The following is a 70,840-nucleotide window of genomic DNA, read 5'->3' as shown; positions in this document are numbered from 1 at the left end:
TTTGATTAAGCTTTGTGACCGTGAGGCAGTGTGTCTAAACCTTCAGTTGGTATTTCTTAATGAAAGAAACTAAAACAATAATCAAAGGTCCGGTTGGGACCCTTCTTGCGCGGGTTAGAAAATCACTTCTGAGAACAACTCCTCCCACTTTTAAGCATGTCGGTGAAGTACATAACTCTCGATTGCCACTTTTTGAAGATTCCCTTCTCTCTGTTTTGAGATTATACTCTTTGAAGAGAAATCCAATCTTCGTATTGGATATCTGAACAAGCCAATCCATGGGTTCTGCTCAGGTAACTTAGTGGTGAATTAAGTACATTTAATTATCAAATTCTTTCAAGCTATTTCCAGTCAAATGTGCTAGCTCTCTGTCAATTAAATTGTGAAATTAACATTTTTTATATTAACCAGCGGAATTGCTTAATTAAGATGCAGACAGGTTGAATGTAGGCTTAGGTTTTGGACTTAAAATTGTTTGTTTATAGCCTAAAGCAACCAACCCCTCTCCGCATGGCATAAACTCTGTATTATCTTAGGGATTCGTGGTTCTCTTTACAAGAAACATGCTTGACTGGTGGCACAAAAGAACTGTCGTCAAAGAGTGATCTGTTGATTCTTGGGATTTTTCAAATTAATTAGATCATGCCTTTTTGTTCTGTTTTGGTGTACCGAGAATTCGGATTTCTTAGAGGTTTTAGGATTCTTTGTGTGTTTTGTCCATTACCTTGCTTGGTTATTAAATTTTTATTTTTTTAAATCTTGAACTGATTAATTCAGTTCTGGTGATGGGCTTGCAATTGCATAATGTTATGATCTTCTGAAATATATTTTTGTTTGTATATGTAATAGCTGCAACCGTTGCCAACATAGGTGTTTTCAATATATCAGTTGGTGGTTTCACAGTAAAAATACCGAAGAACGAAGATAAATAGTTTAATTAATTTAGTAGAAATGTTCATTTTTGGTTTCTCGGTAATTATAAGTTTGAACTTTTATAATTTATATAATCATTTTGGAAATTGATTTCACAAGGAATATACCGAAGAAGAAAGTGGAGAAATAGCCGAAGAAGAAGAGTAATAGTTATCCTTTTCTGTTTTGGGTAACAGTTTCATCCCTGTTTGTTTTTCCTTCTGTCCATGAATTTGTTTTTAATTAATTTACTCTAAATGTTCGTGTTTGGTTCGTGGGGAATTAAAGTTTGATAATATATTGCTTGTTGTTCATGAGTTGCGATCACTGCAACAATGTCTGACAATGGAGACCGTGAAAAAAAGGTGGGGTCTAGGATTTGGCTCAGCAGCTGCTTAACCAGCCAATGGATGAGGACGCTAAAAGGTGAGATATGTGTACAGGGACCAGGTTCTCTCTTTTTCTCTGCTCTCTCTAAAATCCAGTTCACCAAATTTGGAAATGTCAAAGCTCAAGTTATTTATTTGTGTAAGTTGTTGAGATACAGATAAATGAAATGAATTTTTACTTCATGTGGGAAAGAAAGGTTAGTTTAGTTGTCATTACTTATTTGGCTTATTTGAAATCAAATTTGGTCAGATTGGGTTTAGCTTAATCATTTGGTTGCGTACATTAAATTGTTGGTTGGTGCTGATTGTTGGAAAAAACCACATTTGTCCATCCTTCTGGAGTGGAGCACTATCTTTCTGACAGCATAAATGCTCTGAGAAACTGCTATGGAGACAAACGGTTGTTTACTCCGTTCTAGGTATGTTTTTCTTTGGTATTTTAGAGGGATTCTTAACTCTTCCCCATTGTAATCTTAACCTTTGTATCTATCTCTCCCAAAAGACGATGAGAGTAACAACTGTTGAAAAGCAAATTCTCAGATGTATCTGAGCTTATACATACATTGGACAAAAACCGAATCTTAAAATGGGGCAGTGAGTTCTGCAACATCCTGGTGCTGCATATATTGTCACACTTTTAAAAGTTGTATTTCTCAGATATATTGGGAATTTAATTAGTTTTATGTCATTTTCGTAGGGCAATTTAGTAGAGATTTAGCACATAAAAGAAGATGCGTGAATCAACCTAATAGTGATTTGGTTCAGCATAAAGACTACTGCTAGGGCACTCAAGTCATTTTCTTAATTTATGCACATATATATTATACGTAACCAGCACATGTTTTCAAAGGATGTTAGTTAGTGTTCATGCTCTGCTGATATTTTATTATGTTCATTTTGATTTTGTTTTTCAGTTGTGGTAATAGGAAGTCTTTTTTTCCCCCTCTGTACAGCTGTTCTAAAATTCAACTGTTGTTCTCAATTTGGTTATTTGAACCGAGGTCAGTTAGGCTGTGCCTTTGGAAGGTCTCACTGCTTTTAAAGTTGAATGGTGCTAACTGAATATAATGCGTTCATTCTTCAGTGTGTGTGTGAGAGTGTATGTGAATGCATGCAGTGTGTGCAGTGTCACTTGGGCCGTTGGCTTTTCAAGGTATGTTCATTTATAGAAATTTGTAACTATTGTTGAATTTTTAATGTATGCTTGGATTTTAAAGGGGCACCGTATTTATGGGTTGTTGCATGATTCTAGGGAGATAAAGAGGGGATTGAGAGATCATGCTAAGGAGAGTATATTACTTGCCACTGAGGAATATACTACATATAATAGCAATTTGATGATGTGTGGCATGCTTTAACTAAGGGATATTTTTGTGTAGTAAGAAAGCCGTATAGTCACATTTTTGGTTTTTTTTTTTTTTGGATTTGGTAACTGAAATTTCATGTGTGAATACATGTTTCTTCTGTTTCTTAAGGAAACAGAACTTTTTTGGAAACCATCCTCATTCTAATCAAAGACGTTCAGTTTCTTCCCACTCATTGTACAATGTGTTTATATGCTAGCCCACTTGAATGTATATAAAAAAAAAACTACTTATCTTATCGACCTCATTCACTCATGTATCCCTCTGTTTGTTCATAATTGTGTTGAATTGATTCAACTTAAATGTTTTGTATTTATCCGATTACACCTGAAACAACAGGTTCCCGCAGCAACGCGCGGGCATATTTTCTTGTCTATTCTAAAATTGAGGAGGGATTTGACTGAAGCTTAGCTACAGTCAAATGTTTGTCACTTGATTTTGTTTTATTTACACCAATACCATCATATTTGTGCTTGAGTTGGAGGGTAATTATTAAAAATTAGGAGGGTAATATTGTCTCTGAACAGATTTCGTATATTTACAGTTTTGCCAGTTTTGTTGTGAGATGGGCCCTTGATTTTGCATTATTTACGTTTCTGCCATTTTCAGAAGGCAAGGGCTGCACATGCAGAGAGGTAGATAGGCGTGGGATGGCAGGGAGGGAAAGAGACATGGAGGAGTGAGGCTGCCAAAAAAGGGGTTAGGGTTGATTTTTTCTCCTCAAATCAAGGGTTGGTGTCGGTGATTGAGTGATTGAGAGATTGAGAGATTGAGAGATTGAGAGAGACAGTAACACACGCCTTCATTTCCCTTTCTCAAAGTGAAACCCTAGCAGCCACACCACCAACTCTAGCCGATCTCTGCAATAGTGTCTGCTCCTGCTTCCGAAAACCAAAACCGCACAAACCTGGCCTCCATTTCTGTAACTCGGAGCTTCGTCTCTCTGGGTCAGATGGACTGGCCTAAACATCAAATTGTCATCAAATGGTGGAAATAGTGGAGCGGTAAGTTATCTAGATTCTGGAGGTTCTACGTTGTTGTTCTAGGACGTTTCTGCATCAGTCGTTTCTCTCTTTTAGTGTATGCATGTGGTTATACTCTTTTAGGTGTAGGTGTCTGATAAGAAAGCAAAGGCCTGGTATGCTTCCAAGGGAAACATACTTTGAGACTTCTGCAAAACAGGGCTGCCATGTAGATGATGCCTTCCAGTGTATAGCCAAAAACGCGCTGAAGAATGAACCTGAAGAAGAAATGTAACTACTTTTTGCTTAGCTGATTTATCATTTTGTTTTCCAGTCACTTTTCCCCAAAAGTTTCTTCTTTTTCAGCTTTGAATTTAGTCCCTCTCCAATTATTTTAGGAAATATCTTATACCATCGGGACCCTAATTTGAGATAAGTTTCTGAATGGGTGAATACAATTCTATTGTTGATCAATTTAGAGTAATTTATTTACCAGTCAATTAATTTCCATCAAATCGTGATGCTAGGTATAGATAGCAATTATCTTCCTATTTATTCCTGTCCCATAACAAGTTGATATGTATACCCACTTTTAAAAAGGAGGAGAAGTACCTCTTGGTTGTAGTTGCTTTTGATTATTGGTAATTATAGTCAAGTAGGATTCCCTTGCCTTTTTAATAAAAGTGTTCTTGCATTCAACCCTTGGAGGTATGAGATTTACCACATCGTTTAACACACTTTTGCCAGTTAAGGGAGCATTTTGCTCTTCAACTAAACCAAGATCTATTATTACCCCTCTTAAATTTTTGGAGAGGTTGTAAGCATGCACCATGAGTAAAATTTGTGAGAAAACAATGGTCCCATTAATTAAATGGTGAGAGATCATTTTAACAAGCATGATTAATGTAGTTAATTAGCACTTAGCATCAGACAAGCTCTTTTTACAGATGATATATTTTTCATTGGTAAGGAGTCTAATCTTACGTGTGTACTTATCCTAAGCACTTAGGAGTGCTGGCCATGAGGTTTTATTGCATGAATGGATGATGAACGTGATATGAAATTCATGACAAATTAATGGAATTTACTTTCATTTAACAAAACTTTATTGTGGTGAATAATAGGCCTTCATAATTAAGATCTTTCATTTTATATTTTATTTCTGTTTGCGTTCCAGGTATTTTATACATTCTTTCTCACTCAGGTACACATTGATGGGAAAGAGGTGGCTCAAAAGCGAAGAAACATGGTGACTTTGAGGAGGAAAAGAAAAGAGGAGAAAACACGTACATTCTTCTTCCTTTTTCTTTCTGTGTGTTTTTGGGTGGAGGATGTGAGAGGTTGTTGGTGTTTGGCTTCTGTGGCTATGTTTGACCGTGTTTGTATTGATATTGTTATTCCTTTCAGGTTTGAGAGATTAACAGAGAAAGCGTAAGAAACAGATGAAGGGAGGAGATTGAGCTGAATGATCTCGGTCAAGCAACAATCGTAATTGTAAGCTCAAGAGTAACTCTTTTTGTGTTAGTTGAATGTAAGAAATTTTTTTCATTTGTTATTTCACTGTTCGGCCTCTGTTCTTATAATTTAGGGATTGATAGATTGTATTTTCCCTCTCTCTTGGTTCCTTTCTGCCATTTCTTTCTCTCATTGCTTCTGAAGAAACCTAACTGCACGTTCTTTTTTTCCATTTCCAAGCTTCTGTTATGGTTTATACTGCTGTATTTTCTCTTTTTGATGAGGCTTGATGTGTGATTAAACTAAATTATGTTTTGGGTTTGTGTATACTGCTAATTTTCTTAGGATTCTTTCTGTCAAAGTTTGTAATTTCTTAAAAAGTTATTTTTGGGTTGCTGAAACTAATTAATTTGATCAGTGTGATTTTTTGTGATTAGGAATTTAGGACCTTGGTAACTTGATTGATTATGAATTTGTGGGTTTATCTCCTAATTAGTATTCAAATTTAGTGCATATATAAGTCCATTTCTTAAGAGGGATCTATTTTGATAAGAAACAAGACCTTTCAATGTGTGGTTCAAACCGTCAAATTCATAAGTCCAGATGTAACTATATTCTTCAAAAGACTTGGCTAACTATGGTTTTACCATTTGGTTATTATCTTAAACATTTTGGTATTTACTCAAAAGCATTATATACTCATTTTCTTAGTTAGTTGACTTAGTAATTTCCTATTTGGGTTTGATCTAGCAAACACACACCCAAGGCTGCATAAGAAGAAACTTGGTGATGCCAAAAAAATCTTGGTGCATGCCTCCTAATTGAGATCTGCTTGCTTACTTAATCATTCAGTGTGGTGTGTTTGTTTACAATTTAATTCCTTTTAATTATGGCCGTAGCACAATTACTTGAATATACAGAAATGAAAGGGATGGTTTCTTGCAATATCTGTGTCCATATGGATTATAGCTGAGTGTAAAAAAATGATGTGATGCCTGCCAGAAATAACAACTCTTTGAGCATCCTAATTTGTGGTGTCTATATGGATTATAGCTCATTGTAATAACAACTCTTTGAACATCCTAATTTGTATGTGTTTGTCTGAGAGCAATTGATTACTACAAAGTATAGAAGTAATTCTTTCTTCAGTGAAAAATAAAAGGAAATTTTTTACAAGGGTTTACCTTCTGTCCAAATTGAGCATGTTTGAGAATTGCTAATGGATTTACTATGTTTGGGAATTTTAGGAATTTATATCATTGGAGGGCGAAGTTGGTTCCTTGACATTTTGAGGTATATCATTAAACACCCTGTTTTTTTATTCAAGGCTTAATCAAGGGGATATCCTTATTTTTGGACTTTCTCCTCTTTGAAACAGAGAGTTAGACCTCAATTGTTTGTGGATTCTCTAATTTCTGTGGTGTTTGATGTGTATTTTTTTAACTCCGCCTATGTCTTACATGGCCGGTCCCAAGCCCGGATAAAGGAGGAGGGGGAGGGCGTCAGGTAGTCGACAGCCGGCACTCCATGATCACGTCGAATCCTTATGAAAATGAATCCAGAACAAAATCGCGCTAAAGCTAGGGCGTCACCCGTAAGTGGCGCGCTGTGTGGCCTGAGCACAGTGATAAGTGAGCAAGGGTCGCTGTATCTCCATCGGCACCCGGATGCAGTGTTAAATGAGCAAGGGGGCCATAGAAACTTCTTTTCGAACGACTCCACTCAAAGTTGTTTGGGAGCATATGCTCCTATCAACTTTACCCGGGACACACAAAAGAAGTACTTTGATCCTATTAGACGGGGGAGGGTGAAGAAGCTAGGACAGAAGGGTAGAGTTCAAGAGAGCAAAATGCGTTTAGGAACGTGGAATATAGGAACCTTAACGGGAAAATCTATGGAAGTAGTGGAAGTTATGGTGAGGAGAAGGATAAATATTATGTGCCTACAAGAAACTAAGTGGGTTGGTAGTAAGGCAAAGGATCTAGAAAACTCAGGGTTTAAACTTTGGTATTCGGGCACAAATAGAACGAGAAACGGTGTTGGCATCATCGTGGACAAGACCTTGGTACAAGATGTTGTAGATGTCAAGAGGGTAGGAGATAGAATCATGGCAATCAAGATTGTAATAGGACAAGAACTTATCAATGTGATTAGTGCGTACGCACCTCAAGTAGGGTTGGATACGAGTTCGAAGGAGAAATTTTGGGAAGATCTTGGAGACTTGGTGCAAGGAATTGCTCAGACGGAGAAGTTATTTATAGGAGGAGATTTAAATGGACACGTGGGCAGGGAGACAGGCAACTATGGAGGTTTTCATGGTGGCCATGGTTTTGGGGAGAGAAATGAGGATGGGGAAGCTATCTTGGATTTTGCAATGGCATATGATCTCTTCTTAGCCAACACCTTCTTTAAGAAGAGAGAAGAACATGTGATCACCTACAAGAGTGGGTCGTCAAAAACACAAATAGATTTTCTTCTAATGAGGAAAGGGGATCGTATAACTTGTAAGGATTGCAAAGTTATACCAGGAGAGAGCGTGGCTAATCAACATCGCTTGTTGGTGATGGATGTACATATCAAAAGAGTAAGACAAAAGAACAAGACTTGGAAGTGCCCAAGGACTAGATGGTGGAATCTAAAAGAAGAAAAACAAGCAATTTTCAAAGAGAAGGTAATCACCCAATGTGTGTGGGATAGAGAGGGGGAAGCTAGCCAAATGTGGGATTCCATGGCTAGTTGTATCCGAAAAGTAGCAAAAGAGGTATTAGGAGAGTCCAAGGGCTTTGCCCCACACCAAAAGGAATCTTGGTGGTGGAATGAGGAGGTACAAACAAAGGTGAAGGCTAAGAAGGAATGTTGTAAAGCCTTATACAAGGAGAGGACTGATGAAAATGGTGAAAGGTATAGAAAAGCGAAGCAAGAGGCGAAGAAAGCTGTCAGAGAAGCTAAGTTAGCGGCTTACGACGATATGTATAAACGACTAGATACCAAAGAAGGAGAGTTGGATATCTATAAACTATCTAGAGCAAGGGAAAAGAAGACAAGGGACCTAAACCAAGTGAGGTGCATCAAGGATGAGGATGGAAAGGTTCTTGCTACAGAGAACGCGGTTAAAGACAGATGGAGAGGTTATTTTCATAATCTTTTCAATGAAGGACATGAAATGAGTGCTTCTTTAGGGGAGTTGAGTAACTCAGAAGAGTGTAGAAACTACTCCTTTTATCGTCGAATCCGGAAGGAAGAAGTGGTTGTAGCTTTGAAGAAGATGAAGCATAAAAAAGCAATAGGCCCAGACGATATACCAATCGAAGTGTGGAAACTTTTGGGAGAGACAGGTATAACATGGCTCACTGACCTTTTCAATAGGATTTTGAAAACGAAGAAGATGCCAAATGAGTGGCGAATGAGCACTTTGGTGCCTATCTACAAGAATAAGGGCGACGTACAAAATTGCATGAACTATAGGGGTATTAAGCTAATGAGTCATACAATGAAGCTCTGGGAGAGAGTCATTGAGCATAGATTGAGGCAAGAGACACGGGTTTCGGACAACCAATTCGGGTTCATGCCAGGGCGCTCAACCATGGAGGCAATCTATCTCTTACGAAGATTGATGGAAAGATATAGAGATGGGAAAAAGGATTTACACATGGTCTTTATAGATTTGGAAAAAGCGTATGATAGGGTCCCAAGAGACATTCTTTGGAGGATTTTAGAGAAGAAAGGAGTACGAGTAGCATATATCCAAGCTATAAAGGATATGTATGAAGGAGCAAAGACTGCCGTAAGAACTCATGAAGGACAAACCGAAAGCTTTCCCATAACTGTAGGATTACATCAAGGCTCATCCTTAAGTCCTTACCTTTTTGCGTTGGTAATGGATGAGTTAACACGACATATTCAAGATGATATTCCTTGGTGTATGCTTTTCGCAGACGATATAGTGTTGATAGATGAAACTCAGGAAGGGGTAAATGCAAAGCTTAACCTTTGGAGAGAAGTGTTGGAATCTAAAGGTCTTCGCCTAAGCCGATCAAAGACAGAATATATGGAGTGCAAGTTCAGTGCAAATGGAGGCCAAAACGAGTTAGGGGTGAGGATCGGAGATCAAGAAATACCAAAGAGCGACCGTTTTCGTTACCTAGGATCTACCTTGCAAAAGAACGGAGAATTAGATGGAGATCTCAACCATAGAATACAAGCTGGATGGATGAAGTGGAAGAGTGCATCCGGCGTGTTGTGTGACCGCCGTATGCCACTGAAGCTCAAGGGAAAATTTTATAGGACGGCAATAAGGCCGGCGATGCTGTATGGCACAGAATGTTGGGCGGTGAAACATCAACACGTACACAAAATGAGTGTAGCGGAGATGAGGATGCTTCGTTGGATGTGTGGGCACACGAGAAAGGATAAGATTAGGAATGAGGATATCCGGGGTAAAGTAGGAGTAGCCGAAATTGAAGGAAAGATGAGAGAAAATCGGTTACGGTGGTTTGGACATGTGCAAAGAAGGCCTACTGACGTTCCGATTAGAAGATGCGACTATGGGACAGAGGTTCAGGGCCGAAGGGGTAGAGGAAGACCTAGGAAAACTTTGGAAGAGACTCTAAGAAAAGACTTAGAGTACTTGGATCTAACGAAGGACATGACACAGGATCGAGCACAATGGCGTTCTAAGATTCATATAGCCGATCCCACTCAGTGACTTGGATTTTCCAAGTCTCCAACCGAGAAGTTTTCCTCATTCGGGAAATTAAGAGAACACTACCCCAACCTACATGCTCCACTCAGAAAGCTTCAACATACAAGCTTTAACAAAAGAAAATTCAAAGAACTTAGCGAAGAAGGCTTTGGTGTATTTAACACAATACGTTGAAATGAAGGAAAGCTTATTTATTGATATCCCCGATAAGCTACAAATATGTACATATACATGAGTCAAAATAAGCACACAAGAGGGAGCCTTCACAAAGGTTGCTTAGGAGAAGTCTCAGCAGTCGGTAGAGCCCCAGAAAGAGAAGGCACCGGAGGGGTATCATTTGGAGCCTCAGTACTGGACAGAACCCTAGAAGGAGGAGGCATCAGAGGTTGATCATTTGGAGCTTCATTACGCGGTACAGCCCCAGAAGACGAAGGCAATAAATGCCTTTGGAACAAACCCACAAATCTCTGATGATCAAGTAAAACCTGACCATCAGTTTCCTTCATCTGGTCAAGCTTCCTCTTCATGTTTGTAGCATAGTCATGTGCGAGCCGGTGCAACTGTTTATTCTCATGCTTGAGCCCTCTAATCTCCTGTTTGAGACTCATCACTTCAGCCGCCAATGATTCAACTTGGCGGGTTCGAGCAAATAGGCGTTGGGCCATATTAGACACAGAACCTGCACACTGAACACTGAGAGCCAGCGAATCCTTAACAGCTAACTCATCAGACCGTTTGGAAAGTAGTCTGTTATCTTTGGGAGTGAGAAGGTTCCTGGCCACCACCGCAGCGGTCATATCATTCTTCATCACGGAATCCCCAACGGTAAGAGGACCAGTAGGGGAGACGAAGGATGGGCGCCATATGTTGTCTGGAGAAGGCGGGGCTGCCTCTTCAACAAGGTTCAAGTCAAAACGACGGTCGGAGGGGCCAGACATTTTCAAAGGTGTTGAAGAGAGAAGAGGTCGGACAAATCAAGATCTTAGAAGTGCAAGAATGAAGCTTCTACTGGTGGAGATTTAAGTGTGCTTTGGAACTTAATGCCAGCCCCTATAAAAATCTGCACTCGACGAAGCTTCAGAAATCGAAGAGGCGCCTGCTCAGAAATCGAAGAGGCGTTTGCTTTCTCAAAAGCTGGGCTGCTTAGAGATCACGAGGGTTGATCTCAGAAATCGAAGAGGCGTTTGCTTTCTCAAAAGTTGGGCTGCTCAAAGACCACGAAGGCCAATCTCAAAAATCGAAGAGGCGCTCGCTTTCTCAAAAGCTGGGCTCCCTAGAGACCACGAGGGCCGATATCAGAAATCGAAGAGGCACCTACTTTTCCAACCTTTTCCAGCCTTGTCAGCACCTGTCACACGCACACTCAGTTTTGCGGAAATTATGGGCATTCTGTCAAAGACTTCTGGGGAAGTAGAAAACACATGAATCTTACTGTTCAATCACCCACTTCCTACACGCAACAATAGCTCATGGGTACCACAGATAACTTTGCCAAAGTTCTCTGCCAAAGTTGAGCACGTGAAGCTTGCAGCTCCCACTACATCGCTCTGACCAAGAAGGGTAAAAGAATAGCAAAGAAACAGCACTAACAAAGTTTAGACCCATAAATTTTGAAGGTCTAGCTACCATATTATTACCCACAAGGGTAAAGGAACAGTACCACTGCTGGATAATTGGAAAGTCCCTGTGTGTCAACCTCTGTGCTTCGTGGCAAGGTAGACTAGCAAACATGCCCAACCTTTACTCACATTCGAGAAAACACTCCCAATAAGATTGCTTGCTCCAAAATCGAAGAGGCACCGTCCTCCGAATCTCGAGAGCCAGACTCCCAACATGACTACTTTCTTAAAAATCGAAGAGAGGGTAAAGGAACAGTACCATTGCTGGATAATTGGAAAGTCCCTGTGTGTCAACCTCTGTGCTTCGTGGCAAGGTAGACTAGCAAACATGCCCAACCTTTACTCACATTCGAGAAAACACTCCCAACAAGATTGCTTGCTCCAAAATCGAAGAGGCACCGCCCTCCGAATCTCGAGAGCCAGACTCCCAACATGATTACTTTCTCAAAAATCGAAGAGACACTGCTCCCCGAATCTCGAGAGCCAGACCCCCAGCATGATTGCTTTCTCAAAAATCGATGAGGCATCGTTCTCCGAATCAATCGAAGAGGCGCTCGCTTTCTCAAAAGCTGGGCTGCTCAGAGACCACGAGGGCCGATCTCAGAAATCGAAGAGGCACCTACTTTTCTAGCCTTGTCAACACCTGTCACACGCACACTCAGCTTTGCAGAAATTATGGGCATTCTGTCGAAGACTTCTGTTGAAGTAGAAAGCACATGAATCTTACTGTTCAATCACCCACTTCCCACACGCAACAATAGCTCATGGGTACCACAAATAACTTTGCCAAAGTTCTCTGCCAAAGTTGAGCACGTGAAGCTTGCAGCTCCCACTACATCGCTCTGACCAAGAAAGGTAAAAGAATAGCAAAGAAACAGCACTAACAAAAGTTTAGACACATAAATTTTGAAGGTCTAGCTACCATATTATTACCCACAACTGTAAAGGAACAGTACCACTGCTGGATAATTGGAAAGTCCCGGTGTGTCAACCTCTGTGCTTCGTGGCAAGGTAGACTAGCAAACATGCCCAACCTTTACTCACATTCGAGAAAACACTCCCAATAAGATTGCTTGCTCCAAAATCGAAGAGGCACCGTCCTCCGAATCTCGAGAGCCAGACTCCCAACATGACTACTTTCTCAAAATCGAAGAGAGGGTAAAGGAACAGTACCATTGCTGGATAATTGGAAAGTCCCTGTGTGTCAACCTTTGTGCTTCGTGGCAAGGTAGACTAGCAAACATGCCCAACCTTTACTCACATTCGAGACAACACTCCCAACAAGATTGCTTGCTCCAAAATCGAAGAGGCACCACCCTCCGAATCTCGAGAGCCAGACTCCCAACATGATTACTTCCTCAAAAATCGAAGAGACACTGCTCTCCGAATCTCGAGAGTCATACCCCCAGCATGATTGCTTTCTCAAAAATCGAAGAGGCATCGTTCTCCGAATCTCGAGAGCCAGATACCACAGACCACTTTTTCAAAGTGCTCTGACAGAGTTAAAACATGTGAAACTGGCAGCTCCCACTACCGTGCTATGACCAAGCAGGGTAAAGGAATAGCATTACTACTTGTTGTTAGGGAGACTCCTATATATGTCGACCTCCATCCCCAACGGACAGGCAGACCTGCAAAAATGCTCAACCCTTCATCATATCTGAGAGGGCACTCCCAACGAAGCCTTTCGAAATATTCAGCTTTCTTTCCCCCCGATAATACCTCTGCAAACAAGCTATACTAGAGCAAGAATATCTCATATCATCAGGGTTAAAAGCAAGAGTATCCCATATCATGCTTTTTCCCTGTCTTTTCTTTTGGCCTTGTTTTTACCTGCAAGACAAGGAGAAAGAGAGCAATTAGTCAGCACTTGGAATCAAGCTTCCAGCCAGGAACTGACTGCCTGGAACCCCTTACCTGATTACTTACCTGGCATTGCTCTCGAGTACTCATCTTCAACATCTTATGTTTCCAGGGAAGATTCCGCATCTGCTTGAGGAACAGATAGGGCAAGTGCGAAGGATACAAGGAAGCATGTGGAGACAAGCGTAACAGCACACGTGCCGATACATTCATTACTCTGTCAAAAGCAAAAGTATCCCATATCAGCAGGGTGGAACGTACTCTAGATTTGATGGACTTGTTTTGACCCTCAAATTCTTCAGTCGGCCTTATACTCTGGAGGAAACCAGAAAACCCTCCAGCTCAGTTCAAGAATAAGCCTGTGGAAAGTTACTTCTTCAAAAGCAAAAGTATCTCATATCATCTCTTCTCATTTTTCTTCTCTTTATCCTTCATGCTGCTGCAAGATGGGGAGAAGGTGAACAATCAGTCGGAGCTCTGATTGCTTACCTTGTCTGTCACCTCTTTCAGCAGACCCCCTAGCTCGGCGACTTGGGGGACTCCTACTACATGGTTTGTATCGCGCTTGACCAAGCCTGAAACTACAAGTAAGCTTCAAGTGAAATTGATACATTACCTTGTGCATCTCCACCAGTTAAAGATACCACCCCTGGATGGAGGAAGAGTACTTCCAGAGAAGATGCCACATCTACCTATGAGACAGATAAGGCAAGTCAAGACGACACCACACTCCGATACTTAGAAGTTTCGTGATTACGAGATCATTCTCCCACAATATTTCCTAATGTCATTTGTACTAAATCATTCACTTGTACTCACTAAATGAGAGCTTGAACCTATGTACTTGTGTAAACCCTTCACAATTAATGAGAACTCTTCTATTCCGTGGACGTAGCCAATCTGGGTGAACCACGTACATCTTGTGTTTGCTTTCCTATCTCTATCCATTTATATACTTATCCACACTAATGACTGGAGCAATCTAGCGAAGATCACAAAAAGCGATCGTTTTCGCTACCTAGGATCTATCTTGCAAGAGAACGGAGAATTAGATGGAGATCTCAACCATAGAATACGAGCTGGATGGAAAGAGTGCATCCGGCGTGTTGTGTGACCGTCGTAGGCCACTGAAGCTCAAGGGAAAATTTTATAGGACGGCAATAAGGCTAGCGATGTTGTATGGCACAGAATGTTGGGTGGTGAAGCATCAACACGTACACAAAATGGGTGTAGCGGAGATGAGGATGCTTCGTGGGATGTGTGGGCACACGAGAAAGGATAAGATTGGGAATGAGGATATCCGAGGTAAAGTAGGAGTAGCCGAAATTGTAGGAAAGATGAGAGAAAATCGGCTCCGGTGATTTTGAACATGTGCAAAGAAGGCCGACTGACGCTCCGGTTAGAAGATGTGACTACGGGACAGAGGTTCAGGGCCGAAGGGGTAGAGGAAGACCTAGGACAACTTTGGAAGAGACTAAGAAAAGACTTAGAGTACTTGGATCTAACGGAGGACATGACACAAAACCGAGCGCAATGGCGTTCTAGGATTCATATAGCCGACCCCACTTAGTGGGAAAAGGCTTTGTTGTTGTTGTTGTTGTTGTTGTTGTTTGATGTGTATTTTTTGGTTTTAGTGTTTTATGGATTTTTGGAATTTGGATTTAGGCTAAACTATTTGCACAGATTTTTTTAATTTTTTTATCATTATTCATTTCCCAGTGAACTACTATTGCTCAAACAATATGGAACCAGCCGAGTAAGAAATAAAGGCTCCACATCATTCTTTGGTATTCTTTTTATGGTTTCTATTTCCTTGCTGAGAAAGGAACATTTGTGGAACTGGATGGGAACCTTCATTCTTTGTCATGTAGCTTTTTAACAAGACACTGCCAATGTTGTGGATGACATTATTTTGCTTTGCTGGCTGCTAATTTGTTGTGTTTAATTCTTCTTTGTAGCTGAAGTTTTCTTTCGCAAAGCGTTGACCGACTGTTGTACTCATATCTGCGTTTCATTTTGTAAACTTTTTTCCATACTTCCAAGTGTATGTTTTGGAATGGTGAAATTTTTGTGATGGTTTCATGCTCTGCTGTCTTCAATGCACTGTCAAATCTTATTCTAAGGATGTTGTTTGAATATGATTTGTTAAGACGTCCCATGATTCACAATTTATGTGTCTTTCTGTTGAAATTATTCATCCATGTCCTACATTACGATTTCAAAATCCGCAGCAGCGCGCGGGCAATTTTTCTAGTATTTCCTAAGACAACTTGCTAGCTACCTCTATCGTAAACTAATAAATGATTGATTGGTAGCTCATAGTTTTGTCAATCCAATAATATTTAGTTAGGGTGAGTAAGTTTGGTTCTCAATTATTGTAACTCAAGTGACGTCTCCTTTTGGTTACAACTCATAAATATGCCTCGGCCAAACTTCCTATCTTGAATTAATGGATTGCTTTAAATTACTCAGTCTTGCTTAATTATGATTTACTCTTCCAAACAAGATTGATAAAGAAAGCAATTAAGTACAAGAAGTAAAAATTAATTAAGATATACAGGATAACTTTTTACCAATGAGTGAGAAAGAAACACATATAAAAGATTTACCATCGCCGACCTTAGTCTTTTACTTTGGTTTTGCTGTTTGTTTGCCTGGCGCAAGACTATGAGGATCATTTCGTGATATTTCACAACAAAGCTTCCTTGCTAAAAAGCTTCATCTTTGCAAGTTCATTAGAAAGTAATACAAGATTTTGTCCTCTCGTGAACATTATAATTGGATGTACAAATGTTGTATTGTCTTTTTATTATATTTGTAATTGTGAAATTATATTCTCTGTCTCATCATTTCAATTAATTATTGGGATCTTTCTCATTCAAACCAAAAGAAAAGGTCCAATAAAACCAAACGAGCAACAAAGTGACAAAAGGCTGCTAGGGTACGACAAATGAATTGAATATTCAAGATAGAAGCCAAGCAACCACGGCATCAGCGTGATCATCATCACCAGCAGCAGTAGCAGATTCTCCTTCCCGCAACCAAGACAGCATGTTTTGTCTGTCATGGCCATCCCATAAGTAGTCATGCTCATCAGTCCCAGCTTGGATAAGTACACTCTCCCAATCCCATAATATATGATCGTGAGTTCCGAATCCACCAGCAGTATGACCATCCTCCATATCACAATTACTAGCATTTGTCAGTGACATCGAAGAGCCGCATGAATGCAAGTCTCCCGTGACAACTTGTCCGTTTGAGTTTGAGATCGACAACGAGCAAAAATTACCACCGCAGCTTCTGCTCTCTTGCTCCTGATCGTGATGATCATCACTGGCTGCCGTAGTAGTAGTAGTCGTCGTTGTCATCATAATTTTATTTGGACACATGACTAATTGGTCACATGACGATGGTAATTCTGTGTCCTGATGATGATCCGCGTCCGTAAAATGATCAGCATCTTGATGAATGTTTATTTCACTTGCACTTAAAGCCAAAACACCATTTGGATCCAGTATCTCGTCCTCATTAATATCGTCCATCAAGTAGTCAGTAAACCCCAACAACCCTCCATCAATGCCGACAGATTCATTCATATCACCATCGTCGTGTACAAGTGGATGTGGTCCTAAAGTTAGTTTTCCGCCATCAGTTTCTTTCTGATGATCAATGACCGTTGCCATCATTGATATTCCTCCACCTCCAGTTTCCTGCTGCTGGTCCGGGGCCTCAATTAGTAGCACGTAATCGTCTTGCATGGTGTCCACGGTTTTATTATTATTTTCAGTAGGCAAGGCAGTTGCCTCGTGGACATTATTTAAACGATCATCATCAGCAGCAGCAGAAACATTAACGTCTTTGTGGTGGCTCTGGCTCAGCCGGGCCTCGAGGCCTTTGGGTTTGGTGGTCGAGTAGGTTTTGTTCTTCTTCATGGCCCAGCGACTGGTTCTGCCACCTCTTCTTTTGGGAGGGGGAGGGCCTAATTCCATAGCTGCCGAAACTTCATGACCAGCTGGTAGGGAACTGGTGCTGATTTCAGTAGTAATGGCGGTTGAGGTGGTGTGCCTCCTGAAGGTGTCAATTTTCCTGCTCAAGTGAGAATTCCAGTAGTTCTTTATGTCATTATCGGTTCTTCCTGGTAATTGACTCGCTATCAAAGACCACCTGCATATACATTCATAATCATATTAATCATTAATTAACCAGCAATGATAAATCAAATTTCATTTGTATTGCATATGCTTGGAAAGAAAAGAAAAGAGCATAATATACTATATACGGTGTGTGTGTGTGTGTATCATGTACTGATGATATCTACAGCTAGCTAAGTTTCTCCTTGTTCCCCTTTATATTAAATGTGAAGGGCCAAATTTTATGGTCCCAAAGAAAAATTGTCAAGTAAAGTCAGTTTGATCATAGAACACGAATATAATGGAAATCAGATTCAAATATTAATTCTTAAATTTTAGGAGATACAATTTCTTGGACAAGACTCTTTCTCTAACATACATAAAGACAAGAAAATATGTTAACATTGGTAATTTGTGCTAATCATATAATGGGACGTGAAAGAGAATTTATACATACTATTGCATGATTGGCACAAAACATGATTAGCACGAAACATTGTAGTTTGCAGTGTACTTACGTCAACTATATCTTACAATGTCATGTGAAAAAAAAATATATATATATCTTATTCATGGTATTGCATGATTTTGACATAGAACACCATAGTAATTCTGTGTACTCGTGAAATTATAGAAATACCATGTGAAGAAAAGTTAACTCATAATAAGAACGTATTATTGTAATAACAATTATATATACTCATATAATACAAATCTTTGTAAGCTAATTCGAGAGGGTCTTTCTTTTATTTTCTTTTTTAGTGAATTGTAACAATGATCCCTCAACTTTAATCAAATTGGAGCAATGGTCCCTCAACTAAAAATTCATTACCATTGATCCCTCAACTTATCAAAATGTGTAGCTATAGTCATTTTCATCAATTTCATCAAAATTTTGTCAAAATAAGTTATGTTGGAATGACCGTTTATACAATTAGGGTCCCTCAACTCATCAAAGTGTGTAATTATGGTCTTTTTCGTCAACTACGTCAAAATTTTTGTCAAAACGAGTTATGTTGGAAGAATCATTGTTACAATTGGGTTAAAGTTAAGGGACCATTTTTTCAGTTGAATTAAAGTTGAGAGACCAATGGTAATTGATTTTTAGTTGAGGAACCATAACTGCATGTTTTAATGAGTTAAGGAACAAATGGTAATAAATTTTTAGTTAAGAGACCATTGCTCCAATTAAATTAAAATTAAGGGACCATAGTTACAATTTACTCTTTCTTTTTTGTACATGTGGCCTGTGGGTACATTTGATATACTTAGATATTGGTAGGAGCTTCTATGCATATCAAATCGGAGTTTTAATTAAAGACGCCAATTGTATGTTTATGTTTTCTTTTTTTTCCTGGTTAGGTAGATTACGTCTTACAGTTACACGTGAGTTGATATAATCAAGATTCACTACCAAATCAATAGTATTACCGTAGTAAGGTAATATTAAGAAGATTAAATTTGTAGATAAAATTTTGAAAATTAAGTGACATGAGAGTTAATGATTAGTTTATTACTTAAATGTTGATAACGTATTTATTCTTATTGGTTACACGTCATTTAGTTTACAAATTTAGTCTCTAAATTTAGTATTTCTAGCATTACCCATAGTAGTAGTATCCTTTCTGTGCTTTTACACTCGGACCTCGTCGACGTAGAGTAATGTTATGAAAATTAAAGTTGTAAACTAAATTTGTAAATTAAATAATATCATCAATAAAAAATAATTACATTAATTAACATTTAAATAATAAACAAATTTTTAATTTTTAATGTCATCTAATTTATAAATTTTAATTTATAGATTTAGTTTCCTGTTGACGTACGGTGTAAGCGTGCTGGTCTAGTTCTAGTTCTTTCTCAACTAACAAAAAAGGCAAATTTATTTGCTGACTAATGACAATGACAATTATGACATGGACAGCAAACAAAAGAATCCGAAAACTTGAGAACCGGCACGTACAACACTCATGAGTCATGACAAGAGGATACCCAAATATGGAATTGGATCCTCTCCGAGGCAATCCTTCGGGATCCTCTGACTAATGTTAAGTGAGCTGTTTTTTTTATCTAAATGCTATAAATAGGTGACCCTCTAAAAGTTATAATAATTGTAGTTGTTGGATAAAAATTTAACGGCTTTCTAATCCCAGTCAGGAGGATCTGAGGGTTTGCCTCGGAGAGGATCCAATTCTCGCAAATATAACAGATATAAAGAGTAATGTTATTCATACCATTTTTTTGTACCACATTTTCATACCACCTTAAGTGGCATTTGATGTGAATAGTCACATCATTTGAATTAATCAGATTTTTAAATTTAGTTCATTATTTAATAAACTAATAATTAAGAAAAACTAGTTAATTAAATTATGATTGTATTATACGAGGGGGTCTTTCTCCTCCATTTTCTTGGGTTTTGCAAATTTTTCAAATGATGTGGCTATCCACATCAGTACCATATAAGGTGATATAGAAATATGGTATAAAAACATGGTATGAATATCATTACTCATATATATATATATATATATATATATAGATACCCCTCTCTTCTCTTATGGCCTGTTTTCGTTTTTATGTATTAGTTTTGCTTTTTGGTTTGGTAAAATAAGTATGATGTGTGAAGGGGAAGGGGTTGGCCTAGGTTAGCAATAATATGGTTCAAATTCTTATTTGATGAGAATTAAATCTGTAATATCTCACTTACAAATAAAGATGAAGTGAACAAGAAAATAATTAAAATTAGGCTACTTAAGAATAATTAATGCAAAGGTTATGAGTGCGCGACTGACCTATTACCCAAAGAAGCATGCAATTTTATGATGACATCTTCCTCTTGAGAAGAAATATTTCCTCTCTTTAAGTCAGCTCTCAGATAGTTTATCCATCTCAATCTGCAACTCTTACCACACCGCAGCAACCCTTCAAGTTGAAGAATTTATATTATTAGTAATTAGTTAAATTGTACCATGCATTATTATTACCAAATTCATGATCCATTTGTTATAAAAAAAAGAAAGAAGTAAAAGTAGGTACCAGCATTCTTGGGTAAAGACCTCCAGGAGCCTTCCCCATTGGCCTGGATATAACTGAGTAAGATTTCATCCTCGTCCGCAGTCCACCTTCCCTTCTTGAGACCAACTTTCTCACAGCACGGCGCCCTCCCCATTTCTATCTCTAATTAATCTCTCGACCGAACAAACGATATCGAGTTGACCAAATGCTTGCTGCCTATAATTGTATATAATGTGCAGCAAGAAAGCAGCAACAGAGATAATTCACAACTCACAAGTAACGGGTCCTCACTGAGACGACGAAGATCGCTCTGAGGCTGCGAAAGCGAGGGTTTAAAAAGGTAATTTACACAAGGACAGGGTCCCGCAGGGATTGATAAGTATGAGCACCCAAGGGCCGAGAGAGAAAGAGTCAGAAATGGAGGTGGGAGTGCACCATTAAATAAAAAGTTGGTTGTTGGTGACGGAGGTGTGGTGGAAGATTGTGCCACGAAGGCCACATGTCCATACCACATCGTGGCTGCCTGTGTGTCGAGGACCTCGTTACGGGGCTTGCATCTCCCACGTTGATGAGCCTCCCGGCCCTCTCTTTTCCTCCCTCCCTCCCTCCGTACCGAGGTCCTTCCTAAATATCGAATGTCCTGTTTGTGTTTCTTAGTCTCCAAAATATTTATTGTCATCTACCTCCTCTCCCACGTCGTACTTTTTTAATATCCAGTCACTTGAATTTGAATCATTTATATATATATATATATATATATATATATATATATATATATATATGTATGTATGTATGTATGTATGTATGTATGAAAGAAATGAGTGAATGAAGCTATCATAAAATCAAGGGTTCTTTAGATATAGACTCTTGCAACTCTTATTTTCTAGACAAAAACCCACCTAGTTATAGACATCCAAATAAAACCCAAATTTAAAAATGATTGCCAAGTATATAAGTAATTGACCTATTATTACAAAATATTTACAATTTGTACCACAATATTCAAAATAAAATCAATAAATGTTATTACTTATATATTATTACCCCTAACACACACGTATATACGTTCAAATGTATATATTACTACCATAAGCTCAATATATATATATATATATATGTGTGTGTGTGTGTGTGTATACATATATAGTTTACCTATATATATATATATATATATATAGACACACAAACACACATACATACATACACACATACTATATATATATATATATATAGTACTACTATACGTTCACATATTTATATACACACACACACACACACATGCACAGTACTACATATATGATCAAACATATTAAACTAATTAATCTACCTATATTTAAATTTATGATGAGCAAATAACATATATTTTGTAGGTAAATTAATATTGAATCAAATAACACTCTTTTATTTTGTAGGTAATTTATTTTTCATGTATTATTACATATATTTGGCACATTTTATTATTATAATATATATGTACAAATAATAGGTAAATTAATCTTGAATAAAATAAAATTGCTTTATTTTGTAAGTAAATTAATTTTGAATCAAATAACATTTCTTCATTATGTAGGTATTTTATTTTGTATGTATCATCATATATATTGGGCACATTTTATTATTATATGTACAAAAATAGGTAAACTAGTATTGAATAAAATAATAACATTTTTTATGTAGGTAAATTATTTTGCATGTACTTTGCATATATTGGGTTTGCTTTATTATGTAGGTAAATTATTTTGCATGAATTTTTTTTGTATATCAAGCTTTTTTTTTGTTATATATATATATATGTGTGCGTGAAATAATTTACCTACATTTATATGTAAAATATAATTTTATTGACTCAACTAATCATGTATTACTACATTTATTGGGCATGTTTTATTGTTATTATATATTAGGCAATGAATTTATTATTTTTTTATTTTTGTGAAATCATTAATTCTCCCTTACAATTTGTATGGAATTAATTGTGTAAATCAAACATTCAAATAGGGTGTTTTGGGCATCGAAATTTTTTAAATGTGTAAAGTCAAATATAATTAATGAATTTGCTGATGTGGAATCTAGTCAATGGGTTTTATTTAAATAAAAAACTTATGTCGGATTTTATGTTGAAAAAATTAAGTTTCAAGGGCTAAAGTCATATTTTCAGTAAAATCAATTAGTTATATGAGTTCATAGTTTACATTATCTCAACATTTAGTACTCATGGCTGGCGTTCGCATACCTAATCATATTTGTAAGGCTATGTCGGTAGCTGAGTCTACTCTCTACTTTGTATTAGAGATTAAGTAGAGACGTAAATCCTACCCAGCTAGGTAGATGATAAGTTGTGAAGTACCGAGTACGTACGTACCAAGTAAAAACAGGTAATGTGCATATGATCATATCAAATCATATTCATACTGAATTTACATTATTGTAATAAAAGCCAACTCGTGATGATTCATGGATATCATTCATATATATAGCTAAGGTTCTGTCCCCTGCTCTGCATTACAATGAAGTTTAATTAAAGATATCCAATGTGTACATACTATAAACTATTTAGTTTTATTAGAGCATATCCTCAGTGGAAAACCTTAGTTTAAATTAGATTATGTAACATCCCACATCGTCTAGAGGTGTGGATCATGTAAGCCTTATACGTATATTATCATCTCTACTTAGCACAAGGCTTTTTGGGAGCTCACTAGCTTCGGGTTTCATCGAAACTCTGAAGTTAAGCGAGTTCGGGCAAGAGCATTCCCAGGATGGGTGATCCACCTGGGAAATTCTTGTGTGAGTTCCCAGAAACAACATCGTGAGGGCATGGTCGGGGCCCAAAGCGGACAATATCGTGCTATGGAGAAGTCGAGCCCGGGATGTGACAGATTAATCATATAGTTCGTTCTTTTGAAAAAAAAAAAAAAAACTTGTGGTGTTCATGTGCATGTTTATCTTTTGTCAAGACCGAGTCTTGCAATGTGGGTTTATAACTAAGTGATTAAAGTTATTGGAATTGAATTTACGACTTAATTTCCATGTATTCCATATTCTGAATATAAATACATAATACAATCCTTGTTCTCCAAGGAAACAATAAAGGACACAAACAAACCTTTCTTAATAAAGGACTCTAATAATTACACAATATTTACATTCCTTTCTTATTTACATTCCCTTTTTCTATCTATTGACTCACGCCAATACTCCCCCTCAAGTTGGTGCATAGATGTCACACATACCCAAATAGCCAAGAGAGTCACCAAAGTTTCTACTGCACACGGCATGAGTGAGAACATCCGCAAGTTGCTCCTTCGAGTTTACAAACGGTATTGACACAATCTTCTTCTCAAGCTTTTCTTTAATAAAGTGTCGATCAACCTTAACATGCTTCATCATGTCATGCTGAACTGGATTTTCTGCTATTTCTCTTGCCGACTTATTGTCACAATACAATTTCATTGCTTCTCTTTGCTTAAACCCGAGACCCCAAAGTAGCTTCCCCAACCAAATAATTTCACATATTCCATGCGTCATACCCTTGTATTCGGCTTTTGTAGAGGAACAGGACACAACCTTTTGTTTTTTGCTTCTCCAAGTAACTAAGTTTCCTCCAACAAATGTGAAATACCTAGATGTAGACCTTCTATCAGTCACATCATCGGCCCAATCAACATTAGTAAATCCCTCAATCCTTATATGTCCATGACATTTATACAAAATTCCTTTACCCTAGGCAGACTTCAAATATGCCAAGATTCTCATTAATGCTAACATATGATCCACACTTGGTGAGTGCATAAACTGACTAACCACACTTACGACATAGGCAATATCAGTACGAGTGTGAGAAAGATAAATCAACTTCCCTACTAGTCTTTGATATCTACCTTTGTCAACCGGTTCCTGATCTGGATAAATTCCCAGATAATTTTTCTGTACGATAGGAGTGTCTATAGGCTTACATCCCAGTATGCATGTTTCCTTTAACAAATCTAGAACGTGTTTACGTTGAGACAAGAAAATACCTCTAGATGACCGAGCTACTTCCACGCCAAGAAAATATTTCAAATCTCCCAAATTCTTCATCTCGAACTCGGCGGCAAGGTTTTGTTCTAGCTTCATCATCTCATCCAAATCATCACCTATTATTATCATGTCATCCACATAAATAATTAAGGTTGTCACTCTACCATTTCCCCGTTTCACAAATAACATATGATCCAAGTAAATTTGATAATACCCAATCCTCTTCATAACTTAAGTAAATCTACCAAACCATGCACAAAGTGATTGCTTAAGTCTGTAGAGTGACTTTCACAACCTACATACTCCATATTCCATCCGGCATTGTACCTTGGAGGAAAATCCATATATACCTCTTCTTCCAAATGCCCATGAAGAAAAGCATTTTCACATCAAACTGTTTCAGTGGTCAATTCAAATTTGTAGCTAAAGAGATTAAAACTAGTATTGTATTCATCTTCGCTACTGGAGAAAAAGTATCCTGATAATCAACACCATAAGTTTGAGTATAACCCTTTGCTACTAACCTCGCTTTATACCAGTCTACCGATCCGTCTGCCTTATATTTGATTGTAAAGACCCATCTACAACCAACTGGTTTCTTTCCTTTACGTAGCTCCATTACCTCCCATGTATCATTCTTATGTAGTGCCATCATTTCCTTATCCATTGCAACAGCCTATTTAGGATCATTCACGGCTTCCTCAACTCGGGTTGGTGCTTGGATTGCTTCCACATTATTTACCTAGGCTTGACATTCCGATGCAAGGTTTGAGCATGACACATAATTAGCTATTGTATACTTTACTTTTCCTTTAGGAGAAAACCTGTCAAGAGGAACACCACGATTTTGCCTTGGCGGTAACTTATATGTACTCATAATATTATCTTAATTAGTTACATGAGCATCAATGATACTTCCCTAAATGATATTCAGAGAAAACACATTGAGTGGCATTGTCGAGCTCGAGAGAGAGAGGGGGTGTGGGTTTGGTAGCTAATGGTTGCTGGAGCGACGTAACTGGTTTGGTAGCTCATTGCCTACACTATGCATCACACTCGGCATTCTGTTGCCGAGAAAACACAGCCGGTTTGGTGCTCGGCGGCTGCATGATACTCCAATTCTCTGCAGTGTCTTGCCGAAAGCCATCGTCTCCATTCTCAACAATGCCTTGCCGAAAGCTTTCACAATTTTCTTTTTCAACAAATGCTCCCCATGAGTTACATATTTCCAACCATCCAAGATCACCATTAGTATTCTCCCCGTAGTGATCGGAATGTGATGGAATTGAAGCATAAAAGAACTCGGATTTAGAAAAAGTAACATCCATGGTCACATACATATGGCGAGTTTTAGGGTGGTAACACTTATACCCTTTCTGTTGAGGAGCAAATCCCAGAAAAACACATCGGTGAGCACATGGATCCAACTTACTACGATGAATCTTATGAATATGAACATAGGCTACACACCTAAATACACGAGGAGTAATAGTATTGGTTGACACAACGAGAACAAATTTTGTCAACACTTGGTAAGGTGTACAAAAGTCCACAACCTAGGATGGCATACAGTTAATCACATACATGGCATAGGTGACAGCTTCAGGCCATAACCGTTTAGGTACAGACACACCAATGAGCAAGGCACGAGCATTTTCCAGGATATGACGGTTCTTTCTCTCAGTAACCCTATTTTGTTGTGGGGTATGAGGACAAATAGTTTCATGTAGAATTCCTTGATCCCAAAGAAAGTTGGACAACTCGAAACCAATATACTCACCTCCATTATCAGAGTAGCGAACCTTAATAACAGAGGAATATTGTGTTGCAACCATTTGAAAGAATGACCGAAACACCATACTAACATTGTTGATGCACAAAACCGGAGGGGTTTTGGAACAACGTAAATCCGACCGTGAATCTGCAAGAAAGTAAAGAACACAAGATGTATCGTGGTTCACCCTAATGTTTGGGCTATGTCGACACTGATTATTGTATTTCTCTGAGATGTTGAGAGAGAGAGCTTCTCTGTGAGGATGAAAGCTCTGAGAAGGTGAGGGTATGGCTTAAGAATTGGCCTTCTCCAAATTAGGAGAGTGGGGAGTCCTTTTATAGAATAAACGCTCATCACTTATTACATATTTGCCCATTCCTTTATTACATAATTACATTTAAGTCCCCCCAGTATTTATACGAGATCTAAATACGGAGGCCTTAAGTATGGTACAAACAGTAGTCCCCCAAGTCTTTAGTCAAGAGTGTCTTTTGGCTGGAGACTTGAAATTCAGTCCATGTGTGGGCCGAAGTAACAAGATGTCGTCTAGGACTGATACTCGATATGAGGCGGTGCTCAATCTGAAATGACGTTCAACTAGAAGTAACACATGTTGCGAGGCTGCTCGGCTTGTGGCTTATGTTGCCTTGGTTGGCTTAGCTTGTGACGTTGAAGGTGAGGGAGTCCATTTTATATAATAAGGGTTCGCTCCTCAATACATAAATGATGGGCTAGAATTGATACTCGCGGCGAGGCGGTTGCTCAATAGGCGGCGATGCTCTCTAATGAAGGTGAGATAGTCCCTTTTATAAAATAAGAGCTCGCTCCTTAGTACATGAATAATGGGTTAGGAGTGATGCTCGCGGCGAGGCGGCGATGCTCTCTAATGATGGTGAGGGAGTTCTTTTTATAGAATAAGAGCTTACTCCTCAATACATAAGTGATGGGTTATGAGTGATACTTGCGGCGATGCGGTTGCTCAGCTAGCGGCGATGCTCTCTAATGATGGTGAGGGAGTCCCTTTTATAGAATAAGGGCTCGTTCCTCAATACATGAATACTGGGCTAAAGTTGATGCTCTCTAATGATGGTGAGGGAGTCCCTTTTATAAAATAAGGGCTCGTTCCTCAATACATAAGTGATGGGCTAAGTCCCCCAAGTAATTTTTCATAAGGCCCAGTTGAGGCCCAATATATGGTACATAATGTAGTCCCCAAATTCTTCAAATTGAATCCATGTATGGACCGAAATGGCTGTTGTTCAGAGCCGATATTTGTATGCCCTGCACTGAAGCTTTGTAGGTAAAGCTTTGCAAGTGAAGCTTTTGAAGCTGGAGCTTTTGTAAATGAAGCTTTGAAGCTGGAGCTCTGTAAATGAAGCTTTTGAAGCTAGAGCTCTGTAAATAAAGCTTTTGAAGCTAGAGCTCTGTAAATGAAGCTTTTGAAGTTGATTGACATGAATGATGCTCATGAATGTTTATATGTTGATTGACATGAGTGATGCTCATGGATGTTGACATGAGTGATGCTCATGAATGTTGACATGAATGATGGTCATGAATGTTTATGTATGATTGACATGAGTGATGCTCATGAATGTTTATGTATGATTGACATGAGTGATGCTCATGTATAATTTTGGAGTACTAGACGTACTTTTGATCACATGGTTGGTGATAATAGCAGTAGGGTGAAGAATAATTTTGGAGTACTGGGCGTACTTTTGATCACCTGTTGGTGATAATAGCGGCAGGTTGCCGAATAATTTTTTTGTAGTACTAGACGTACTTTTGATCACCTGGTTAGTGATAATAGAGAGCCTGACTCTTTTGGGCATATGGGCTTTGGCCCTCCACATAACATTCCAGCCCATTATTTTGGGCTTGCCTTTTTTTATTTTATTTAATTTATTTAATTTTTTTATTACCCTCTGATTGGGTTATACAGATGTCTGCGAGAGATGAGAAAAATAAATTACATCATTCAAAACAAAGGTTTCGACACAAAAGCTTCGACAATTGCAGATCGTTGGTGCGTACTGCACTTACTGCGTACTGGGTTGTTGCAGATCTTTTTCCATGTGCGTATTGTGCCTACTGAACGTTTTACCTTTTCCTTTCTCTTTATTTTTCTTTCTTCTGGCAAATGACAAACAAGGGAATAATGCCATTTCCTTTTTTTTTTTGCTTTTGCACCTTTGTTGCTTTTGCTTTACTGGTGGTCGATGCCCATGGAATCTGAGGAGACTGCATTGGATGCTTGCAATGATCTCCCGCACTTGCATTTCCAGCTCATTGGCTTTCTCCTTTTGCTTTCTACTTTTGCTTTCTCAGAAAATGATTTCACATGGCTATCACCCTGCAAAGAAGATGCAGGGGATAGGTCATTAAGCTCGGGGTTATGCATCAGGATTTGAAGCTGGAGAACTTCTTGTTCGACAGCGAGGAAGAAGACGCGGCGCTGAAGGCGATGGACTTCGGTCTCTCTGTATTCTACAAGCCCGGTGAGACTTTTTTATGACACCGTGGACGGTAGAGGGGTCAAGCACCTGGTGCCGCTTGGCTTTGCGGAGGTTGGCGACCAAAATTACTGCTCAAGTTCAAATTCAAACCCATTGAGTTATGGTGACAGCTCGTCCCAGATATGCCAGAATGATTTCCCTGTACCATTTATGTCCAGCTGTGATCTAAACTCCTTACCAACCATATAAGCCGATGCTGCCTCATGTGTTGCCAGCCATCACCAATTCACAACAGACCAAGAAAAGAATTTGGAGAACGAACAGTTTTCTGCATTACTGAAATTCTTGATGGATGAAGGTTTCTTGCAGAACATTGTGGAGTTGATGGTGTGGGCAGTGAATACTGGTGGTCAAATGATGAAGCTCCAGAATTTGTTCTTCTTAACAAGGAAACAGAGCTTGATCCTGAAGACCCATCGAAGCCCTAAACATCAGTGAGATCCTTTCTTCCAAGACCGCAACTTTGAAGCCCAAAAACATCAATTGTCTCATAGCCACCAAACCCGCCAAGCCAACCCCCACAAGACCACATCCCCATATCGGCCTCGATAAATGATCTCAATTTTGCTTCTTTCACCGTCGGTGCAAGCCCGAAGTTGATGTAACCGTGCTCCACCATAAACTCATAAGCTGAGTCTACCAAACCTTTGTGCTTTGAGCGAATCGACTCCAGCGCCAGCTCCCGGGTCAACCAGAAAGACACATTTGACCTCCAGCGAGACAGAATGTGGTTCTTCCCGACGATATAGTTGGCTTGCTCAACACTGCCGATGGTGGGGACCACGTTGGCCTCGATTTCCTTCTTCGTGAGCGAGTTGACCAGAAACCCCTTTGATATTGCGATTAGGGATTCGACGTCGACGTCTTTGTTGAGGTCGGTGCGGTGATTCTTGGCCAACGACGGAAAGCCATTGAGCTCCGTGAAGAACTTCTTCCTGCGATGACATCTTTTGGCTGGCAGACCGGGTTCAGCTAGGCTCGGTTCGATAGGGTTTTAGATGTGCCGTTGATTGAGAAATGTGTCTTCGCTTTCGGGAATGGGCTTAGATGAGTCATCTTGAGAGTCCGAAACGGGGGCTTCGATGATCGTTTAGGGAGGTGCCGATGGGTTTTCCGACAAGTGGTTTTCGTGTGGGGTTTGAGAGAGAAAGAGAGAGACTTGTGAGGATGGAGAGAGAGAAGATGAGGATCGGGATTAGACCTTTGAGTTATGGAAGGTGAGAGAAAGGGAGATAACCTTTGCTGGTTTTGGGTTTTGGGATTTCTCTTGTTTCTTCCTGCATGGTTTTTTTTTTTTTTTTTGGAGCCGAGATATGTGACTGATTGACTGTACATAATGAGACGTGAGGAGAAAGAGAAAGATGAGAGAGAGAGAGGTTCTGTCTCGGTGGATCTGCAGATCTGGGTTCTTATCTCCCCTAAATATCTGGGCCATCCTCTGCCATTCTGTAGGTGTTTGGTTTCTTGGATTTTGCAGATTCACGGCGGAGGTGAGAAAATGAAAAAGAACCAACATAGTTTTTTGTGTCGTTTCCCACAGACAGCGCCAAATGTTGATGCACAAAACCGGAAGGGTATTGGAACAACGTAAATCCGACCGTGAATCTGCAAGAAAGTAAAGAACACAAGATGTATCGTGGTTCACCCCAATGTTTAGGCTACATTCACACTGATTATTGCATTTCTCTGAGATGTTAAAGAGGGAGAGAGAGAGTTTCTCTGTGAGGATGAGAGCTCTGAGAAGGTGAAGGTATGGACTAAGAATTGGCCTCCTCCAAATGAGGAGAGTGAGGAGTGCTTTTATAGAATAAGGGCTCCTCACTTATTACATATTTTCCCCTTCCTTTATTACATAATTACATTTAAGTCTCCCGAGTATTTATACGAGATCTAAATACGGAGGCTTTAAGTATGGTACAAACAAACATCACTTTTATTCTTCATCACATAAATCCAAGTCATACAAGTGCAATCATCAATGAAGGTAACAAACCATTTAATTCCAGACAAAATACTAACGGGAGAGGGACCCAAAACATCAGAGTGCACAAGATCAAAAGGAAACAATATTTTATTCATACTAGAAGGAAACGAAGTGCGATGACTCTTTGCGAGAATACATATTTCACAATGTAAGTCTGATTCTTTTATTTCATGAAATAAACTAGGCAACATACGCCTTAAATAACCAAACGAAGCATGTCCTAACTGACAATACAATAACAAAATTTCTTGCAAATTATTGGTACAGAATGCTACTGCATTATCTCTGCCAAGAACGACATCATCCACATAATATAACCATTCTCTCTTAGTGCCACGCCTAATTATCTTCTTGGTCTGAATATACTAAGCAAACAAAACATCGGATACATAAGTACAACACAATCTAATTGCTAAGTAACTTGAGGAATAGATAACAAATTATGAGACAACGAGGGAACAAGCAGGCAGTGATGAAGGGGAAGGGCCGGCGTGAGGTTCACAATGCCGGCCCCCCAAACTGGTGATGTTGTTTCGTTAGCAGTTGCAAGACACTTCCGTAAACTTGTTGTCATACTAGTAAATAACTTCTTATCAAACGTCATATGATTGGTGGCACCCGAGTCTAGAATCTAACATGTATGATGTTTCATATCAAAGGCTAAAAGAACACGCCCCATACTGCCTTCACTAGGAGTGGTCGGAGCTTCACTAGGAGTGGTCGGAGCTTCACTAGGAGTGGTCCTAGTCAACACGTTTTAACTTGGATCACTAAAGGGGGGCACGACAGGTACGGCATCCTTGGTGGTAGTGGCAACAGATACACCACTTCTACTTGCTCTATTAGCGACTCGTTCCTTAGCACGTAACTTTTTCTTCAATCCAGGGAACCATTCAGGTACTCCATGTTTTTGAAAACATGTATCTTCTGTATGACGAGTTTGCCCACAAAAAGTGCACTTCAAATTATCCTTGTTTTCCCGAGTGAATGGCCGAGAATTGGCCAATGGTGATGGATTAAAGGGCTGGCTACATAAAGGTGGCCGTGACATCATAACCACGGAATGGGCTCCTCCTTAGTTTCCAACACCACTACTTCCCATCATGGTTGCATGGCATTGTACTTCCTGCCTAACAATTGAGAACACCTCAACCACAGATGCTAGAGGTTGAATTCTCAAAATATCACTACGCACTTTGTCAAAAATAACATCAAGCCCTTCTATAAAGGCATACATACGGTCCAGTTAAATCTCATCTCGAAGTTTCTTCAAGTCAATATCACACTTCATCCTGATTGGTCCTCTTTGATCCAATTCTTGCCAGACAGCTTTAAGATCGGTATAATATACACCGATAGGTCTCCTTTCTTGGCGAAGTCAAAATGACTTCACATTCAAATCATAAATATGAGAAATATCAGACCCATCATAATACGTTCGAGCAACTTATTCTCATACTTCTTTAGCGGTACGAAGATGAATGAAAAATCACATGATGGTAGGATCCATGGAATTAATCAACCACCCTTTCACAATTGCATTCTTCGTCTCCCAAACTTCATACTTGACACTGTCCTCCTTGGGCTCTTTGATGCTCCATGTCACGAACCCTTTCTTACCACGTCTAACAATATGCATCTCCAATACCTTGGACCAAAAAGGATAATTTGATTCATTCAACTTCACGGTGCTTGGTACGGTCGATGCATCGCTCTGAATCACCACGGGACTCAATACCGGGTTGTTGGTTGGTGTGCGGGAACTACCTTCCAACTTCAAGGTTGAGTCATCTCCTATATTTGCCATCATGACTTATAGAAAAGAAAGAAATAATCACAGCACCAAAGTTGTGCAATAAAAAACCTCACAGCAGCAGCAATACACTACCTACAATACCAAGATACACGGCCTGAACTGATTTTTGCAACAACAGCGCAAGAACCAATTCGACCGACACAGCAGTGGAAGGAAAAAAAAGTTTTACAGTTTCTAGGGTTACAGCAGCTTGGCTCTGATGCCAAATTGAATTTACGGTTTAATTTCCATGTATTCCATATTCTGAATATAAATACATAATACAATCCTTGTTCTCCAAGGAAATAATAAAGGACACAAACAAACGTTTCCTAATAAAAGACTAATAATTACACAATATTTACACTCATTTCTTATTTACATTCCCTTTTTCTACCTATTGACTCATGCCAATAATTGATCGCATGGAGAATTAAGTCAAGTGAGTAAAATATTCATAATTACTCATATTAAACGTGTCTGAGCCCTCAAGTTAGTAAGGCATACCCTCTTCTAATAGGGGTGTAGCAAACAACAATTGTTGTTTCTCATATAGGAATCCATGTGTTACTAGTTGATTAATGGATGACATGAGTAATCATAAATTTTCATATACACGTATACAATATATATGCGTCTCCGTGTTTCATATAAATGTTTTTTTTTTTAATATGTTTGATGTTATTAACATTACGGGATGGAAGAGTGGGTTTAACTGCCTTAAATTTATAATGAGATAATTATAATAATTTGGTTTGAATTCACCTTCGCAAGAATTAAACTTTATACATCTTACTCACAAGTAAAGATAAATACAATTATACCGTTGTAATATTAAATAGCTATTCCATATAGACGTTAAAAAATAGAAGGAAAAAAGGATGACCCTGGGGATGTCGTGTTACTTTGTGATTCATAACAAACAATCCATGCATCCATCAATTTTCAAGATCAGCGACAAGGCATAACGATATTTAATTATTTTGCTGATGTTGTTCTTGCTCTGCTTTGTCTGGGCCTTTCGTTCATTCAATTCGCAGCCTCCTCTTGAAGAATTCTATTCCCTCCTCTTTTCATCATCTTTCATTCTCTTTTCTCACATTCTTTATTTTATCTTTCTTTTTCTATACAAAATTAATATAAGATGTTGACGTGACTTAATCGTGACTGTTTGAATAAAAGAGAGGGAAGAGGAGGAAAAAAAAGAGGAAAAATAATCATACTCCCCTCTTGAAAAATAGAAGAATCCTCGAAGTGTTTTTTTTTTGCCAGGTGGCAGGTTCCACACAAATAATTTTATTTTGTATAATGCTTGCATTCATTTTTAGGAGATGAGTTCATTTCCTCGTACGAATAATTTATAGGGACCTTTTGAATTAGACGCCTCGTTTTTAAATGTCATGTACTAAACATTTATTCCTTTTGCAAATTTGATTAAACATTGTCCCTACAATTTTGGTACTTTAATTTTATTTCATTAGAAGTCTATTCACGTTAGCATTGCCTTTTTTTCCTCCTATTTTTATGCATCTCTTATTTTTGATGATTTAAGATTTTTTTTATTTTTTATTAAAAAATTTATTTTAGTAAATTAAATAGAATGTAATAAAACTCGTTGTTAGGTACATTTGATTATATCGGTACGTTTGATTATAATGGTACATTTAGTTACTTGGTACATTTGAATTTTTGGTCCATTTGACTTCTTGTACATTTGGTACATTTAGTTGTTGATACATTTGAATTTTTGGTACGTTTGTTTTCAAAACATAAGTTTTATTACTTTTTGTCCTAATAATGAGGAAGTACTTTAATTAATTTTTTTTTTATAGAAAGAGTCGTTAACAATGTAAAGGTTTAAATTACTTTAATTAATTTTTTTCTCTCGAAAGAGTCATTAATCAACAGATAATAACCTTTTTGTTAATTAAAAATTATATGATTTATCGTTATTATTTAGCATTATCTACAATAATAAGGATTTATCTCTGATAAAAGTTGTTCCAGAGACTTATCTACCAAAAAAACAAGACTATCTAGAGCTTTGTGTATGAATCAAACATATTTTTAAACATTGCAAAAAGATGAATATTCATTTTAAGATAGTCTATAATTGGGTACATTTTAATTTGGGATTGGTACATTTTCGTTTGACGTTGGTACATTTTCATTTAATGTTGGTATGTTTCCATTTGGTGTGGGTGTACATTTAGATTTGAAAAGTTTAAATTTTTAGACTTAAATATAGTTGAAATTATTTAAAATATATAGCAGATATTTAAATGTAAATTAATTTCAATTAATCTGAAGTAGTTCAAGTCTGAGTATCTTAATCAAATGTTTCAAAAGCTTAATCAAAAACTCAAAAAGTATAAATGTTTAATCTACAAAAGTCTAAAATGAAGCATCTAATTCTAATTTTCTCTAATTTTTATGTATATATACGTAAAATTTTAATAAGTTAAAGAAGTTTTCTTAAGAAAAATATGTATTATGACTTTTTGCATTGAGATGTTTTTAATAGAAAGTTCTTTTTTTTTTTAATACTCATAATGAGGAATTAGTTGAATTAATTTTTCTATCTTATTTATTGAAAAAAGTCATTTAATGCGTATTGATGAAATTAAATTCCTATATTATAGGCAGTTAGTTGCTAAGTTACTTTACGCCTCTATATAAATGCATTTAAATTAATAGCATGAAAATTAAATAAATAGAAAATTATTAAGGTAATAATTGGTTTTGGTTAAAGCATCTTAGAGCATCTCCAAATGGGATGTCAAATTTTCAACATAAAATTTGAATTTGACGGTCTATATGACATTTTGACATCTTTCAAAATTTTGATCTCTACCCAACATGTCAAATTAAATATTATTTTATTACACTTTTTTTTTATTAAACTATTATTTTATTACCCATTTTGACATCATCAAAACCCCCGGATTTCTTCACTTCACACCTTCAGCCGTGGAAGCTCTGCAAGCTTCCCTCCCGCAAGTCCCTCACACCCAATTCGAACCCGACGCTGATAAAATCAAACGCAACCTCACCAAGAAAGGCTTCCCTCCCGCAAGTCCCTCACACCCAATTCCAACCCGACACTGATACAATCAAACGCAACCTCCGAGAGCTCGCCAGTACTAGAGCGGAGGAGTCTTTCTTACATCTGGCTTCTGCGTTTGGCTTTCTGCTTTTCTTCTCTCTGTTCTCTCTCTGGTTTTCCAAAATTCAAGCTTCGGTCTTTCTGGCTTTTTTTGTTTGCCTTCAGTTTCAGCGTTTCCCATAAAAAAATTAATAAAAAAATATTTGAATCTGCTGTCAAATTTGACAGCAACTTTTTTGCCAATCCGTGTCAGAGTAATTGACATTTCGATTGAAGAATATTAATGTGGTCTTTTATTATTATTATAACTTATGTAAACATTTTGACATCTCGTTTGAATATGTTTTTAATCAATCTTTAAAAGCAATGAATGTTTAATCTTAAAACAATTAAAAAAGTGTAGGTGTAGGGCGTTTAATCTTAAAACAATTATAAAAGTGTAGGGCGTTCCAATTTTCTCTTTCCAAATAGGATATGTGTATACCCATAGGATACAAAGCGTTATCTGTTTATTTATTTTTTTTATTAATATTTGTTGCTGTTATTAATTCATTTGTAACGGGCCCATTGTACCGTCGATGTGGACTTCAGCCCACTCAAATTCTGAGCAGAAAAAATGAGTAAGACCAAAAGCAATGAGGCCAGCCTTCCTGCCTGGCCCTGGAGGATCTGAGAAATGTATGAAAAGCCCACAATCCAGTCTTTTATTATTTGGGCTTTGGTTTTGAATGAAGATAGTAATGCGTGGCCCATACTTCATTTTCGACGTCGCGGCCTCCGGTCCGGTTCCAGAAGGAATGCGCATCAACGGAAGCGTATCCAACGTGGCAGATTATGATTGGGTGGAACAACCATACGTTCAACGTGATTGGCTAATTTTGGAGGAAAACACGTTGCGATATGCAATTGATACTTTGACACAAACTCGGGAATTGACCAAAAAGTGTGTTCAACGTTCATACAGTTTGTTTGGAGAGGAAATCAAATCACAACCAACGGACCAACGAACCAACTCAACACTCCATTCCACGACTTCCCAGGTCTCAGGACTCTCAGGGACTCTCTGGAGGAGGAGGAGGAGGAGGAGGACCCTCGGACCCGCTGTCCGCCGAAGCCAGTCGAGCTACTGTTTCTATTGTCTCTCATTGAATTCAATCGAACAGAGAGAGTTTGAGTGGTTGGGGGTAGATCCACCATCCAAGCCCAGATCTTTCTTTGCGATGGCGCACCACAGAAACAAGCTGTTACTTGTGTTCCTCTTCTTCCTCTCCTTCGCTGTCGCCGCCCTCATTGCGGCCGCAGGGAAGAGCTATTATGAAATACTGCAGGTGCCCAAGGGAGCCTCCGACGAGCAGATCAAGAGGGCTTACCGGAAGCTCGCCTTGAAGTACCATCCTGATAAGAACCCCGGCAACGAAGAGGCCAACAAACGATTCGCCGACATTAACAATGGTATCTTTCCTTCCTTCTTTCTCAAATCTCAATTCTTTTTCCTAGCTATAATAATCAATGACAGTGATGCTGAGAATAATAGTAGGTCCTTTGATTGATTTGATTAGCATACGAGGTGCTTTCGGATAGCGAGAAGAGGAACATATACGATAGGTACGGAGAAGATGGTTTGCAACAGCATGCAGCTAGTGGAGGCCGAGGTGGCGGCGGCATGGGAATGAACATCAACGACATTTTTTCCGAGTATGCTTCGTTCAATTTTATTGCTTTACTTTTCAGTTTCCCTACTCCGTACAATTACTCACATCACATCGTAATTCATTCATGTTTGCAACCTACACCAATTCAAAACTGAAAAACTAGAATTTTAAGATTTAATGTCTCTAATCTATGGACCTGGGGGAGCATGTTTGAGTTAAATTACTTACTTAAAAGTAAGGTAGCGGTAGCTGGTATTGATTCCGAATAACCATTCAATGAGATAGAGACTATGGAACCACACAAACACTGATTGATCGTGGTTTATCCAATTCAGTCCATGTTGAGTTATGTCTAGATTTTACTATAATGTGGGTTACATTGTACATATAGAGAACTGAGAGTTTCCAAATGATGAGGAACCAAGGAACCCTAAGATGTGGGTGAGGGGCCCCTTTTATAGGATAAGGGGTTGCTCTCCACTTCACACATTTAGTGAGGGCTTAGTGAGACCGAAAACAATGGTGCAAACAGCTTTACTTGTTGCACTTTTCATAAAACTCACCTTTTCTGTTTCATATAGGTTTTTTGGTGGTGGACGCCCTACTGAAGAAGAAGATAGAATCATCAAGGGAGAAGATGTAGTCGTTGAATTGGATGCAACATTGGAAGACCTCTATATGGGAGGCTCGTTAAAGGCAAGAGACATGTATAGCTTTTAAGCTCTCAATTAAGAATATGCATTGCTATCTTCCAGTATCTAATATTAAGCATTCCTCATACAATGTGAAAGGTATGAAGTTGTTCGCCAATGCTACACTTTTACTTGCTACATTTGAACCATTCCAATAATGGGAAGTAAGCTTTAACAAAAAAATAATAATGGGAAGTAATCACATCAACTGTGACAGAAAACAATATAAAATGAAAATGATTTTTAGTGGTAGCCAATAGCATGGCATCACTAGTTTCTCTCTCGCTGTCTCTCTGATATGGTCGCTGCTATCTTGTTTCTACGTTTATTACATGCAAGATAAACCAAGTTTTCCAAGCCTGTCGGCTGGTAGATGTTTCCATATTTTGTGTGTGTGATTGTACATTGTCTTTATCAGGTTTGGAGGGAGAAGAACATTCTGAAGCCAGCACCAGGGAAGAGACGATGTAACTGCAGAAATGAGGTATATCACAGGCAAATCGGTCCAGGGATGTTCCAACAGATGACAGAACAGGTATATGCTTCAACAAACATTTCTTCCAGCAAAATCTTCTGAGTGCATTTCTATCTCTTTTGTTTCCCTGTCCCTTTCTTCAATTAGTTTCACTGGCTATTATGCTACTACCGTTCTTACATACCTTGTTATGCTCTTTCAGGTCTGTGACCAATGTTCCAATGTCAAATATGAAAGGGAGGGATATTTTGTTACTGTTGATATTGAGAAAGGGATGCAAGATGGGCAAGTAAGCTTTCATTCGTCATTTTCTTTTGCAACTTGAATTTTTATTTCTGTCAATTTGCTTATGTCAGTTAACAACACATAACTTCCTCATATGCACATATTCAAATATCTCTTCCCAGTGTTTTCATGTATTCCCTCGTATATGTGTTGGTGTTTTAATTCCTGTTGATTCCTTCAGAGTATCATTCTGAATCTTCTGAAATATAAGCTTTTAGTGTGAGTGGTAACTTTATTTATTGTTCCAAATAAGATTGATGGAACTGCTTCATATTGTTTCAAATCCAGTTCGTAAGTGTAAATTTATGAATCTGGTTGATATTTCAATTTGTGAGTATAACTTTTATGAAACTGGGTTCTGTTTTGCAAAGTTGAAAGTTTCCTGGATATGGTTGCTCTCATTAGTATACTCATGTCTGATTCGGATGAGATGAATTCTGCCATTTTACAGGAGGTGGTCTTCTATGAAGATGGTGAGCCTATAATTGATGGAGAACCTGGAGATCTAAAAGTTAGTTCTATGACCTTGCCACCTTGTTTAGTAAATTGATAATTCATTGGCCATGTTCTGGCAATAACTGTCCGCATTGTTTTTGCAGTTCCGCATCCGCACAGCAGCTCACGACCGGTTCAAAAGGGAAGGCAACGACTTACACACAACTATCACTATCACACTGGTATGAGCTGAATTAAGTTGTGTGTTAGGTTTTATTGTTATCGTTAGCTAGCCAGGTTAGGAATAAGTTGCAGCTAGCATAAGGACCTTAAAACTGGAAATACAAGTTTATAGGTTGTAGAATGTGGAGTTGATTTCTTGGGCTTACAATGTAACGTGTATACAGGTTCAAGCTCTTGTTGGCTTTGAGAAGACTGTTAAGCACCTTGATGATCATTTGGTGGACATTAGCTCAAAGGTGAGTGAGCATGGCATGTACTTGTCACCTGTAGGGAAATTTGTTTTAAAATATGTCATGCTTTTCTACTTTAAAATTTCTATGGGGAGAGAAGGGGATTCATAAGTAGTATGGGTTAAACTGAGGTTTACGTTGATATCGATGCAGGGAATCACAAGGCCCAAGGAAGTGAGGAAATTCAAAGGGGAAGGGATGCCTCTACATTTCAGCAACAAGAAAGGAGATTTGTACGTAACATTTGAGGTTTTATTCCCGAACTCGCTAACAGATGATCAAAAGACAAAGATCAAGGCGGTTCTGGGCTAAGTAAGTAGGAATAGAGGATATATAATATTGTTTTTGTTTTGGTAGTTTAAAATGTTTTCCAATTGTAACATGATGAGATGAGTAGAGAGACATTAAGAAGGCCCTGAGTTGTTGTTTGAGCCCTGAGCCCTGAGCCCTGAGCCCTGAGCCCTGAGCCCTGAGCCCCTCCTCCCGAGTTTAAGCTAAATAGAGCGAAACATTTTACGACAAAAAGATATCTTTTGTTGTTGTTGTATCATCTTTTTGTGAATTATTTACATGCATTCGACATTCCACAGTAGAGCCGTTAAACTGGATCGTGAATTGGGCCTGGTTAATGAGACGTCCAAAGGTTATTAGATATGGATTGGATTTGGGACTCAAAGGTGTGAAAATTGCAATTTGGGTCAAGTTTTGGTTGGAGGTTGGGGATGAGCCACCTACCTTCCCTGCTTGCTTGCTAGTTCCACCCACTCAAGACTCAACTCACTCACAACTAGTTTAGGCTGGTGACGATTCCAAATTGGCATCCCAATAATTTCCCACCTACAAAAGAAGGGAAGCAGACTCTTTTTGCATGCTTGTGTTGTGAGACATCAAAACCAACTCCTCATTTAAAGGGACGTCAAAAATTAGAAATAGGTGTGCCTGCTTAGTGCCTCAGCAACGTACATTAAGGGGGGAAAGCTCTACTCACCCTTTTTTCTTAGCTAATAAGGCATATTACCTTTTGTCCTTTGTGTTTTGCCTTAAAAGGGTGGGTTTGCCTTCAAAATCCAACTCCGCCGACTTTTCCGTTATAATAGTTTAGCTTCAACCAAATACCATACTCAATGGATCACACTATACCATACACCGGTATTAAGTAGGAACACACACAACACAACAACGCATGGTTTTTGTTTTTGTTTTTTTAAATTTATTTTTGACAAAAAAAAAGTATTAATTACTACGTTGTAAATTGTAATATCCTTACGAATTAGTTTCATACATATAAAGTGTTGAGAGAGGGACAGGACGCAGGGGGGTGTGTCATGGCCACGTGTTAAATGTAGAAGAAGCTGAGTCAGAATAATAATAGTGTCTGCAATGCATGTGTGAGCACATATCCATTCTTTCTTTCCTAATTCAATATCGTCGACTTTTTGTTTTGTTGCTACTCTGTTGCGTAGCGAATAAAAAAGATTGGTACAAAGAAAGATAGAGCCTTTTATTAAGGACACGTCACACATATGATCCATCCGTAGATTCTTATTCTTTACGGACAAGGAACTTCTCCGCATCTTTGTTGTGCGGGTTCGGAAATCAATCAATCATATTCGTTCATCGTATAATATTATGTTAGTTTTCATTATGTACTATTTATATTTAATTTAATATTTAAAATTTAAAATGATTTCTAACCGCCCAATGTACGATGAACGAATACGATTGATTGATATTTCAGATATTCACAAAGATAATTCGAAAAAGATTCTATAATGCATCTTGTGGAGAGGCTTAGTGAGCATATCAACATGCTGATCAACAAAGATAATAAAGTGAACACGATGACTCTCCAATGCCACTTTTTCACGAACAAGGTATACCAAAACTCTCTAAATTCCCTAATGCATTATTATTAAATTGATAGTCTAATAGGGAACATGTATAGCAGCTATTGAAATTTGAACGCAATCAATACCCATAAAATATTTTATGAAGTTGCAAACAATTTAGTGATGAAACGTAAAACGTTGGTGGGGTGGGTCATGGTTGGGGGCTGTCTCCAAACCCTTATATTCAATACGTTAATGCACGCTACATTGCTACAACATTCGGAAATGGAAAATGTTTTCAAATCCAAACCATCGCCTTATTCGGCCCTTTCTATTTCTCCATTTCGGTCAAAAAAAGGTTTATTATTAAATATGCAGTTGAGAGAAGGTTGAAAAGAGCGTGACTTGCAAAGTTGCAAGTTTGGTGAGCATTTGTGGTTTTACAAAACTCCCAAAATTACAAACAAACCCCTTTCCCTTTCCTTTTCTTTCTTCTTCGTCTTTTTCCTCTCTCTCTCTCTCTCTCTCTCTCTCTCTCTCTCGCCTCGCGTTAAAAGGCCCCTCTCTCCCTCTCAGTTCCATTTCCTGTAGCTACGTGCAAGAAAGAAACACAGACGACCCACCCAAATTTGAATTCAGAGACTTTACTTATTTGTAAATGGTTGGTTAACGCCTTGCAAGTTTTTTATTTGTTTACGTGTTTTGCGAAATCAAACCAAAACCTCCCAACACAAAATCAAACCAAAATCCCCATTAATCATATTTGTTCTCTCTCTCTCTCTCTCTCTCTCTCTCTCTCTCTCTCTATACATCAAAAAGAAGAGGAAAGGAAGCAGGGAGTCTCAAGAAATGGATGCTCTTTGTCTGAAAACAACTGCGCCAGGGATACACGGCCTATCTTCCACCATCTCAGCGGCTGCAGCCCTCGATGTCCGTACGAGCCCATCTCCGTCTCAGGTGAGCGCCATCGGCTGCTCCTCCGCATCTGGGATTGACAAGTCAACCGTAACCGCGGCTCAGAAAAGGATAACGCCGTTTTCCAGATTCTCATTCAAGCACCCTCTGAAATCCTTATGGCCTGGAGCAGCAAGAGGTGGTGGACCCGCCTACAATGGGATGGCTCTCGACGACGCCGTCCCCTTGTCCTCTAAGGAGGAGGGCGAGGAGGAGGAGCTCCAGAGTGCGACCAGGGCGTCGGACGGTCAAAGTGGGAACTGGGTTTTGAAGATTTTGCACGTGAGGTCTCTTTCTCTACCCAGGAGAGAGGAACAGCAGGGAGGCAAGAGTGGCGGCGTTGCAGAGCTACCCACGGGAGATAGAAAAACCATGGTGGATGATGACTCGGAGGAAGACGATGACGAAAATAATTGTTGTAGTGTTTCAGATGAGGCCGAGTTTGATAAAGACACGTTTCGTCGGTTGCTTCGGAAGGTCTCGTTGGCGGAGGCGAGGTTTTATGCTCAAATGTCGTATTTGGGGAGCTTAGCTTATTCCATTCCTAAAATCCAGGTACGCACACATCATTCCTTCATTCCCAATTGAGGTTTCTATAGTTTCTGATTTGGTTTGGTCCCAATTTCCCATGTTACAATTTCTCGTGTTTTGTAATCCAGCAATTTTGGTCGTCTTTGATTTGATTGCCTGACCAGTTAGTCCTATTAGGCTGCTTCTTCGAAATCTGTTTTTGTAGCTTCCTATTTTGTTTGTCTGCGTCCTCGTTTAATGTCTCCATAATTTCTCCAATCCAGCACTTGTATCTGGTAAGCCAATTAAATGGGCTCATTCATGAGTCATAAGACCTCGTCGTCTGAATTCTGGAAAATCTTATGGAATTTGTCTTCCTTTGACGTGCGTCTGCACCTGAGGTAGTGAATTCTGCATTTGATAGGAATGTGATTGAATAGATATTAGTTGTTTACCTCGGTTAGGAATTTTTCCGTGTTAAGAAGAAGTTTATACATCTTGTAATAAGGCATCACTCGGGTCTCGTGTTCTGTTGTTTATCGATTCCGGGCAGTTTGATTATCTACTCGTTTGATGGCGTTACTGAATTCTTAATAACTTGAGGTTCATGATATGTATATGATGCTATAGTTACATTTTGCCTTAAATTAGATAATCACTCCCGAATCTCACATATTCCATCTCATGTATCTAATTTACCATCAACCAATTCAATTCCTATATAAAGGCTACATGCATAATAAGAACTTATTCTGACTTAGTTTCAAATTCAGACGGGAAATCTTCTAAGAAGGTATGGTCTGCGTTTTGTTACTTCTTCAGTAGAGAAGAAGGAATTGACTGCTAAAACTGAGAAAGATCAGGAGTCAGCTGAGATTCGAGAAACTGAAAAAAACCTTAAGGAAGACAAGGAAGAAGATGCGGAAGTAAAGGAGCAAAAGAACTATGGATATCGAATAAGTCCATCTGCTGCTTATCAAATTGCTGCTTCTGCAGCTTCCTATCTGCATTCTCAAACAAGGAGCATACTTCCATTCAAATCCTCAGAGACCGAGGCATATAAAGACTACCCTGAAGAAGGCAGTGAAAGAAGTGAAGCTGTTAATAGGATGAACTCAGAAGTGGCTTCTTTAATGGCAACCACCGACTCAGTTACAGCCGTGGTTGCTGCAAAGGAAGAAGTAAAGCAGGCTGTTGCAGATGACTTAAATTCAACAATTTCATCACCTTGTGAATGGTTCGTATGTGATGATGATCGAAGTGGCACCAGATTCTTTGTCATTCAGGTAAGGAAACCGATTGTGGTTTTATACTTCTGTTTCAGAGAATATTTCCCAGTTTTATAACTTACTTACCAGCTCATTTGTTTTCTATATTTGACCTCCGATCTACATGTTTTGCAGGGGTCTGAATCACTAGCATCCTGGCAAGCAAATCTACTTTTTGAGCCCATTCAGTTTGAGGTTAATCCCTTCTCCACATTTTCTTTAGTTTTCCTAGTCTTTGTATTGACCTTGTTTGTATGAGATGATTGAAGAATGCTCTTTTAAGTAATTACTTATTGAATGAATCTTCTTTTTCTAGGGACTGGATGTGCTTGTGCATAGAGGCATATACGAGGCTGCGAAAGGGATATACGAACAGATGCTGCCTGAAGTCCATGCCCACCTCAAATCTCATGGTGACCATGCAATCTTTCGTTATACTGGGCATTCTTTAGGGGGAAGCTTGGCACTCTTAATAAATCTCATGTTGCTTATACGGCTAGAAGTGCCAATTTCTTCCCTGCTTCCTGTTATTACTTTTGGTGCACCATCCATTATGTGTGGAGGTGATCAATTGCTTCACAAGCTTGGATTACCGCGAAGTCATGTTCAGTCTATTACGTTGCACAGAGACATTGTACCCCGTGCCTTCTCTTGCAATTACCCAAATCATGTGGCAGAGCTTCTCAAGGCTTTGAATGGGAACTTTCGGAATCATCCCTGTCTCAATAACCAGGTAAGACTAGTACTGTCTCAGAAAGATCACAATAGGAGAAAAGAAAAAACATTGAATATATCCGTTTCATCATTCCCCTGATTTCGACATTTATAGCTGATCGTTTTTGTCTTTCCTCAAAACAGAAGCTACTGTATTCTCCAATGGGGGAGATGCTGATTCTTCAACCAGATGAGAAATTCTCCCCAAATCATCATCTTCTTCCATCGGGCAGCGGTCTGTATCTTCTAAGCTGTCCTCTGTCTGATGGCAGTGATGCAGAGAAGCAGCTCCGCGCTGCACAGTTGGTATTCCTAAACTCACCACACCCACTTGAAATCTTAAGTGATCGGTCTGCATATGGTTCAGAAGGAACCATTCAAAGAGATCATGATGTGAATTCTTACTTAAAATCTGTTCGCGGGGTAATTCGGGAAGAGCTTAGCCAGATCAGAAAGGCCAGGAGACAGCAGCGCCGCAAGGTGTGGTGGCCCTTGATAGCACCCCGGAGCAAGCATGCAGGAGGTGTGATTGTGGGAATCAACCTGGGGCAAGAAGAGCAATTAAACTTTTCAGGTGCATTACAGACCGGAAAAGAATCGTTGAAACGGTTCAGTAGACTTGTTGCATGGGAGCACATGCATTTGTTTGTGGTGCTTTTGGTGCCGGCGCGATTGTTAGTCTTGGGGGCATACAGCATCATCAGTTTCCGGTGACTAAGCAGTAACCTAGCAGTATTAGGTTACGAGGCATCAGAGAGGCGGGCGATTCACGTTACGTTTCACGTTTTATGGGTGGTGGGTGGGTGGCCGAACAATTAGATGATTCTTTATTCAATTTGTTTGCTTGTTCGAAATAGAAAGCAAAATCCAGAGTGAGGGTGATGTTTCTTGTTCCATTCTCATTTCTCAGACTTGACGAATGTCGAGCTGGATACTCCTATGTAAACAAGATGAAATTATTATGAATCTCTTGTTAATGAAACAGACATGTTTTGTACATTTTATGATTTTTATTTTTTTTATATTTTTTTTCAGAAATTTGCCAAATTGGCAGAAAACCGTGAGGTTAACTCTTTGCAAGATCCTTTGAATGCGCACTAAGGAAAATATCACAAAGCCATTTGGAATCAGTGCTACATTGACTCAGTCACATTTATTCATCACTAAAAGATGCTATACGCAGCAAGAACACATTTTCGATGGCCATAACATCTATTCATCACTGAAAGATGCCACACCATCGGTGGGCGGCCAGAACAAATTTCCGATCAGATTCCCACAAACAAAAATTGCCTACCAAAACAAAAGCATATATACCATCTTGGATAGAAAACTCACATCTCCGATGGCCAATGGCACAACACAATATGCTTCCAACATGAATCGTAAGTGTTTTACTTTCTGAAACCGAGAAGAAAACCAACATAGCGAAGGGGAAGTTGGGGTTTTCTTTTCTTACAGATCAAGTTTACCAGCCAAGTACCACGAGTGCATAGCAAGGCTGCCAAATGCCAAGATGTTGGCAAGAGATGACAGTCCGTGAATCATACCAAACTTCTTATTCATGGCTGCCAGTTTTGGGTTTACCTTTGCAACTTGCACATTCTTTGACCCTCCAACTTCTTCCCCAATGTTCTGCTCCCTCTCCACCTTATGCCTTTGCTTCATCATCTGCACCCACCGGCACCATGACAGACAGTGATGACATGCGCATGTTATGGTCCAAATAAACCAACAACTACACTGTGAGCGTCAGCTACTTAACCAGATAAACACAGAGACATAGTTGTGATACGTTTTATCTACCTAATCCGCAGACAGACATAGTCACAAACTGGCGATTACCTCCATAGTCATGGGAGTGAAGACGAAGAGATTGGTGAGATTGAAAGCAAAGGAAGAGAGCAAAAAACCGAGCTGGTACTTGTCGGTAACAGAGGAAGAGCTCCACGGATGCAAATACCCAAACGACCCAGCTGATACTGCAAGGCATATCCCAACCATGGTGAAATAAGCCGGAAACATCTTGCTCTGAAGATTCCCGAACTGATGCCGCGGAAGATTCCTATTTTCCAATTCATCAATCATTCAAATTTTTGTTATTCTTCTCCTTTGACCAAAATAAAAAAATTACTGACAAAAAATGGAAATTCAAGAGAAGATAAAAAATGAATACTTGAACATGATGATGCCGCCGATGAAGGTGACCCAGAGAGCGGCGCCGAATGCGGTGGAGAAGCAGAGCAGATGAGCCAGCTTTAGGTAGGTGGAGAGGGTGGGAGATTTCAGACCGTCCGATTTCGATCCAAAGGTCTCCGGGGAGAATATCACTCCGATGGCCAAGAAAGCCACGGCTGCTAGGAATCGCGTCAACCAAGCCATGGCAAGAGATTGAACGATTGAAGCTTGAAGCCTTACACACTTTCTCTCTCACTAATCTGTCTGTGCCTAGTAGTCTCTACTCTCTCACTATTTTCTTCTTCTCTGGAATTGTCGCAAATGGCAGGTAGGTGCTTTGCTTCTTTCATTCGCCCACCGTCCTTGACTCTCCACTCACAATTCATGCTAGTTTTATTGCTGACCGTTGGATTCACCAATCTGATCTGATCGAAACGTTGACGATTCACTTTACGCCAACATTTAGCCAGAGGCCCATTTTGTCATAAATGTCAACGACTCTAGGCCGGTTTATGGGCTTCATGGCCCATTAATCTTGGCGGTAATGGGCAGTGACACGGTTCAACATCTGTCGTGCCGCAAGGTTTCTTGTATCCCCTTACACTACTCGGTGTTTTTGCTTTAATTTGGTTGATTGCCTCCTTGTAGGCTCTCTCTTTGTCCTTTTTGGCATCTTTATCCTGGTATTGAAGTATCAGTTCTCAAAAAAAAAAAAAAAAAAAAAAATATCCCACCCTTTTTTAATTATAAAAAAAATAATTAATAATTTTCATTTTCATTTTCATTTTCATTTTCTCCCCCCCCCGGGGAACAGTGAGTCGGTCTCTGAGTCTTCCTCCACAAGTTTCAGGCTGTAAGCAAGCAGATGAGATTGCAGAAGCCATTGCAGCCTCACCCCTTGAATCGCGCCTTTCTTCCTTTTCCTTTTGGGGTTTTATTACTGGATGAATCTTGGGTCCAGGCTTTAGTTATTTAACTGCCGAGACTCACACTGAGAGAGCGAGAGAGTTGAAAGGATTCAAATTTCAATGACGGGGGGAGGTTCAACGCCCGAGACGTTTGCCGGCGTACGTTTCCTTCTCTTGGGATTTGACACCTTTGACGAGCACCAGGTCCTCCTTCCTCCTTCCCCCTTGTATCTTCAGTCTAAGGAATTTCAAATATCTCAAATTTCCATGTGTAATGTGGTAGCCTTGCTTAGTTTGGTTTTGTGTTTATGAATCGCGCAGGTTCGATCTAAGCTTGTAGATTGCGGCGGAGTGGATGTTGCCCACTACTCCCCCAATTGTACCCACGTCATTGTCGATAAAATTGTGTATGTAAGTCTATTTTTCCTTGTAATTTCTTCTTCAAGCTTCTGTTTTGACGCTTTAAGACGTTCATGCTATGTGTCCGTTTCTGCGTTTATTGTAGAATTAGTGAAAGAATGCTGTATTATGCGCATTTTCCTACATTGTGTAGGATGATCCCGTTTGTGTTGCTGCTCGAAATGACGCCAAGACGCTCGTCACCGCTTTATGGGTCCATCATAGTTTTGATGTTGGACTCCCCGTTGATCCCGCTTCGGTGAGTTTTGTTTCCCTTATTTCTCAGTCTTACTTGTCTTTTCATTTTCCAGTTCTGCTCCTTTCTTTTGTTTTGGGATCAAGCTTCTTGAACATGTCCTCATTCCCAGTGAAGTTTTCCATTTATTCATTTATTTAATACATAATAATGCACAGTTACAAAGTTCCAAATTTCACTGAATCTTTATGTGAAAACTCGAGCTGCCATAGTTTAAAGAACCTTTGAGTCTGCAAGTACTGTTCTGTATTAATATTATCCTTTTGCACAGATTATATACAGACCTCTTAGAGATTTGAATGGTATTCCGGATGCCAAGGGACTTATTGTATGCTTGACTGGATATCAACGACAAGATAGAGATGACATTATGGTACGCATTTCTAGTTTTTTGCAATGCTTCTGATATAGGCCCTACTGGAGACTGGAGATTTGTTTCATGAGTGCCTGTCTTGTGATTTGTTTCTGTTTTCTTTATCAGACAATGGTTGGGTTAATGGGTGCTAAGTTTTCTAAGCCATTGGTGGCAAACAAAGTCACCCATCTCGTGTGCTACAAATTTGAGGATTTGCATTTTATCCATTATCTGTTATGCATTCTTCTTTAGCTCTTTGACTTTTGTATTGAAAGTTACGAAACAAATTATTTTTATATTGTCAGGGGAGAAGTACGAACTTGCCAAGAAAATCCCAAAGATGAAGCTGGTGTATCATTGGTTGGAAGATTGGTGAGTTCATGTTCTGTTCACTCTCTTATGTTTTGAAATTCTGATATTATTTGGCATCTATTCAGATTGTTGAAACAAAAGAAAAGAAGCTTTCCATCCCTATGAATTGTTTATTTGTTTCCGTCTAAGCTCCTTTTTACATGCTTCAGCTTAAGGGATTGGCAACTTCTTCCAGAAGATACTTACAACACTAGGTGAGTTGGTTGCGTGTGAACTTTTGAACTATATTTTTCTGTATAGACCTGCAAATTTATATGCTGATCTCTCACTCTCTCAACAGTGGGTATGAACTGGAGATGATGGAGGCTGAGGCTAGAGATTCAGAAGATGAGGCTGAAAACACATTTGTGAAGCAAGCTGGGGTGAGAACACTGAGAAGCATGTATAAGAGTCCTCACAATATAAAAGCTGGCTCACCAACAACACCTAGATTGCCTACACCAGAAGGAGAGATGCCTAATGTTCCCTTGGTTTTTAATAATGCCATTGGCAACTTATCAATTCCTCGGAATGAGAATAAATTGGATCAAGCCTCAAGCGTTTCTAATTCTTATGTTTCCAAGGGATTAAGATGTCAGGATGCATGCCAGTTGAGGGCTGCTAGTGGCCGTGACCTAAATGATCAACATCACGGAACCCCTGATCCTAAGGTGAGAGATGATTTCATAATTAATTGTGGTTCTGCTGAAAGGGCTTCTCACTTGGCTGGGAAATTAAGCTACTCAAGGCAAACCTCATGGAGGCCAACACTTCCATTACACATGGGAAATAAATCAGGCGGTGGTAGTGTGTCTTCTAAAGTACCTATTCGCAAATTAAATGCCAATGATGATTTGGCCTCTTATACTTTGAAAGCAGATCAAGCAGATGAAAAATTTGACTCCAATTGTGTTGAAGTCCCTTTAAAAGATACTAATTTACAGAACAGAGAAGAGTCAAGTGGTATATTTCCTCGGAAAAGGGTGATGGATCTCTCTTATACTAGCTCCAAATCACAGAAGATGAATCCGGGTGCAAAATCAGGTAGCATGCATAGTCCTTCATCTAGTATTAGATCTCCAAAAGTAAAGCCTACATCTTTGATTGATGGTTCATGGAGACTACTAGCCATTATATCGTTGCAAAAGATGACCACTCTCTGGATAAAACTGGCAATTTGAATGTTGCAGGAATTTCAATTGCTTTGACTTTCTCTGCCACTGTGATCTCAAACATGGGGAAAGATGTAAATGCAAACACGAAATCATCTCCAACCACTTTTCGAAGATTAAGAAAATCCAGCTTATCCAGCAAGCCTGGCATTGTAGATTCTGCTGAGGAAAAGTCTACAACTGCGGTCACCAAAACGGTGGAACTGCAAAATCAGCCAACGACCCTGCTAGTCTGAACTTGCTTAAAGAGAGAAATAATGACTTGGTAACAAAACATCTTAAGCAGAAGGTGAAGTCCAAGAAGACTCTAGGTTCTTGGCCTAAGTTAGTTTCTGCTAACCAAAAGGGGTCTGTGCACTTATATAAAGATGCCTCCTTAAATGATACCGCAATTATTTTCAATGCAGGGGATCATGAAAAATCCCCTGATCCCACGAAGCTTGGTGTGCTCTGCTCAGATGTTAATTTTGAACCCCCAAACAAGGTGGAGGGAAAAGATGTTAACATGTCTGCAGATGTTGCTGAGAAAAACTGTGAATCTATGGATGATGAAACTAGGCTCCGGTGGAAGAACATGAACATAAATTGGAGAATGTACTTCATGAAGCTGGTTATGGTGGCCCAGGCAACAAATAAATGTGTCACCATGGATGATAGGTCAGGACAGGAGCAGCACCTACAGGATCACTCTGATGCCTGTGCTCCTTGTGATGTAATGGTCAAGTCAGGTTCTGACAACATTTATCTGCTAGTTGAGTCAACTGCAAACGGAAATGCTGTCAAGGGAAAGAAGAAACAAGGGAAAAAGCTTGCTTTGGGTAAAACCAAGCTGAAAACTGTTCCCCCTGTCACGGATGTTGTGAAACCTAACAAAGTTGTCGTCGTACCCAGTGCACAAGGCTCCTGCTTTACGCAGGGTCTGGGAGAGGTGAATGTCGGCTAGCCTTACCCCCATTTATGGAGAGGCTGCTCCCAAAAACCTAACAAAGTTGTCTCTGAGGAAAATACTAGGAATGATAACACTGTGGTGACAGAAAAGAAACAAGAAAAAAGATGTGCAGGTTTAGTAGGCAAATCTGAGTGCCGTGTTGTGCCCCAAAATAAGTTAGAGGATTCTTCCGAAATGAAGGAGAACAGGCCAACTGTTGGTGGAGATCAAACTGTAAGCAAGTCCAAACAGCAGGCAGAAAAATCAACAGCTAAATCTGATACAACTCCGTTGAAGATAATTCAAACATCTGTGGAGAGAAGTGACAATCCTTCAACACCTGAAGGGAAGGCTCCAAGCAAAGTTAAAATTGAACCTGTAAGGTTTATTCTGAGTGGGCACCGATTTCAAAGAAAGGAGTTTCAGAAAGTTATCAAGCGTTTGAAAGCAAAATGTTGCCGGGATTCTCATCACTGGTCTTACCAGGCAACGCACTTCATCTCTCCAGATCGAGTTGGCAGGACAGAGAAGTTTTTCGCAGCTGTAGCGTCTGGAAGGTATGTATGTTATTGTTATCTCATTAGTGTGCCTTTATCCTAGGATTCTTGGGATCAGCTAATTGAATTTTCACAGTGCAAATGGATGCTATAATGTATTCTACGTACGTTGAGTGCAGGTGGATTCTTAAGAGTGATTATCTGGAAGCTAGTGATAAGGAAGGAAGGTTTTTGGAAGAAGAACCTTATGAATGGTACAAGAATGGCCTTGGTGAAGATGGTACCATCAATTTGGAGGCCCCAAGGAAGTGGCGGCTCTTGAGAGAGAGAACAGGCCATGGTGCTTTCCACGGAATGCGCATTATCATATATGGCGAATGTATTGCACCACCTTTGGTATGTCATTTTTTCCAATTTTAATTTCGATTTTTTTTTTACATTGTTCTGATGTAAATAATGCCTTATCTTTTGCTAAAGAACATTAGATATCTTTCTCAAATAGTCCAATTCTTTTTTTCATGCTTATGGGGGATGTTATTACTCGGAATCCATTGAAAGCCAACTAGAGAGTTAACCAGAATGTGCACTAGTTGTCTTCAAACAGGATACTCTGAAGCGTGTCATGAAGGCTGGTGATGGAACAATTTTGGCGACTTCTCCTCCTTACACCCGCTTCCTTAAGTCGGGGGTTGACTATGCCATTGTCAGTCCAGGCATGCCCCGTGCTGATATGTGGGTACAAGAGTTGTTGAAGCATGAGATACCCTGCGTTGTGGCCGATTACTTGGTTGAGTACGTGTGCAAACCTGGGCACCGGCTTGACAGACACGTGCTATACAACACCAATGCGTGGGCGGAGAAGTCATTTGAGAGAGTACAGAGCAGGGCGGAGGACATGGTGGAGGAAGCGTTTACAGGTGAGGATGGTGATGATTCTAGTTGCAGCGATGGTAGTGATATAGCTTGCGTGGTGTGTGGGTGTGGGGAGAGAGGAGAGGTGATGTTGATATGCGGCAACGAAATTGGGAGCGTGGGGTGTGGAATTGGTACTCATATCGAGTGCTGCAATCCACCGCTTGAAAGTGTTCCGGAGGATGACTGGTTTTGTCCAAACTGTAGTTGGAGCAAAAACAGCACCAAATCTTCCAAGAAAAGGAAAATGGGTTTGTTGGTTGACAGTTAATGGCTTGTAGAGTAGAGTAGAACTACTGTATTGTAAATCAGTAATCGTATGATGATATTTATTTTGATTAATAAATGCACACAAGAGAAGAGGAGAAGAGAAGTTTTCTGAGTTGTGACTGGGCCATGTTAATGTATGATCACAACATTCATACAACACGTGTTTATTTATTTCTTCTAGTTCTATCACCACCAAAAGTTTTTTAAAGGGAATTTTAACGAAAAGCTTATGGTACTGTTCATTTTAACGAAAAATCATATTTTTACACTAAAAAGTCAATCCTGGTACTATTCATTTTACTTTTTATCATTAAAATTCAAAGTTTTCAAACTTTTTTTATTAGTTTTTTTTTTTTTTAAATTGTCCGGTATTTAAGTAGGTACTTTATGTTACTTATTGTTAGGTATTAGGCTTTGTCGCAAGGGGCACCGCTCATGTTAGGAGTGGAAGTGCTCATATATTAATTGTATATTACTCTGTCATATAACTGATATGAGATCATATTCTTCAACACTCTGCATGTTATAATACCATTAGAGAGGCATAAATAATATCAATTTCCTCACTTGTATGATAACATGTGGGGTACTATGTAATACTGTATAGCAATCGGCATGTATTGTAAGTCGGATCATATGGGGTACATGTATAACAGTTATCTCAAAGTAGTATTTTATGGAAGCTATATACTTGTTTTACATCGAAGGGTTATACTCTTTGAAAACGTTTTACAAAACTTTATTTTATAGATCCACTCACTTTTGTTTAATTTAGTGGCAAAGCTCTAGTGACTGAGAATTTATAGCAAAAGTTGACATGAAGGAGGCTTCTCCTTACGATGTAAATGTTCTTACTTTATTTTTATTACAATTTATTTATGCTCTAACATCACTTGTGCGATAAGATTTCAACATTGTTTGCACGCGCACAATAGTATTAGTTACTTCAAGTTTTAAATTAGTAGCACTTTCCGCATTATCATCACTTTATGACTTCGTCATCCTTCAAATGTCGGTCAACGTAGTTCGATCCAAGCGTCCAAGTAAACATTCCGAGTCGGAGTTTTTAAAAAATCCCTCCTACCACCACTTGGATTCCTGGAAGTCTTGAGCTCTTCTCTTCTAGTTTTGGTACGCACTTTGTAACGACCCGTCCCAATTTATTGTATATATATGTTATCCCTGAGTATGTAAAGTGACGGTAATGCCCTCGAGGCTTAGTGACGTGGATGTACGTTTATAGTTTTAAATTATTTTTCCAGCTGACGTGATTAAATTATACGTGACATCATGAAAATGTTGACACGAGTTAGGCTCGAATTGGAGTTGTGATGAGGAAGTTACGAATGAATAGGTGTAATTGGGTAGAGTTATAATTTTGGGTTGTCCATAACCTATCCACCAATTATCTTCTTTTCCTACAACCTTGGACCCAATTAGAATTTTTAGGCTTGTTTTATTTCTTTTGGACCAATTGTTAGGCCCTAAATCACATAGCCCAATCAGGGCTTATGATCCTTTTATGTTGCCCAATCCCGTAACCTACACTGACACACCCACACACACACATACGTAACTCTCACCCTCACCATTTCTCTCGAATTTTCTATCGTCTGTACGACTCGAGCTTTCTAACCTTCAAACACTATCAAAACGTCACGGATCGAACCCACTGAGGTTACCATCACCCTTCTCTCGACTTCATAAGCTTGGTGGTACCATTGGTTCGAAGAAAGGACTTCAAAAACCTGAGAACACACGAGCTCCAGCGAGGTGGAAGTTTACTCCGACATGATCGCCGAAGTTCTACAAGGTTTTAAGGTTCTAAAAGGGTCCTAATCAACTCTAAAAAGACCCTAGGTTAGTTTGGGAGTGGATAAAACGTCGGGATAAAGGGATTCACCGAGTTGCAGGTTTAGCCGAAGGTTTCGAAGGTTTTTTCCTACCATTTTTAGTCGGTTTTAGGACTTCAAATAGAAACCGGCGACGCAACGGCATTAGTGCCGGAATCTGGCCAACCAACGGAGGAGAAAGAAGAATATTTCGTCAACTTTGATGGAATATACTAACGGCGTCAGGTGAGACGTTTCCAGAGGACAAGCGTAGCCAGGCGAGACTCGGGGATTACAACCCTGCTACATATTAGTGAATGGGCTTTTGGTTTTCTATATACATATATATACTTTACATTTTCCCAAAAATTGTTTTAAATGGATTTACGTTTTAAATGCCATGTCAATTGCATTATGCTTTAGGGTATACATTAGTATAGATATGCATATTGTTGCTTGATGTTGCGGACGTCCAGGTAAGCTTCAAGTGAGTATATAATGATGAAAGTGGATGCATTGTTTGTGATTATACGTAGATGCATTTAGAGCTCATTATCCTGCACCCCGATGTTAGTGCTCCCGCCCGTGGCCAGGGCACAGTCAATCACGTGATGTTCACCTCCCGCACCGCACGCTTACCTTGGATCCAAGTTTGGTGCACAGCCTTGTCGTACAGACCACATTAGGTGGTTCCGACTCATAGGTGACTCGCGATTATTTGCACAGCCTTCACGTGATCGTAGCACTTAAGGGTACTTAATTACACCCAGCCCTATCGTACAAACCATAATAGGTGGTTCCGACTCGTGTGCAGGCATATTTAATGAGCTATAGGTTCAGCCGTACAGGTCACGTTAGGTGACTCCGGCTGACATATCATTTATATTGATTTATTTCACCTGGCTTACTTATTTCATTGCTGAGATACTTTATATGGCATATACTCAGTTTTCATTACTCTTGAGTATGATTCTACATACATATGTATTACTATTTTCTGGGAAATTATACGGATTTTACAGTGAGGAATTATTATTTTCGGAGAATGAAATGGTTTGAAAAACTTTGTTATTGCCCACTCACGTTTTCTGTTTTGTGCCCCTCCAGGTTCTAGTTAGACGTTCATGTTGGTGGCTTATGAGGATTCTACAGCGGTTTTGACAAACTTCAAATAATGTAGGAACTTTCTTTCTTTCATGTCCTATATAATTAATACTTAGCCTGATGGACTGCACTTAGGTTACCTATACTTTGAATATGTGTAACCACACTTTAAGTACCTTCACTCGCACTTATATACTTGTCTAGTGTAAATTAGTTAGTTTCGGCTTTTAATTACTCACATTTTCATATCACCATCACTTTCATTCTGCGCTCATGACTACGTCACCCTCACGTGATGGCCAGCATGCCTCGATTCTGGTTGGGGTGCGTCACACTTAGTTCTAGTTTCCACCCAGATATATCCAATTTTTTTTATTTTTCCATTTCTATTTCCAAGCTCTACTCTCTTAGAGGTCCATCCGATCCAACCTCCTCATCCCTCATAGGCCATCAATCACCTATGTCTTATCTTGAGAGAGAGAGAGAGAGAGAGAGAGAGAGAGAGAGAGAGAGAGAGAGAGAGAGAGAGAGAGAGAGAGAGAGAGAGATTGTGTCTGATGAATCATGCCTTGAGAGTGGTTAACACTAGTGATTAATGGTCGAACTTGAAAGGATATATGCGAAAGAGACTTTTTTAAAGTAAAATTCTCTATGAACTTTCTGCTATATGTTTTTGGTACAATATTTTATAATGTTGATATAAAAATTAACTTTAAATTATGAGACGATAAATAGTCTATGTCCAACTTAAAGAGAGTTTTCTTAGCATTTCTCTACATTAGAATAAACGTCTCACTTACGTTTACATTTCTTATTGGTGGCCCCTCACATAGAATCATATGGTAGTAGCTTACTAGCTTGAGGGTTGAGACAGAGAGCGAATAAAAGCGGGAACCATTCAACCAACTGAAACAATTGGAAAAACTGCCAAAAGAAGTGAACGGTGTTCTCTTTTTTTTTTTTTTTTGGGGGGGGGGGGGGAGCGGGTGGCGGAGTGATTTCAACTTTCAAGTTTCAACACACAAAGAAAGAACAGGACTTCCACAACTAGCTAAAAGGCTAAAAGGTGATGCTGCAAATTAAGGTATATAAGTCAAAGAAAGTGAATGACCAAATTTTAGCAAATTAAGGTATATAAGTCAAAGAGAGTGAGTGACCAAATTTTACCATCTATACCCACTTTACCTAATTTATTATCATTTTTTTAAGAGAAACAATAGTGATTTCATTGATAGATTAACAGTCATTACAATTGTGTAAAACATCAATCTTCACGTTTTTTTATTTTTTTATTTTTTATTTTTACAATGAATGGTTTCCAACATTAGAACTAGCGTACTCCTACTTTATTATATCATCATACACCCACCCACCCTTATGAAAGCATAAGGAGGAGCAAAAAAAAAAAAAGTAAGAGAGAGAGTAATTAAGAGCGCAATTACAGCCTTGTGGATTGTTGATTATTAGCAAGTGGTTGCTAACCTACTACTTTTCAACACCCCAAGAACATGTAGCAATTATATGTTATATATAAGAGAGAGAGAGAGAGAGAGAGAGAGAGAGAGAGAGAGAGAGAGAGAGAGAGAGAGAGAGAGAGAGAGAGAGAGATTTGGATCCGATTGGTAAATTTGATTAATCATAATACATACAATGCATGATGAAGATGATTAGATTAGTGACAATTGGAAATTCCCAAATCATCTTTTTGGTTGATGTTTATTAAAGTGACAAATAAAAGGGTGGAGCCAATTAAGAAAAGCAAAACATAATTGAAGAGTGGATTGTAGGGATGGAAGCTAAAGCGGAGTGATTGGGATAAAAGGAGCTCACTGCTCATATCATCAGGTCATCTCCAACCGAAGGGTTCAGAGGATCAGATGGTTGAAAATAGTCCGAAAATCGTCTCCAACCGAAGATTAGGGTAAAGGGCTCGTGGGCTCCACGGAATCTGAATGGGCCAGAGGGCCAACCTGTTGGCCATCTTCAGCCAGCCAGCCAGCCCGTTGACTAGCCCATTTTGTTTTTGTTTTTTTTTTCCAGGCCACTTTAGGTTTAGGGTTTACGAACTTTTTTGGTCCCAGCCCTTTTTTTTATTTTTTTTAACAAGCCACTTTTTTTTTTTGGACGTTTGTTTGTTTGTTTTTTTTTGTTTTCTAATTTTTTTCCTACACCATTTCACACATATTTTTCACCATTTCATATTGTCTTACCTTATTATATTTCAATTCTTCACATTTCATACTATAGCCTTTTGACTCTCGGTTTGAGATGGTTTTTTGTGACATGGCTAAAACGAGTCATTTGGTCATTTAGCCATCGGTTGAAAATGAAGGCAAATATAAGCATATACTATTCATTAAAATATTAATATATTGAAAGATCAGAGGATTAAAACTAACCCTCCGGTCAACCTTGGGTTGTAGATAGCCTCACACTTGCAACAAAAGAAAAGGAAACCGTGACTAGAGTAAATGTTCCGTCTGCTGTTTTTTTAAACAGGAGCATTTTTGCTACGATCTTTTTCACTTGCAACCCAGAAGTGTTGTGTGTGTGAGTGTGTGTGCGTATTTATTAGGTCCTGCTGGGGTTGGGTAGGCTGGGACCGATACAATCTTTTTCTCGCATTTGGTATTGGGAAACGGAATAGGATTCTCTTCATTTTTCTTTTCATTTCCTTTTCCTTTTCTTTTTATTTCCTTTTCTTATTTTCTCTATTTTGTTTTTCTTTTTTTATAAAAAATTAATATAAGATGTTGACGTGTCTTAACTGTGACCGTTCAAATAGGAGATGAGAAAAGAGATGAGATAATCCTACTCGTTGGCAAACAGTCGTATCCTGTCCTCTTTTCCGGCAAAGGGAAAACTGACAGTTTGGTAAATTTTGGATGGAGCAGCAGCGCAGCCAGTGGACACAGACATTTCCCATGGAATAGCGAACCCCTTGCTTTTTGGGACCTAAAACCATAAATGCAATTACAGTTTTAGCTACAAAAGCCATTAACCAACTGCCTTTGGATCCATCTCAATCTCATCTGTACTGTAATTCTTGAAAGTGGTTGTTCTTCATCTCATTAATTTCCAACCACTCCCTTCTCCCCTTCTTAAATAATCCTAACTTGAAAATGGACGAATACATTTGTACAAATAAACATTAAATTTAATCCAACGGTAATATAATTTTGAATTTTGGTGATTTTAGAGAGATAACCTTTGAGAGAAGACCTTCAGATCGTTGAAATACATTATAAAGTTAGTTATACCAAAAAAAAATGTATAAAAAATGTGTCATCGGATCCCCCACAAACAAACATAATGATGCTCCTACACAAACACAAACGGTTGTATGTATGTTATATATATATTTGAAAACAGTGTTATATTTACGAACACGTGCATGAAGGAATGAATGTATCTGGATTCTGTAATATCATTACATAAATCTCTCTGTGTGTATGCGCAGTAGCAGTAGCAATAGCATTACTATTTTTTCTTGATTTAGTAAGCTCTTTACGGGGTTGCAAAGTAACAGTGGAATAATTTATAGAGTAAAATATGTGAATAAATAAAGGGACATTTTGGATCCCTAACTATCAATATTCTTTTATTGAAACATTGTTAGTTTTTAGTTTTTTATTGAGGTCCTTGACATTAATGTAATAATGTAAGTTACTATATTTTTTAAATTAAAAATTAAAAATTAAAAATTGTAATTGTTTATATTAATGAGATTTTAAATAAAACCCATAATTGGTTTATATGATCGGATAAAAGCAAAAAAATCAATAAGTAGAAAATTTGTACACGCACTAGTCGAAGCGGCAGCCGTACTAGCAGAGTAGTACTAGATAAGGAAAATGGAAAAATGGTGACAAAATTTCCCGGCAAGTCTTGAAATATTCTTTTTTTTTTTTTTTTGGTTTGTACAGACTACAGGACTACAGGACTACAGACAGAAAACAAAATGAAGCAAGATTCTTCCCGCCGGTATTATACTTTCAATTTTTCAATCAGCAGCTCAGTGCCTCATACTTGACTGGAATTGGGCGGTTAAACCCAACCTGGGACAGCAAATTCCCCACCACCGCAATGTCTCTGCAAAACACCCCTTGGAACGACGCCGCCGCTTCTTTGGCTTCCGATGACGACGAATGCATATTATGATTACTACGATTCCTATTGCTAGAATTGGAAGAACAAGAGGAGGAGGAGGAGGAGGATTCCATTCGAGATTCTTGGGCTTGGTTTTGGGATACATGCACTTGCATTGCTGCTGCTTGAGCTGCCTGTAATGCAGCTGCAGCCTTCTTCCTGTGTTTCTCAGCTGCCTCCTCCTCCGTGATGGTTGCCATCACGTTTGAATAACCCTTTTGCAGCAATCTGTAAAGCAACAGAGCTGACATCTTCGCTTTATCCCTAATTGAATCAACATCCCGATCGTCCACCAGCTCGCACCGGTCAATGAAAATGGTGGCCTTATCGGGCTTGTGCCTTAAACAGAGCAGCAAATGGGCTCTCTCCAACTCGGACCTCGAACACCCCCGTCGCAACCCAATCAAAGCATAGTAATCCACATTTCCTGTTTCCCCCGAAGCCACCCTCTGTTTCAATTGCTGTATCTTGGTCGTCAGCAAACACAGCTTCCCCGGAATCTCCCTGTACCTCACGTTGTGCCGCTTCCACGCCGGCCCCGGCAGCTTCCGATCCCTCAAGATGGAGTTGTACAAAAGCTTCAAGTGCTCCAGGTCATGTAGGCAATCCGGCAAACACCGGATGGTCTCCAAAAGTGAGGCTCTCGTGTCCAATGCTTGTATACAACTCGGCTCAAGAGCCAGAGTCCGATTGCAGTCCGCGATAGCCTCGGCAATCCGCCCCGCTGCCCGGAAAGCAGAGGCGCGCTGCATGTAGCACTCTGCCAGGAATCCCTGTGGAGCTCCACGGCGGCCGTCCACAATTTTGGAGAAGTGGCGGATGGCCTCGGAGTAAAGGCCTGCGTCGAGGGCAGCGATTGCGGCGGTTCGGCGGCGGAGGAGGAGCTTAATGTGGGTGAGGAGATGGGTAACGGTTTCAGACTCGGATAGCAACCTAGGAGGCGAGGCGGGTGCGTTGGCGGAAGAGAGCATGTCGTTGGAGAGATTGAAGCTGGACAGAGAGAAACTGTCGTCGGACCAGCATATGCTCTGGCGGCGGAATGCGGCAGTGGCGAGGCGTTTCCCGGTCTGGAGGAGAGCCATGGCGTCCTCCATTAGGCCGAGGTGGAAACACGCCTGGCCCAGTACCAAATACCTGTGTCGCCAATTGGTAAATTAACTCAATTGGCAATAATAAGTAATTAAAAACAAGAAATGGTACCCTAACTAAAGATTAAAGTTTATAATAATGTGGGGCACACGGCAATTAGCCAAATCCTACATTTTATTTATATTTTAAAAATTGATTAGCTGGCTGTGCAAATTTGGAAGTCAAATTTTCTGGAACACGACTGGATTTCATTCTTCTCATGTCCAATTTGTTAAAAAAAAATTTACAAACTCGAGTGAGAGGGAGGGACACATTACCAACGTAACGGGTTAAAATCGAGCTCTCTTTTGGAATATATAAAATCGAGAATTTCATTTAAAATAGTTGGCAGTGCATTTAGTAGTGAAACGTAAAGGCACAACAACAAGGCTGATCTGAAAATAAATAATGGGACGGTGAAGTCATCAAAAGCCCAACACAGAAAAACTCCAACGCGCAATGACAATTTGGAAAACCAATGGAACAGAGCGGCAATCAATCATCAATCATCAATCAATCAATCCAAGGGCTGTAATTTACCTCCATTGCCCTTCCTTTTCGCCGTTTTTACAGAGGCCTGCCATGACCTTCTTCTTCAAGTCCGCGACAGAGAAGCACTTGAAGGAAGGATCCCGTTCCGGCCACCGGGAGGACGAGTTGCCGCTGTTGGAGGAGAGAAGCTTCACTCGCTCCCGGGAAAGCGGCTGCGACGAAGTGTCAGAGCCACCAGAGGAGCAGGAGGAAGCGTCGTCGGTTGCCATTTTGAGGCTGGGAATGTAGTCCTGGAGCATATCGGCGACCTCCTTGAAGCGGCGGAGATAGAGGAGAGACCTAGCTTTAAGTTCGAGGGCTTCCTCGAGGCGGGGGGTGATGGAGAGAGCCGCGTCCAGAAGGCCCACAGCCGATGCGATCTCGCTGTGTTCGTTGGTCGCAATCAGGCTTCTGGCGTCTTTCATATACTTTTCCACAACCTGTGCAATCAATATTACCAGCAAAGTTGAAAAATTAACAACCTGTGCAATCAACATTCATGTCTCTACAAATTTGAATGCCTTTATTGAGAAAAGAATGAATCAAGTGGTAAGTAAGAAACAAGATGAAAAGCAATACCTTTCGGGTGCTAAGCCACCAGTGCTTCTTCTCATTGGAAGTGGAAGAGAGACAGGAAGATGAATGAGTAGCAGCCATTGTTGCTGTTAATCTCTTGTAAGAGACTTCACCAATCACCATCAACCCCTTCTCCTCTCCTCTCCTCTCCTCTCTCCTCTTTTCCTCTCTGCAATATTCCCTTCCAAACAAGGGACGGGAAGGCCGAAGGGAAGGAAGGACAATTATGTATTTATATATGGAAGCAAAAAAAAAAAAAAAAAAAAAAAAGAAGATAAGAGAAGGAGAGAGAGGGAGGAGCAGGAGGAGGAGGATTTAAAATCTGCTCAAAATTTTGGAGAGTAAATATAAGAGGGGGGGGGGGGGGGGAGGGGGAAGGTGGTGGGGAGAACAAAGCCCTCATTTTTATTATTATTGTTATTAATAAAAGAAATTGCCAGCTTTGACTCTGCATAATTAAAATAAAATTAAGTTAAATAATAAATAAAAGAGAGAAAAAGGGGTTTGATCCTTGAAGTTAATAGCTGGCGCCACCAGGAACACGCACCTCACTGCAAACTGTGGTTAGATTCTCTCTCAAGTCTCTCAACCCTACGACCCTGCGATATGACCAATGACACTGGGTGCACCGGCTCACCGCATGATTCCGACTAGATATACCCAATGATCAATCACACAGCTCCTTGGGTTCAAACTTCCGGCCGCACAAGATAAGAAACCACCAAATTAGCCCCCAAAACTCCAACTAATGAATTAATAAATACTCAAAATACTTAATAAAATTAAAATTTAAAAAAAAAAAAAAAACACCATGCTTGAATTATTAATTAATTTTGAGTAAACTTGATAAAAGTCTAATTTTATGACTCATTACTGGGTTGAGTTCACTTTATTAGGTTCGAATTATCCTGTCATTTTTTTTACTATCCTTTTATTAAATTGTGATCAGTATCATAATAATTTTATTTTGTACTCAATTTTAAATTAAATATGATAATTAAATATTTTTTTATTTTTTGTTCTAATTCGTATTTTAATTTTTTTTTTTTTAGCTTCCTCGCAAGTTAACTAGTCTATGTTTTAGGTATACGTATCGGCATATATATTAGTAGAAATTTATAAATGTATGGAAGTTTCATATTGAATCACATTAATATTAAAAAGAAGGTATGGGCTCGTTGTAATAATATATTGGATTCACTTGACATTTTGCCTTGAATCATTGATTAGTGGATGATGTTAAAATGGGAATGATCTTTTGAAAAGAAAGGAAAACCAAAATGAATCGAAGAATGAAGGCATCCAAATGCACTACTTTACTCATGTTTTATCTTTTATCCTATAAAGGAAAACTTTTTTTTTAAGATTTACTTAGATTATTGGTTTTCCTTCATTAATTATCATCTTTTCTTCCATTTCCATATAATTTGACGCTGCTTTGTGGATTATGATCAACTCTATAATTAAAATATGTCATTTCCGAATCCACACCTAAACATAGACATGTTAAGTATTTGATTAATTAATTGATTAGAGGGTGGTTAAGTAATAAGTATAGCTTATCTATTAATTTAATCTTACACAATTAAAAAAAAAGCAAAGTAATTTCCAATACGTGTTGATACATGCTTAGAGTTTCAAATATTTTGATTAATTGATTAGAGGGTCGTTAAGTATAGCATATCTGTTATTTTGATTACTAATTAAATATATGTTGTTTCATATGAGTGGTCAAATTATTCAAGAAATGCTACCAAATGTATTACATTACATGTGTGGGATAGTGTGACATGTGGAGATGTTTTGATATTTTCTTTTTTTTTTGGGCCAGAGTGTAAGATGCTTCGTTAGCAATACAAAAAACAATTTCAAATGTTCGATTGATTTATTAAGCAAGTTCATAAAATAAACCAAAAGCTTATATTAGCAGCAACTTTTTTCTTTACATAATCCCCAGTTAAAGAATATATTCTTTTCCTTATTCGAATTAGATGATTGAGAATACGATAAGTTTGTCATTGAATCTCAAAAAATAAGAGAGAGATAGTGAGTCTAATGATTTGACGATCAGTAAAATAAATAGGATATTATAAAGAATAGAGAAATTGAGGAAGAGAAGATTAGTAAATATAATTAGAGTGGGTCAATTGGATGATAAGCTAGCGAGCAAGCAAACAAGGAAATTTTAAAGGCCGGGGTGAAAGTAGAGAAAGTGACCCATGCATTGCATTGCATTGCAAGGCACAGGAATCATGCTTTTCCTTTTGCTTTGCTTTGCTTTGCTTTTATAATTTTTCACCCGCATTCCACATTTCTTTGAGTGAATGAATGAATGCACATGAAATATGGATGGATGTATAGATCGCGACTTGCCAGCAGCATCAGCCAGCATGGGCTTATATAATTAACTTTTCCCTCCTTTCCCTTTCCGCTCTCCTCTCTCCTCTCTCCTCTCTCCTCTCTCCTCTGCGGCTGCCTGGAGTCTGGAGTGGGGAGCGCCGTGCCCCCACCAAACCCCAAACCCTATTTACCCTCACAAAACTCATTCATTCATTTCCTACCATTCTCTTGGCCACCTCACCCTGTGAGTGTGATCCTCTAAGCCCACTGTCCACGTGTCATTTCCTCGTGCTGGGTCCCACGTTTCAAGGACCACTGCCGGTGTCCAGATCAGCCAGACTCTTGGACAATGCTTGCTAGTTGCTAGTTGCTGCTGCCACTACCACGATGGCGATGGCAATGGGAATGCCCTCCTTTCATTTGGTTCCATTTTCAATACATTATTCGCGTTGGAGCTGGATATATATCATAAGACAATGTAAGAGAGATTATGTTTTTAAATCACATGATATGACGGTTGATAGTTAGTGTTTTTTTTTTTAATTATTAAAGAATAAATTTAATTATATACCGTCACATTATTTAGTTATCTCTTGCAATATATATAACTTAATAATCATGCTCATTTCTGTAACTCACCAAAATTATATGAACCAAACAAATTAAAATTCGACAGATATTCTTAATTAATTTCATGTACAATAATTATATTTAACTAACGGAGTCCTCCTCATTGGCTATTATCATGAGGATTTTATGCCTCCTAGTTTGCGTTTTTCAAAAAATTAAAGGTCGTGTTTGATAACTATTTTATTTTCGTTTTGGTTTTTAAACGTTGTGTTTGAGACACAAAAGAAGTATATGTATGGGAGAAAGGAAGGATAAAGAACAACAGTGTGAAACATGAAAATAAATAAATAAATAATGAATGAAAACAAAATCTTGAAAGTGAAACTAATAACTTCAAACGTTTTTTTATTTTTTATTTTCATTTTATGTGCTTTTCCTTATAAGTTTATTTTGGATTAAACATTTCTCATACCATCATTAGTAACTCTTCTATATCCCTCATTTCTCTCATGCATGTATTTCTCTTATATCTCTAAAACAAAAATGAAAATAAAAAATGAAAAACAAAATGGTTACCAAACGAACCTTAAAATACATGTAAGGAAGGTGTTTGAAGCTTTGTTTCAATAATGTGCCTTGACATAAATACAAGGTCAATCAAATCGTTTTGTTCGTTAAAATATAATTGTCGATGATGTAATTAATATTAAGAATGGACGATATATATGATTGATGAAATACTAAAATTTGCTGTTCGAATGAGATTATTATGGGATGGAGACATACTAGACAATAATGGAGGATAAGTTTGTTGCTCTTGCTCCCATTGGTTAGGGACCATTTTGGACTCACGCAGGTCTACAAGGCAAGGCCAGGCCAAGAGGTTTGGTTTCTTCCGATATCCACACACAGAGATATGATATGAGATATGAGATGGCTGCGACTCGTAGTTGTACAGCTAAGAATTTAGAATTCCAGCTTGTAAACCTTGGGAAACTTCTTCCTTCCTTATAACTTGATGAGACGGCCCATTTTTTAGGTACAAGCCATCAATACATGATCGATCGATATTGTTGCATTTGCATGTACGTCATTCTGCTGTGAGCTAGCTACCTACGTATTAATTAATTCCTACGTGTCTTGTCTCTAATCTATTTTAATTTGGTTTGGTATTGTAATATGGTAACAGATTGGGATTCTATATATTAGAGTATTATCTCTGTCTCCTTTTCCCATCTGTCTATCAGCTGGACTCTTGGGAGGAAACAGAAGAGAGAAATCTAGCTAGGACTAGGAGGGATTTATAGGGTTTAGGTTTTGTACTGCTCTCAAGTATATATATCATGAAGATATGCGAAAATATGTTGTTTTTTTTTCTTCTTTTAATCTGTATGAAAGTAGTACCCCGTTTGTGTTCTGTTCGAACACATGCCGTGTCCACTCTACGTAGTACGTACGTTCTCAAAAGGAGGAAGGGATCTCATCATTTGTATGTCAGGGTGAGGCAGGGTGGCAAGGTCTTGGAAACTTTTGTTTTCTGCCATTCCCCTCTGCTCGTAACGAAGGACTAGATAACCCTTGTTGAACGGCCTGTTCTCCCCGGTTGGAATCGTGGGGTAAATTCCTTCCCATAGAACTGTGCTTGAAATTACTGATATTGATAAACGACCCAAAGCATCGTTACTTCTGTTGGCAACATCCGGAACTTAATTTGAAAATCATATTTCAACCTGAACGTTTTCGAGATGCCTCTCTAATAACCAACGAATGACGATCGCTTTTCCTTATGTGGATCCTATTTCAATGAAAAGAGGTAAAACACAAGCCTGTAAACTATAAAAATGAGTCAAAGTGGATTGTCTTACACTAGCACTTCTGCGCCCCCTTTAGTTTATAGGGAGGATATTTTAATCATTTTTTATTCCATGTATTATTGTCATTATGCACATAAAGGAGGAGCCGTATCAGATGAAAATCTCATTTACGGTTCTGGAATGAAGATTTTTTGAATTTAATGACGACATGCAGTAACAAATGTCGGCTTGCTTTGAAGGAAATTATGCAAAAGCTTTACAAAATTATTATGAAGCTATGTGATTAGAAATTGATCCTTATGATTGAAGTTATATACTCTATAAAATAGAGACATCTTGTTGGACTGAATTTATGATGAGTATTGACGATCTAACTGTTGAATATTCATATCTTAATTCATAAATCATTCTTACAAAGATTCATCAAAATCCAAAATCATTTGACCACTTAATTAGAAGGTAGCCATTTTAGTGCTTCTTCGAAGAATTCATCTATTTTTTTTACTGCAAATGAATGTGGCTTAACGGTTTTGGATTTGTCTAAGTTTTTCCAAGGATGATCATGAATAATGTACTAAAATATAGACGATTTGGATCGTTAAAAAGTTACATAATGCGCATCACAATGTGTCCCTCAAATAAAATTATTTGAGAGATCCCTAATACTTGCATATACATACATACATACATACATACATACATATATATATATAACTAATACTTGCATGTATATTTTGGTAGAAGAGTGACTTAATTATATGCAACGGGATGTTAAAGTGGCCATATATTTCAAAACGTTTACATGTTGTCATGTGTTTTAACCTTTCTACATGACATTTCGTGACTGGTTTAAAACATTATCTTCAGATTCAAGCTCTTGTTCCTGGGTGGAAACACGCATGAAGTCTTATAGATACATAGATCTAAGCACATACATAGGTAAGATTATTATCCGTCGGCTTAAAACATTCCCCTAAGTAGTCAGTAAAGAAAGCAGGAAAAAAGGTAAAGGTGAGGAACTTATTCGATTTTCGACTATAAATATAGAATTCCATTATATATGCTGCTTTCCAGAAAATGAATTCCCACCTCAGCTATTAATTATTGTATGAATTAGTGCTTCCAAGAAGATGAAGATGAATCCTTGTTAAAAGGGAGAATAGAGAGAGAAGCAGCAATAGCTAGCATCATCATGCAAAGAGAAAAGTAGGGGATCGATCTCTCTTTCCAATCTTTAGTACTGAAAGTTTATAAAATACAGGGATTAAATCCTTAAACAAAGAAACTTGATTAAAATTGTGTACTAGTTAATTAATTGGAAACGCTCGATCCCATTCTCAAAAACATGTTTGTGTCCAAGGGGGCAATATGTGACGTGAGCTCCTAAATATTCTCCTAAACATAGATAATTAAGCTTCTTGCTCCTTGCACTTTGCTCAATTTGACGGCATTATTATTATTTATTTTTATAGTGATGATGATTAATTAATTAACTATAAGATTATTGGGTGAATTCATCCAATTATGAGAGACTTTCGGCTTTCCCTAAGCTAAATATTTAACCCTGTGCTGTGCAGCTGCAGAAGAGAGGGACGCACGTGTCTAGTGGATGAAATTTCACGTGGGAAGAAGGTATCCGTCCGTCCCAGTCCCATGTGCAAAGATGTGCAGCTTTATGACGACGTGAACCAGTTCTCTTGGTTTATTAGCTCGATGAGTGAAAAATGGCCAACAAAGCCAGCCTAATCGGGATTGGAGTGGGTTGGGTTGGAAATGCTTAGACACACTGTCTCAGAGACTCAGACACATCCTCTCAGACACTCTCAGTGGTGGTGGTGGTGGTGGTGTGATTCTTGCTTGTTGCTCTGCTCAAAAGTCACTATCTAATAATGCCACCCATTCCATTTTTATTTCTATTTTAAAAACAATAGATTTATATGAATTTTGAACTCACGAGATTTACTAATATATGTAATTTTTTATTTCTTTTAAATATATTGCAGCTTTTGAGTTCTATGTTATCATCTCAACCCTGATTATAATTCCCTAAACCCACCACGCTTGAAACAAACAAGAGTTGGTTATATAGGTTGACAAGTCTCCAATTAATTTAAATTAATCCAAGTTTATATGTAAACACTACTGACTTCAATCAAAGGTGCTTTCGATCTTTTAAAGCACGGTTCATGAACCAAGCCGTTAAACTATACACATCCCTCAACAATGTGATGCATGCGTAAGAAAATAACATATATATGTATTCTTTCTTGATGAGTAAAATTAACAAGTAGCCAGCTAGCTACCAGAAAACTTGATAGCTACGTAAGATTAACTATAATATACAGATTAATTAATTGTTGTAATGCTTTCAAACTAATATATTGCCCGAAATTACAGGTTATTACTTCTATCAAACACTCATTAGCTTCTCAAAGAAGATGCCAATTACTTCTATCAAACACTCATTAGCTTCTCAAAGAAGATGCCAATTTCTAAGTGAAATAAAAATGTCATGTCATAAAATTTTAAGGTATATAAAAGTATAGAACCCCCAATCGATATGCTAATTCAATATTGATTGGCACAGAGATTGCGTGCTGATAATTTTCAAATATGAGAAAATTTGATGTTGTTTATTTTAAAATTATTTTGTTGTGTGAGTCTTAGTAATACACCAATCATACATGAAAACTAGTTTGATTAATTTGTTTTGAAGAGTGGATCATACAAATATTAATTGAATAAGAAAAAAAACTGATGTTTTTTTTTGGACAAATAATAGCTTTAGATCATCTTCAAAGAAGATGTCAAATATGTCTCAGGGGTTCAATGAGAACTGATTCGCACCAAGATGCATAGACATCATTGTTTTCTACTACTGTGGTAAAGCTCCATTTGTCAAACAAAAACGTATGAGTTGGAACAAAATGAAATTTGATATTGCCACAAAGGTCTTCAAACTTACATTTGACATTGCTATTAGAGATACTCTAAGGCTTCAAAATATTTGGCATTTAAACTATTTCATTTTTCTGAATTGGAAATTGATAATTAGTTTTACAAAATTAGTACATAATTAAAGCAGCAAACTTTTTTTTTCAGTTATCAATAAAATTCCCCTTATACAGTGATTTTCTAAAAAACAAAAAAAGCACAAACTTAATAATTAGCTAGTTCAAGAAATGTCATTGGAGAGATGTAAACCAAAAAAACTTGACATTGGAAGTGTAGGGTACCTCAAATTTTTCAATTTTAACTTTTAGTCTGGTCTCATATTAATTAAGTTGCACTCACTGCTATAGTCGAGGCAAAACTCAAGTTTCTTATCATTTTCAGCAATTTTCTTTTCATTTTTTACGATTCTATGCTTTGACCGTGCCTTCATGTGAAATGGTCCATCGGTATCTTTGAACAACGTAGTGAAATTAGAAAGGAAAAAAAAAAGTCAACTCCATCGTAAGAACGTGTAACAAACTGAACATTTTTGTATATTAACTGATAAATCATAAAGATCATAACATAAAATTTTAAATTAATTCTAAAAGGGTTTTTATCATGCCTGATTTTTGAAATAAGGCATTGCAGTTAAAACGACCTTTAAAATATAAATTCATCAATTTAGTCCATAAATATGGGTCATGCAATCAATTTGGTTATTCCGTTATTTGTCC

General features: G+C 38.6%; 6 protein-coding genes across 6 annotated transcripts; 3 read left to right on the top strand and 3 right to left on the bottom strand.

The window, feature by feature from the left end:
• Positions 1–16,115: 16,115 nt before the first annotated feature.
• LOC103449226 (transcription factor MYB11-like) lies at positions 16,116–21,056 on the bottom strand. Its single transcript, XM_029089282.2, has 3 exons — positions 20,436–21,056; positions 20,192–20,321; positions 16,116–17,430 (listed from the first exon to the last, which is right to left on the bottom strand). Exons 1-3 carry the CDS (start codon positions 20,566–20,568, stop codon positions 16,230–16,232), a joined length of 1,464 nt encoding a protein of 487 aa, XP_028945115.1. The 5' UTR covers positions 20,569–21,056; the 3' UTR covers positions 16,116–16,229.
• A 15,465-nt stretch (positions 21,057–36,521) lies between these two features.
• Positions 36,522–40,216, top strand: LOC103449225 (dnaJ protein ERDJ3B). The gene is made up of 9 exons (XM_008388512.4): positions 36,522–37,064; positions 37,172–37,307; positions 37,846–37,960; positions 38,375–38,491; positions 38,634–38,720; positions 39,168–39,227; positions 39,316–39,393; positions 39,559–39,630; positions 39,778–40,216. The coding sequence occupies exons 1-9, from the start codon at positions 36,833–36,835 to the stop codon at positions 39,934–39,936; spliced, it is 1,056 nt and encodes a 351-aa protein (XP_008386734.3). The 5' UTR covers positions 36,522–36,832; the 3' UTR covers positions 39,937–40,216.
• A 1,506-nt stretch (positions 40,217–41,722) lies between these two features.
• On the top strand, positions 41,723–45,898 carry LOC103449224 (phospholipase A1 PLIP2, chloroplastic). Its single transcript, XM_008388511.4, has 5 exons — positions 41,723–42,962; positions 43,691–44,203; positions 44,321–44,380; positions 44,502–44,918; positions 45,044–45,898. Exons 1-5 carry the CDS (start codon positions 42,303–42,305, stop codon positions 45,611–45,613), a joined length of 2,220 nt encoding a protein of 739 aa, XP_008386733.3. The 5' UTR covers positions 41,723–42,302; the 3' UTR covers positions 45,614–45,898.
• A 121-nt stretch (positions 45,899–46,019) lies between these two features.
• On the bottom strand, positions 46,020–47,482 carry LOC103449223 (uncharacterized). Its single transcript, XM_008388509.4, has 3 exons — positions 47,076–47,482; positions 46,745–46,964; positions 46,020–46,570 (listed from the first exon to the last, which is right to left on the bottom strand). Exons 1-3 carry the CDS (start codon positions 47,279–47,281, stop codon positions 46,355–46,357), a joined length of 642 nt encoding a protein of 213 aa, XP_008386731.3. The 5' UTR covers positions 47,282–47,482; the 3' UTR covers positions 46,020–46,354.
• A 395-nt stretch (positions 47,483–47,877) lies between these two features.
• LOC103449282 (BRCT domain-containing protein At4g02110-like) lies at positions 47,878–53,237 on the top strand. The gene is made up of 12 exons (XM_070808554.1): positions 47,878–48,189; positions 48,307–48,396; positions 48,539–48,643; positions 48,912–49,013; positions 49,301–49,338; positions 49,517–49,561; positions 49,648–50,390; positions 50,537–50,715; positions 50,805–51,377; positions 51,462–52,003; positions 52,123–52,339; positions 52,548–53,237. The coding sequence occupies exons 1-12, from the start codon at positions 48,106–48,108 to the stop codon at positions 53,124–53,126; spliced, it is 3,297 nt and encodes a 1,098-aa protein (XP_070664655.1). The 5' UTR covers positions 47,878–48,105; the 3' UTR covers positions 53,127–53,237.
• A 6,690-nt stretch (positions 53,238–59,927) lies between these two features.
• Positions 59,928–62,837, bottom strand: LOC103449222 (uncharacterized). Its single transcript, XM_008388508.4, has 3 exons — positions 62,449–62,837; positions 61,879–62,309; positions 59,928–61,344 (listed from the first exon to the last, which is right to left on the bottom strand). The coding sequence occupies exons 1-3, from the start codon at positions 62,566–62,568 to the stop codon at positions 60,069–60,071; spliced, it is 1,827 nt and encodes a 608-aa protein (XP_008386730.1). The 5' UTR covers positions 62,569–62,837; the 3' UTR covers positions 59,928–60,068.
• Positions 62,838–70,840: the final 8,003 nt, after the last annotated feature.

This window comes from Malus domestica, chromosome 11 (genome assembly GCF_042453785.1).
Source record: "Malus domestica chromosome 11, GDT2T_hap1".
NCBI lineage: Eukaryota > Viridiplantae > Streptophyta > Magnoliopsida > Rosales > Rosaceae > Malus > Malus domestica.
Note: the sequence above shows the minus strand (reverse complement) of the source record. Positions and strands in the feature narration are given on the sequence as shown.

Excerpts from the sequence above, each read along its gene's own strand:
- LOC103449225 (XM_008388512.4), top strand. The coding sequence starts at position 36,833 with ATGGCGCACCACAGAAACAAGCTGTTACTTGTGTTCCTCTTCTTCCTC. Across the intron at positions 38,492-38,633 it reads TCCAACAGATGACAGAACAG|GTCTGTGACCAATGTTCCAA; the intron begins GTATATGCTTCA and ends ATGCTCTTTCAG. Across the intron at positions 39,228-39,315 it reads GAGAACCTGGAGATCTAAAA|TTCCGCATCCGCACAGCAGC; the intron begins GTTAGTTCTATG and ends TTGTTTTTGCAG.
- LOC103449226 (XM_029089282.2), bottom strand. The coding sequence starts at position 20,568 with ATGGGGAGGGCGCCGTGCTGTGAGAAAGTTGGTCTCAAGAAGGGAAGG. Across the intron at positions 20,322-20,435 it reads GTCTTTACCCAAGAATGCTG|GGTTGCTGCGGTGTGGTAAG; the intron begins GTACCTACTTTT and ends TTCAACTTGAAG. Across the intron at positions 17,431-20,191 it reads CATGCTTCTTTGGGTAATAG|GTGGTCTTTGATAGCGAGTC; the intron begins GTCAGTCGCGCA and ends ATGTATATGCAG.
- LOC103449224 (XM_008388511.4), top strand. The coding sequence starts at position 42,303 with ATGGATGCTCTTTGTCTGAAAACAACTGCGCCAGGGATACACGGCCTA. Across the intron at positions 42,963-43,690 it reads ATTCCATTCCTAAAATCCAG|ACGGGAAATCTTCTAAGAAG; the intron begins GTACGCACACAT and ends TTTCAAATTCAG. Across the intron at positions 44,381-44,501 it reads TTGAGCCCATTCAGTTTGAG|GGACTGGATGTGCTTGTGCA; the intron begins GTTAATCCCTTC and ends TTCTTTTTCTAG.
- LOC103449222 (XM_008388508.4), bottom strand. The coding sequence starts at position 62,568 with ATGGTGATTGGTGAAGTCTCTTACAAGAGATTAACAGCAACAATGGCT. Across the intron at positions 62,310-62,448 it reads GGTGGCTTAGCACCCGAAAG|GTTGTGGAAAAGTATATGAA; the intron begins GTATTGCTTTTC and ends TTGATTGCACAG. Across the intron at positions 61,345-61,878 it reads GAAAAGGAAGGGCAATGGAG|GTATTTGGTACTGGGCCAGG; the intron begins GTAAATTACAGC and ends TTGGCGACACAG.
- LOC103449223 (XM_008388509.4), bottom strand. The coding sequence starts at position 47,281 with ATGGCTTGGTTGACGCGATTCCTAGCAGCCGTGGCTTTCTTGGCCATC. Across the intron at positions 46,965-47,075 it reads GGCGGCATCATCATGTTCAA|GAATCTTCCGCGGCATCAGT; the intron begins GTATTCATTTTT and ends ATTGGAAAATAG. Across the intron at positions 46,571-46,744 it reads TCACTCCCATGACTATGGAG|ATGATGAAGCAAAGGCATAA; the intron begins GTAATCGCCAGT and ends CGGTGGGTGCAG.
- LOC103449282 (XM_070808554.1), top strand. The coding sequence starts at position 48,106 with ATGACGGGGGGAGGTTCAACGCCCGAGACGTTTGCCGGCGTACGTTTC. Across the intron at positions 49,339-49,516 it reads CCAAGAAAATCCCAAAGATG|CTTAAGGGATTGGCAACTTC; the intron begins AAGCTGGTGTAT and ends TACATGCTTCAG. Across the intron at positions 52,004-52,122 it reads GCAGCTGTAGCGTCTGGAAG|GTGGATTCTTAAGAGTGATT; the intron begins GTATGTATGTTA and ends CGTTGAGTGCAG.